Source organism: Rhipicephalus microplus, chromosome 6 (genome assembly GCF_043290135.1).
Source record: "Rhipicephalus microplus isolate Deutch F79 chromosome 6, USDA_Rmic, whole genome shotgun sequence".
Lineage (NCBI taxonomy): Eukaryota > Metazoa > Arthropoda > Arachnida > Ixodida > Ixodidae > Rhipicephalus > Rhipicephalus microplus.
Genome location: NC_134705.1, coordinates 67930034 through 68002122, shown reverse-complemented (window position 1 = coordinate 68002122; position 72089 = coordinate 67930034).

Below are 72089 nucleotides of genomic sequence, written 5' to 3'. Positions count from 1 at the left end.
AATCCCTTCCTGTATTTTGTACAGGTAAGCAAACGATACGGAAAGTGCTTTCGTTCTAGCGATCCATTCTTGGTGATGTTGCCGTGCCCATGGTTGTTCGGTTGCGGAATATTTTGCATATTGTTTGATGTGGCGTCATCTGTTAGGAGGATCCTTCTGCTAAGTGGCGATATTGAGACTAACCCTGGCCCTACTCTAGAACGAATAGCAAAGCAACTTAGTGAAATTGCAACTGACATCAAGGAAATTAAGGAAAAACGCTTGACCGATATAGACAAAAATTAGATTCATTAGCCAGCCTAGAAATAAAGGTCACGTCATGTCAGCAACAGATTGCGATGCTTGAAGCAAGGATTGATGATCTTGAAAACTAAAGCAGAAGGTCCAATATCATTGTTTACGGACTACCTGAATCAGAAGAAGAGAAAAACGAGTCGCTAGAGTCCACTGTGAACAATGATATAATAAAGGGCATTCTTGAGCTAGATCCGGTGACTATTGAACGTATCCATAGACTGGGGCGGCCATCACCCGGCAAGGTCAGGCCCATGATTCTCAAACTACTAGATTCAAGAGACAAGACAAAAATTTTGAAACAGTGTTTCAAACTAAAAGACAGATTTTTCTATTGGGGAGGATTTATCTGTAAGAGTACAGGAAATCAGAAGAAAACTATGGCGGAGCTGTAAAACGAATCGAGATAATGGTGATAAAGCCTCGCTAGTGTACAACAAGCTATATATCAACAAGAAGGAATACGTCTGGGACGAAGACAAAAATGATATAGTGCCCGTTCCAAAAAACGATGCCAGAAATACCGTAGAAACCGAAATCCGTCGGCCAAATATGCGAAGCCACAAGCCACGACAATCATAACTGAGGAATGTAATACAGACCAAATGCCTTCTGTCACCCCTCCCTATAAAAACAAAGCTAGGTTGTGTAAAAATAGCGGGAACACAAACAAACGAAAAGAACTTAGACTAGTTAACATAAACTTGCGCAGTGTCACTAATAAAATAGATTCCTTGCAAAGCACGCTTATGCAGTATGATCCCCATATTGCGGTGATAACGGAGACGTGGTTGCGAAAGGAGATTAGTGACGACGAGGTATTTCACCCCTGGTACAACGTGTATCGAAAAGACCGATCTGCCAGAGGAGGGGGAGTAGCCATCCTTGTCAAACCAGATATCGGAGCAACGATTGCTGCTGATGTTGGCATTCTTGAATGCTTGTGCGTACAATTGTCCTGCTGGGGACATAGCTTTATCTTGTACGCATGTTACAGGCCTCCAGATGCGATCCCGGAGTACCTAACTTTTCTGAAAGAACATATGTCAAGGTTTTTAATAAGCAAATCTTTTTGGTAGGAGACCTAAATTTGCCAAGTGTAGACTGGGAGGGGCTGACCTGTTCCCAGTTCAGTAAAAATGCTAACACTTTATTTGATATTATGCTCGCTCACGATCTAACTGAAATAGTCAGGCAACCAACACGCGTGCAAGGACATGCAAGCTCTATCCTAGATTTGGTATTCGTAAAACGTGCTTTTTCAGAATATACAGTAGTCGTGGAACAGGGGCTTTCAGATCATGAACTTGTAAGCGTGACAATTCCTCTGTTTCAATGCAGTAGCCACCAAAATTCACCCATGCAGTAATTTAAAGATTATTTGAGAGCTGATGATGACCGTGTAATAGAATACATGGAAGCTGTACTTGCAGAATTTAACGATGACGCTTTAGGCACGTGCGCTGTTTGGGAAAAATTTGTTGAGACGTGCCAATACTGAATTATTAACTTTATCCCTAGCAAACCCAAACGAACGCATAAACGTACGCAATGGATGACGCATGAAATTGTTAAACTAAAAAGAAAAGTTAAACGGCTAAGGAAGCAGCATGCGCAGCGCGCAGTTATCAAGGAGCACCAAAGAATCCTTGCTGAAAAAATGCATCGCTCAAGAGAATACTACTTTAAAACCTTAATGCCCGAATTTATAAAAAATGATCCTTCCAAGTTCTGGAATTATCTTAAAGATAGGAAGAAACCCATTTCAAAGTTTGTACTTGACAGCCGCATAGTTACAAATCCTGGCGACATTGCAAATCATTTCAACACATACTTTCATAGCGTGTTTAATGTTTCCGGAGCATCTACGTTTTCTGTAGCGTCATCTCAACCATTCGAGGTCAATTTCATTTCATAAGCTCGTTTGGTTTCCATGCTTGTAAACCTAAATACGAAAAAGAGTTGCGGTCCTGACGAACTGCCCAATGCCTTTCTCCGACGTTATGCCGAATGCGTTGGCAAATTCCTCTTTATAATCTTCCATGCTTCCCTGTCAACAGCAACTTTGCCACGTGACTGGAAAATGGCCCGAGTGGCGCCTATCTTCAAAAAAGGCGACAGATTATCAGTACCTAATTACAGGCCAATATCGCTAACTTCCTCACGCTGTAAACTAATAGAACACATTATAACGAACCAGATTACGGAATTTCTTGAAACATACTCTATACTAACACGTTTCCAGCACGGGTTTAGAAAAAAGTATTCGACCGTGACGCAGCTTCTTACCGTTACGCATGCATTTGCCAGCGCCCTCGATGACAACATTCAGATAGACACCATTTTTCTAGACTTTTGTAAGGCCTTCGATAAAGTTCCTCATGAGAAATTATTCTACAAATTAAATAAAATAGGTCTTCCGAAAGTATTGGTCGCATGGGTAGCTGAATACCTGAATAATCGGGTGCAGTACGTCGCCATCGAGGGTCGAAATTCGAGTCTTTTGCCAGTCACGTCGGGTGTGCCCCAAGGCAGTGTATTGGGGCCCTTGCTATTCTTGTGTTACATAAATGATATTGTAGATGTAATTGAGCCAACCGTCCAGATTCGTTTGTTCGCAGACGACTGCGTTTTATTTCGTGAAATTCATAACAAACATGATCAAATAGAGCTACACAAAAATCTAGACTACATATACAAATGGTGCAACAAATGGGGTATGATTGTAAATACAGAAAAAACAGTGTCCATGTGTATAACTCGAAAAAAATATCCCCTTCAGTATGCTTACTCCCTTGGTTCAACTACACTTAAACAGGTCAATAACTACAAATATCTAGGTGTTACGTTCACTACTGACCTGTCTTGGAATTCACACATTGAAAACATTTGTGCATCTGCATTTAGAAAATTATGCTTCCTGAGACACAAGCTCCGCAATTCACCACCAAGTGTAAAACTTCTGTGTTATCAATCCTACATTCGACCAAAATTGGAGTACGCATGCGTAGTGTGGGATTCCTACACCAAATATAACATAGACAAATTGGAAAGAATTCAGAGAAAAGCAGTTCGCTTTATATATTCTAAATTTCGTAACACGGATTCTCCATCTGAACTAATGTCAGCTAAAAACATTCCACTACTTCAGCCTAGAATAAGGCAACTGCGCTTAGACTTCCTGAGTTCCTTGCTTAACCATAGAGTTGCGATTGAGCCTTCATTGTATTTAAACCCTTTGTCAACCAGATATACTCGACATCACCAACCAAACTCTTTTACACCATATTTTGCTAGAACAGACACATATAAATTTTCCTTTTTTCCGCGAACAGTGTCTGAGTGGAACACCTTGTCTGAGTGTGACCGCCCTGCATAGTATGTATGTTTGTCTCATAGTGTATATTTGTTGATGTAGCACTGTATATATTTCCTCATTTACTCACTTTGTTATTTATTACGTTCGTGATCAATCTTAATCCTCTGTTTTTGTGATTCCTGTCTGCCCGTCCTGCTTGGACCACGTTTTGTGGTCTGCAGTATGAATAAATAAAAAAACTGCCTTTTGACGCCGCTGTTGCCCGTGATGCTCTAAGTCGCCTTTGTGCCTCTGAGTTCCTGCATCTTCCGCCACAAGCCGCGACTTACGAGCAGCTCGTGTGTGATCTGCCTGTGCGCGATGGTGAATATGTCGTTTCACCTATTGCCGACGTTGTGCTAAAGCACTCCTATGCTGTCCCACACACCGTGGTGAGAGTACGCCACAACCAGACCCATCTGTCTCTTTTGAACTTTGGTTTCTCCACGCACGTGCTGCCTGCTGGTATTAAACTAGGCGTCATGTCGTCGTTGCAAGAGTCTGATATTTCTGAACTGTCGGCTCAGCAACCTACTCCGCACGTCAACTTGCTCACTGCGCCCACCTTGTCAAGCATTGACATTGCCAAAATGATAGCACCAGATCTTTCATTCTCCGAAGCCCAAGACCTCCACCGTCTGTTGACATCCTATGCGGACATATTCGATCTTGACAACCGCCCTTTAGGCCAAACATAAGTTGTGACCCATCAGATCAACACCGGCGATGTCAACCCAATTCATCGCCGCCCTTACCGCGTCTCCGCTACCGAACGCTCTGTCAATCCGGAAAAAGGTCGAGAAAATGCTCGCCAAAGGTGTCGTCGAACACTCCTCTAGTCCATGGGCATTCCCGGTTATGCTAATCAAGATGGACAACACATGGCGGTTTTGCGTCGACTAAAGACATCTCAACAAGGTCACTAAGAAGGACGTTTACCCCTTACCAAGAACAGATGACGCCCTTGACTGCCTTCATGGCGCAAAATTTTTCTCGTCCATTGGCCTTCGATCTGGTTATTGGCAGATCGCTGTTGATCCACGGGACCGAGAAAAAACAGCATTTGTAACCCCCGATGGGTTATACCAATTTAAAGTAATGCCGTTTGGGCATTGAAATGTGCCGGTCACCTTTGAGCGCATGATGGATTCCCTTCTGCGCGGCTTGAAATGGTCCACTTGCTTATGCTATCTAGATGATATAATTGTTTTTTCACCGACGTTCGCTAGCCATCTTGAGCGACTGTCTAGTATTTTCCAAGTATTCCGCAACGCTGGTCTCCAGCTGAACTCCTCCAAATGCCGTTTCGGCCATCGCGAAATAACTGTACTTAGTCACCTCGTTAACGCATCTGGGGTACAGCCCGATGTGGACAAATTCGCGCAGTGACTCATTTTCCCGTGCCCTCTTCTCCTAAGGATGTCCGGAGCTTCCTTGGTTTGTGCTCCTATTTTTGCCGCTTCATCCGGAATTTCGCCGATATTGCGCGGCCTCTCACCGATCTTTTTAAAAAAGATGTCCCATTTACTTGGAATTCGCCTCAAAGTACTGCATTTTCGGCGCTCATTGCAGCCGTCACGACTACGCCAATATTAGCTCACTTCAATCAGACTGCCCCGACAGAAGTTCGTACGGACGCGAGTGGCCACGGAATTGGTGCTGTTTTAGCTCAGCGTCAGCATAGACGTGACGGTGTCATCGCCTACGCCAGCCGCCTTTTATCCCCTGCCGAGAGGAACTATTCCATCACTGAAAGAGAGTGTCTTGCTCTTGTTTGAGCTGTCGCTAAATTTCGCCCGTATCTCTTTGGCCGCAGTTTTACTGTTGTAACTGATCATCATGCACTCTGCTGGCTTTCCTCGCTCAAGGATCCCACGGGACGTCTCGGTCGTTAGTCTTTCCGCCTTCAAGAATACACTTTCTTGGTCGCGTATAAATCTGGTCACCTCCATCAAGACGCCGACTGCCTGTCACGGTATCCAGTGGGTCCACCAGACGCCACAGAGAGAGCTACGGAGGCTTGCGTCTTATCAATATCAGACTTTCTTGATATCGCTTCTGAGCAACACCGCGACCCGGATTTACTTCCCATCATAGAAAGCCTGAGTTCCGCTACTGCACCCACTTCTCTGAACTTGTATAAAGGTGTTCTCTACCGCCACAACATGCACCCTAACGGTCCTGACCGCCTTCTCGTCGTGCCTTCCCATTTGCGTGTAGACGTTCTTCGACAGCTTCACGATGAACTTGCTGCTGGTCACCTGGGAGTCACCCGCACTTATGGTCGCGTCCGGCGCCATTTTTTCTGGCCACGCCCATATCGCTCTGTGCAAAAGTATGTCGCCAGCTGCGACCTTTGTCAACGTCGAAAACGGCCAACATCGGTTCCAGCTGGCCTTCTTAACCCTATTGAGATCTCTGCTGAACCATTCTACCGCGTAGGGCTCGACTTTCTCGAGCCATTTCCCACTTTTTCATCCGGGAACAAATGGGTTGCCGTGGTGACCGACTACGTGACACGTTACGCGATCACCCGCGCCCTTCCAACCAGCTGCGGTACCGATGTCGCCGACTTTCTACTGCATGGCATCATATTGCATCACGGCACTCCTCGACAGCTCGTTACTGACCAAGGCCAATACTTTTTATCTCGTGTCGTCCAGGATATCGTACGTTCCTGTTCCACGGATCACAAGTTCACAACGGCATACCATCCACAAACTAATGGACTTACAGAGCGCCCGAATCGCACTATCATGGACATGTTGTCAACGTATGTTTCTCCAGACCACCGTGACTGGGACGCATCGTTACCCTACGTCACCTTCGCTTACAACTCCTCCAGACATGACACCGCAGGCTATTCCTCGGTCTACCTTCTTTATGGACGGGAACCCTCTCTGCCTTTTGATACACCCCTTCCCGCTGGTTCAAGCTTCCCTGTCACATACGTCCGCGATGCCATAGAGCGAGCCGACGCAGCATGACAGATTGCCCGAGAACGACTCATTCTTTCTCAAGCTTCTCAGAAAGATCGATACGATCGTCACCACCTCGAAGTTTCCTATCCACCAGGTTCTCTTGTACTCTTGTGGACCCCATGTTGACACATTGGCCTCTCAGAAAAACTTTTATTTCGCTATGGCGGACCATACAAAGTCCAGTGCAAGATCACCAACCTCACCTACGAGATACAGCGAGTCGTCGACGAAGCGCACTCAACGCCACCCCCCCCACTATTGTACACGTCTTAAGACTGAAGCCTTTTGTGTCACCCAACACTCCCCTTTCGTGACAAGCACCGGGTCGGCGTTTTAATGCCGCGGGGTAGTGCCACAAGGCAGGAGTGGGATTGGGGCATAAAGCGGTAGAGGGTCCCTGCCTGAAAGAAAAGACTACGGAGTGGATAGAGACTGGTTCCAGCCCTCCAGTGTGCCAGGCGTTGCCGTCCCCTGTAATTATCGTAAATATCTGCAAATATACGTTTCCGTGTAAGAATATATATATATATATATATATATATATATATATATATATATATATATATATATATATATATATATATATATATATATATATATTCTCGCTCGCACTTGATACGCACCTACTAAGCCATATTTGTCTATAATATACGCAGATGACATCTGCAATAACTCACCTGCAATTACGAGCGAGGATCTAGAGAGCTGCTACTGTAACTACTTTACACCTCTGCAATCGATGCCTGGAAATTTCCCCCAGACTGTGCGTTCTCCTTGCATTTATGCATAAACCCATGACGAATTGGGCGTGTCAACTGATGGTTAAAATATACCATATTGATGATCTCACAAATTTCTGAAAGTTATAATCGACAGAGACCTATCATGTAGCCCTCAGGTGCCGTATCTGAAAAAGTGATTGACAGGCATATGCCACCTCCTCAACTTTCTCACTAGAAAGATTTGAAGAAGGCAGCCCAATGCTGTGTTAGGGCGGTACAGGGTGCTTTTTCGTTGACTGTCTATGATACACTCTGTTCGCATTATCGAACGCAAGCAAAAAAAAGTAGACGCATGATACAAAGCGTTCGGACACAGGCGCTTCGAATCTGTCTAAGACTGCCTCAGGTTGCCTTAACAGTGGTGACTATAGCTTTCGCCAAAGACCACCTCGTGCAGACTCATATTTGATTTGAAGCTCAGACGACACGCACAACATATGTGCCCGGACTCCCCGCCACCACCTACCTTCTCTACCAGCGGATGGGCCTTATACTTGCTTTTGTGGAACAGCAACTGCACGCGGTGATGCTCTACCAACTGGTTGTAGGCCCGTGGTGAGAACGTCAGTTCCTCCATGGTGCCCTTAACAGCCATTTATCAACCTGACAATACGAGGCATCAAGAAAAAAACGAGATTTGTCAATGCCAGCCCTCAAGCAGTTTGCCTCACTTCTGCACGAGAAGAATCAAGACTGCACCCCCGTCTACACCGACGGTTCCGTCCTGCTCCAGAGTGGCAGCCGTTATTCAAATGCACGCAACAACCATCAAATTCGAGACAGCTTATGCAACCATATCAACGGCAGCAGAGCTTGCAGCGCTACGTGCTGCAGTGCGTTTTATAACGACGAAAGAACGCAATGACGAACAATCTTCTGCAACTGCAAGGTGGCTCTGCAGTCACTTCTCTTAAATCTACGCCATGGTTTGCACGATGAGTTGGTTTTTGAGATGGCAGAAATGCTATGCCATATAACTGAGAAATTACACTATGTTATAAAGTGCTTGCCAAGTCACTGTGAAATTATCGGTAATGAACGGGCTGACCAAACTGTCCATTCAGTCCTTACATAAGGCCACGACCAGTCAATACCTCTCTCTAGGATGGACGCTGCTAGGAAGCTCCGCATGCTTGCTCGCCAATGCTCTATGTCCATTTGGAATGAGCCTCTTTTTACGCATGCAAGATTACGATCTCTTGATCCTACGTAAAGCTTACGGGTTGCAACAAAACTTCAATGAGGTGACGTTACTGCTAGAAAGCTCTGCATGCTTGCTCGCCAATTCTCCATGTCACTTTGAAATGAGCCTCTTTTTACACATGCAAGATTACCATTGCTTGATCCTGCGTAAATAAGCTTACAGTTTCCAACAAAACTTCAACGAGGTGATGTTACTGTTATGTGCACACTGTGGTTGGCTGTCGCGTTCACCCGTGCGTGAGTGTTCCGTATAGGGATGGCCGACACCACTGCCTGTGTACACTGTCTAGGTATAGAGACAATTCGACACAACTGTGTGACTGCCCGAAATATAACCCACAAAGGCAATACCTTTCTAATACAATCAAGAAGCTAAATGACCAGCCGCTGTAAGAAGAAAATGTACTGCGACATCCTTGACCTGCAGGTCGCAGGATTGAATCCCGGCTGCGGCGGCTGCATTTTCGATGTAGGCGGAAATATTGTAGGTTCGTGTGCTCAGATTTGGGTGCACGTTAAAGAACCCCAGGTGGTCACAATTTTCGGAGCCTTTCGCTAAGGTGGCTCTCATATTCATGTGGTGGTTTGGGAACGTTAAATTCCACATATCGATCGATCGATCGCCATCTTCTTGACTCATCAAGTCATCATCATATAAGTGGGCTGTGCAAGCGCTACTGGGTTTCTTGCGAACTAGTGGCCTGTCGAAATGACTCTGAGTGGATTGATTTTATGTGTGCCTGTGTGTCCCTGTTTTGCTCCTATTCATTTTGGCCTCTCTCTCAAACCCCCATCTCCCACTCTAGTATAGGTTAGCATACCGGATACAAGCATCTGATTAACCTCCCTGACATCCTTTTTTGTCGTTTCTTTTCCTCTTTTGGCTATAAAAGCGACGTTGTCTCTTCTTTTGGGTCGCTACCGTGTTTTATCGAGCAATTTCACGACAGTGCGTGACTCAGGCTGTGAACTCTTCTGGGAGCGATGTGCAGCTCGGAGCAACAAAGAAAAATGCTGTGTCGCAGACCGACGAGGCACATCGGCCATACCCGATGAAGGAAGGGCTGTAGCCAGTTTGTCGTTGTATCACAGTATTGTAGGCGAAGATGACAAACGGTAAAATGTCATCACAGTTTTTGTGGTCAGGACGTAAGTACCCAAATATCATGGCATAGAGTGTTCGGTTGAAGCACACAGTAAGGTCATTCGTCTGCGGATGACATGTGAATGTGGTTTTATGCATCGTATTGCATGCCCACAGGACTTCCAGGAGGGCTTTGGAAATGGAGGTTTCGCCCAGGTCAATGAAGAGAAAGTGAGGGGTGCTGTGGTGCAAGATGATGCAGTGCAAGAAAGTGGGTCATTCCTGTGGTGGTAGGAGAGCGAGGAGGCGATTTTTTGCGTATCTTTTTAGATGGTCAACGGCAGTGATGATTCAACAGTGTCCGCAAGATGTCAGCGACAAACGACCATATAAGTCTATTCCGACGAACTAAAAAGGTGTGGTCGGAGAGGGTAGAGGCTGAGGAAAACCAGCGGGTAGGGGTGTAGATCGCTTCAGGTGCTGACACGTCGCGCACGAGGCTACCTATTTAGCTACCATTGTGGACAAGCAAGGCAAGAAGCAGCGAGACTTGAAGCAGTTGTAGGTTTTGTGGAAGCCTATATTACCGGCCTTAATGTCATCGGGAAATGCTTAACCATTCATTTATTTGTTCATTTCAATTTGCATACAGAGATACATAAGTACACAGATGAAAGAGGAAGAGAGCAAGCTGGCAACTGCCACCTGGAGGGGCAGAACGCCTGCTTACTGTTTCGAGGGGAGAAAAGAAACAGCGGAAATAAAGATAAGAAGGAAAAAAGAGCGATAAAATAGCAGGAAGTAAGAAAAATGACAAAGGCTTAGACAAGCGTAAGCAAAAAATAAATAAATAAGATAATAAATGACCATTTATAAACAGGTGGCCATGCCCGTTTCGTTCATAAATGTAAGGAAAGCTCGGTGGGCCTGGTCGCATTGGGAAGCACAACCACTCGGAAAGAGGTAGTCGTCTAGGGTCGTACACTTAAGCGATAGAAATATATATTCCTTAATTAGCAGAATCCGCTGCGTAGCAAATGTGGGGTAGTGCATTACGAGATGTTCAAGTATTTCGCAGGAGCCACAAGTTGTGCACAACGGACTGTTCACACGCCCTTGACTGAGTAATCGCTCACACACCAGCACAAAGTCCACAATTAGTTTATTCAACGGAGCTCTGCAATGACTAGGCAAGCCACGGCCACGAACACGGGGAGGGAACAATGTGTTTGCCCCACGCTGGTCTTGGCGCTGTTTTAGGCGGTGTCCGCGTGTAAGCAGATGAGCGTTGCCCATCGTACATTAAATTCCCGGACAGTCACAGTTATCATGATTGCTTGATGAAGCAAGGTAATGCACTTCTTCATTGCCTGCAATGCCCACGGGTTAAGGTACCCACTGTGCAGCTAGGCATCGACGCAGCGGAGAAGAACTGGCACCCACTTGTTACCAGTGGGACAGCAAATGTAGCGCTGAAGCACACCGTTCTCGAAGCGAAATCATCAAAGCTAGTGTCACAAGATGCTGTTAGGTGGTTTAGTGGTACGCGTAGGTAATCAATGAAAACCTGACAACAAGAACCTGCCAGCTGAAGTGAATCTGAATCGGAGCTAGAAGATAGTTGAATGATGTGCAGCAAGGCGAGCTAAACGTGTTGTGAGGCAGGCTGGTCGTCAGAGCCACTCAAAGGCAACGCGGAGGACGTATTGTCAAGAGAGAGCCAAAGTGGGCATCAGTGCAGTAAGTCAGCATAATGATGACAATTGGCAAACTTTTAAATGATGATACAGGCATACTATTTCAAGCGGAATATTCAGCGCTCTTGACGTCGTCACATATTATACCTTGATGACCACCTACAGAGTGCGGGATGGTCCGTGGCGATGGTGAAGAGCCAATCATAGGCGTACAAGTGGAATCTCTGAATCGACCAGACAATATCTAGGAACTCCTGCTTCATGAACTTGTAGTTCCGCTCAACTGTTGACAGGGTACGGCTAGCGTAGACCACAACCTGCTCTTTAGAGGCCGGATCACGCTGCAGAAGGAGTGCTCCAATGCGTTGCGTGCTTGTTCAGTGTGGGTATAAAGGGTGCTATCTCGTCAAAGTGGCGCACCACTGGTCCAGAAGTCAGGAGTTCTTTAAAAATTTGAGTTTCGGACTCACGATCATTAAACCATTAGAAAGGAGCACCAGCAGCCAATAACTTATTTAGCGAAGCTGCTATGGTAGCAAAGTTGCGTTTACGGTGACGAAATTAGGACGCGAGACCAAGAAAACTGCGCAACATATTTTGCTTTGGTGGTCAATGAAACTGTAGAACAGCTGCGATCTTTTCAGGGTCTGGTTAGATTTAGTCTCTGAAATAACGTGAGCGAAAACTTCGTTATATTTGCTTGCAAGTAAGTGTGCACTTTTCGTAATTATTTGAAGGCCAGCCTTGGAGTGGCATTAAACCACGTCGTTTTATTGTTAAAGATTTTCGGTAAAGGTAGGTGAAAAAAACACATCATTTAGGTCAAAGAGGCAGGTCTTTCATTTAGGCTGCGAAGAACAGTATCAACCATGCACTCAAACGTTGCTGGAGTGTTGCTCAAGCCGAATATTACGCTAAAATCATTAAGGCCGTTCGACATAGCAAAGGAAGTTTTTTTCTTTGCCAGCTTCGTTCATGGGGATTTGCCAGTAGCCTGATCGTAGGCCAAGACTCGAAAAATAATTCCGCCCTTAGAGCGCGTCTAAACAACACCACCTAGACTACTTACAAGGCCCGTTCATACCCCTCTTTCCCGACGGCATACGCCACGCTAGTTGTCCGACTGTCCAGTGGTCGATGACGCGTCGCTCAGGCGGTGGTGTTGGTGACCCCGCGCACTTTTTTACACCGAACGGTGGACAAGCCACGAAAGATTTGCCTTTCATCGCTACCTGCTTTGCTGGTTAGATTGCGTAAGACTTGGTGCTGCATCGCACTGCTCTGAGTCTTCGTCCGTTCCCACGTGTCCTATTTTATTGTTGTTGCATTTGTGAGTATGTGATTACACATCCATCAGTGCGACATGAGACGTCGTTGTGTTCGCGGGTGCCACGGCAATAATGGCAGTGGTCTCAAATTGCGCGTTTTTGCATTCCCCAAGGATAAATCTCGGAAGAAGTCTTGGATAAAAGCCATTCCGCGAAAGGATTTCACACCAAGCATAGACTCCATGGTGAGAAACTGCTGAAATTTGTCTTACCGGCTCTATCGCAATACTGGTGTTCTGGCTCTGTTATGGTTGAACGGAGCCAGTATCGTGAGTGGTGATGGTAGTTTTGTCACGTTTTAGGTAGGGCTGTGCGGTAAAATAGAACAGAAAAACTCAGAATCGTGTCAAAGTTCCCATTAGCGCGTTTCGTATGAAACTAATTAGGTCACTGTTATGCTTGGCGCAGGTCTGTGAGCTCCACTTCGCCGAGGCCGACTTCATCACAAAGCTGTGACATTTTGACGAAGCGTCGGGACGGGCATTGACAGTCGACAGCGAGAGGGTGCGCCTAGTGTCAGGTGCTATTCCATCGGTGTTTCCGAACCGTCCGTCCTACCTGAGCACAAATCGCAATCGTCGAGATTCTCTTGTCTCGAAACGAGCTCGAATGGAAGACGAGGCCTCGAGCAAAGCGATTAAGGACTATATATGCGCAAAAAGAAGAGAAGAGGAGAGAAATGCTGTGTCCTCTTTCGAACACTTAAGAGGCAAGCTTTCTGCTGTATGCAGCAAGGATTTCTGGACCATCAAGGCCAAAGATTGTTGTGTGATGTTTCTCCGCATCGACGATAATCCTTCACCGCACGTGAGGTTTTCCGTCACTGTGCTTGCTGAACTCTCACTTGCAGTCTCAGCAGGTATGATCAAGCTGGTTTCATTACCTTGTGGAGGCGCAGTTCCAGACGCAGTGCGCGACAACCGGACGTTGTGTTCACTGCTCCAGCAGCTGGAAAACCACATGACTGAGACACCTGTAGTTGAAAGTTCGTTGCTCATATCGCTGGATATTTTGCTCATTCAGCTCTGAAGAAGCTGTCATGCGCATTTTCCAGCAGCGTACTCGTCCAGGAGAGCAGGAACATAAACGTGGAAGGTAACACAATGATTGACAACTTGTAAAGAGGAAGCTTAAAGTTTCCGCAGCCATGTACTGTGCACATGGTGCTGGTGACAACGCTTGTTGTCGAAAAGCACACCAAGGGAGTACATGCAAAGGCGTCGCTCGCGTCGAACAACCAACGTGGCATTGTCAGCTCCATTACCATATCACTGCTAGGAGATGCTGAGCTAGAGACTTGTGAAAATGGCCATACCTCTGAGACTATCGTGCGGCATCTAATGCGTGTTGCAACAAATGTCACTCTGAACAACTTTTGTAGACTTCGAACTTGCACCATTCAAACCACCGAACAAAAAAGGCAGCTGACAGAAAAATTTAAACCTTGAAAAAGAACTGAGGTAGGATGGTTTTAGCCTTTCGTCCTAATAAAACCACTTCTACAAATGCATTTCTGACTATTACAGTTTGATGACTAAAATGTAAAGGCAGGCGTAAACAAACGCAGACCACGCCGGAACAAAAAAGAACAAAAAAATTGCCCGCAGCTTCCCTCGGGGGAACACTGAGGAGGATGCGGAAGCATGTAATTGGTTAACGGGTGTTAAATTGCGACTTACTTGGGTCGATGGCTAAATTGGTTAACGTGGTTGTGAAATGGGGTGTTAAATGAGTGAACACGTACGGCACGTATGCGAAAGGGCGGTGTTTTATTTATTGCGACGAACTTTGAGGACGATGGCTTTGTGGTCGGTAAAGTAAAGAGTGAGTGGATCGGGTTGCATCGGTCGTAGGTCGAAATTTGCAAAGACGTGGTCGATGCAGGTTCCGCGAATGGTGGTTGGCTGGTGGTGTTTGCAGTCGTCGTGCGTTGCGCGTTTCAGCGAGCGCGCGGCACAGATGGTGGGCGACGGCGCGACGGCGCATGCGCGCGCGTCAGCTGTCAAATGTTCCAGAAGCGGTGCGGACGGCGCACTACAAGGCGCGAGTATAAGATGCTTCGCATCTAAAAAAGAAACACCGGCTTTCAATGGGTGCCCACAGCAGATATAACGAGAACGAGTGGCGACGATGGCTGGGGTGCAGGTGCGCAACTAGCGTGACGTCACGCTCTTTCTGGAGGGGCCTTGTCAGTAGTCTAGGTGGTGTTTGTCTAAAGCGTCGTCAAATTAGAGGCACAGAATATACGTCTGTGCGTGTGATCATATTTAACGCTTGTTAGTCTGCGCAGAAACATACAGAGCCGTCGTTTTTATTAACTAAAAGGACCGAAGATACTCAAGACTTTTAACAAGGTTGTACTATATTTCCCGATTGCATGCCGTACCTTTCTTTTTCATTGACTTCTCTCTCTGACTGTGAGACCCGATACGGCCGATGACGTATCACATGAGAACCGTCAGTTTCAACGCGGTGTACAGCCATGGAAGTCTGGCTTAGTGTTGTGGGACACCGGTAAAAAGTATGCTTTGCGCTTTGCTAAAGGATCAATGGCGCTTTAGACTATTTATGTGTGAGGTATGAACCGTTGACAGCATGAAAGTGAAAGATTTTGAACGTGAAGCTTGTACTAATGACGAAGACGGGCCGATTGCCACGATGGAGGTCAAAAGAGAGGTGTGGATCGTTGCCACCATGATTTTCTTGGGCAGCAGCGTGGATTCTGCGGTTGTTTTGCACACAGAAAGAAGATCCCGGACGAACAACATTAGGGTAGATAAGAAGCGACTTTCATTTCACGTGAAGTGCAGCAAAAAGGAGGCGCAACTAGAGATTTTCCCGCTCAGTTTATTCCGAGCGCCAGATAAATTAATCTAGGTGCCAGTCAGTTGATTCAAGCTCCCACTCAAATTATTCCATGTGACAGCGGTTTCAATGCAGGTGCCACTGAAATTATATCAAACGCCAGCCGATCTATTACAGACGCCAGCTTATGTAATCCCGACTACCTCATGGCTTCAAAACGATCAAAAACTTCAAGAAAGTGTGAGTGAATAGCTTTGGAGTGAACTCAAAAAGAAATATTATAAGGATGTGCAGAAAATATAAACGAATCACTAGCGACACAGTGTGACTGTCGCTGCGAAAATCCACGTCGTGATCACTAACACAATGAGACCAACTCAGCGGTTTTGTGGGTACTGTTGCAAGCGCCAGTTGAGTTATTCGTGATCACTATAGTGATTAATGAGCAGATGATCGGTAGTGACCGGTCACTAAATGAGGTAAAATACATGCACACAGATGCATAGTGTTACGATCACAGTCGTTTGGAGAGACCGGATGAACGCAGGAAGCGCAGCAGCACCTTCACAGCCTTTTCCCGCGACACAAAGTCCTGTCGGTAGCGCAGAATTCTTTCTTTCGAAAGAGTCTGGTTGCCGGTTGGTCTAGTGCATTGCAATGTGACTGTCTCTGCGGATAGTACTGCGGGCATTCGCACCGAATATGCCAAGTTGTTTCATCACGGCCGCAATGGTCACACGCTGCAGTGTCGGTCATTCTAATAGGAACGCGTACACATTGGTAATAGTGACACCCAACTGTAACATGCACAACATAGTAGCGTCTTCTCAACGAAGGTCTGGAGGAACTTGAAGACTAAGAGTGGTTTTTAAAGTATATAATCGTGCGTGCGTAAAATGTGCCTCGTTTTATTGCGATCTGGTGCGCTTGTGAGCAAGCATGCGGATTTTCCGCGCAGTGTCAGTTCTGGAAAGCGGAGTTCATAATAAATTGCCTTCTTTATGGGCAGAGTAGGCAGCTCGATCGACCCGTTCATTGAAAATATAGCACATTGGCTTAGATGCCATTGAAATGTTATTTAATGCATTTTCTCAAATAAATGTTGAGTGTCATCTGCCATCTGGAACACCAGTTATTCGTGCGGGCAGTGGCATAAAGATGATAGAATGAATTGCAGTGCCGACTTGAAGGCAACCAAAATTGATCATTTTTGTGACTTGATAATTAATAAATTTCAACGCGACACGAAGAGCTCTCAGCTCCGCTCCTGTCGATTTCATTTGGTGGGAGGTCCTGAATTGGCTTCTTGTGGTTTGGTATAGCAACAGATGCTGCGAAACTGTTCTGCAAAATGGAGGTGGATGTGTATAGTTGTACACAGTTTTGGTACGTCTCGCGTAACAAGAGCAGAACAAGCTGCTCAAGAGCAGGTGACGACATATCTGCTTTTTTCTTCATACCAGGTATTGCTACGCTGCTATTAGCCTGAGTCAGGCACCAAGGAGGAGTCGAAGGCCTGGCAGCGAATGTGAAGCACATTGGCAAAAAGTCGCGATACGTGGTTACCGCTTGAAAAAAGAACGAACGTGGTCTGTCTGATGGTGAATAGGCTAGGTGATGACAGGGTGTCCAAGCAATATGCCTTATATGTGTTCCGAGTGTGTCAACGTCAATATGTGCCGCGACGATGTGGTCACTGGCGAATGCTTTCGCCACTGTCGACGCACTACGAGGCAACTCTAGGCAAATCTGGAGTGCCCGGGCTGAACACTCTGTGACGTTCATAGGCTTGTTTTGCTTGCATTGGTAAATGGCGGTACGCTTAATCGCAGGAAGCTGTGAAAAAGTACCCTGTACAGGTGTAGCGATGCACTGGGTGAAATTCCCCAAGTCCTTCCTGCAAAGATCTTTAGTGAACTACAGATGTCTAATAATGGTTTTTATCTGTACGAGACCTGATTGCTCCGTCGTAGATTCCTGGTAATTATGTGCAAAGACTTGTGCGATTGAACATGTGCTACAGTTTGACCATTAGTGCTTAAAGTGCACTCATTCATAGGCTCGGGTGCTAAAGCTACGAGGGCCAATTTCTTGGAAGAAATTTCAAGCCATAATTTTGAAGGTTATGCGCAGTTTTAGTGGTTGTTTTCGAATTATCGATCGCAACTGTAGGCGTGTCACAGCCGATGCCCAAACGCCGATATCATCTCCATGCATTGACAGCCTGACTGTTTCGCAGATGCTCAGTAAGAGCCATTAGCGTAAGATTGAACAGCACAGGGCTGAGTACACCACCCTGGGGCAGTCCCCGGTGACTGTAATATGAAGAGGTTTGACCGTCTTAAGTACTCACAAAGAAGGCTTGCATTGAGAGATGACGTGTCAACCGATACATCTGACCACATACTCATATATCTTGGAGAGCAGGATTGTGACGTGGGCGCCAATGCATGCAGACCGGGTTTATATCTTGCTCTACTTATTCATCCTCAAGAGCAAGACTTTTATGACCATCGGCCCAATATAGCACAACCATTGCAACAGGAAAGTCGCCACCTTCCACCTCGCCTCAATATATTAAGCTGAACTCCTTTTTCACCGAGATACTACTGTTGAAAAACCGTAAGCGCTGGTTATGGCCTTAGGCCTAGACGCGCCGTGGCAGTGGTTTGGCGAACGTGCCAGCCGCGTCAGTGCTCGACGCACTCTGCGCATCGCTCTGCAACGCACCTCGCAACGCAGTGAACTGGAGAGGGGCTTGATTCTCGGAGACGACCAACATCGATTCTGAATCATGAGACCAACTGGACTGCATAGATGCGGACGACTTCGAGCCCTAGGACAACGTCGGGCCCAGTGACTCCACCTCCAGTCCTACAGTGTTGCCGTAGCCTCCAATAATAATGTACAGTCGTCCATACCTCACACTCCATGGTTTCGGGTGATCTACGCTCACAGAAAGAAGGTTGTTGCCGAGGAGGCCTCCAACGTTCCACCAGCCACATTTCACTAACGCGAGCACAGACATGAAACCAGCCGACCCCACCTGCCACGCCTTCCCGTAGGGGACCACAAGGTGATGTTCCGTATAAGAGGAGGCACATTTGTGCAACAAGAAGCGGTCTTACCCTTGCGCGCTGCTCTACAAACCGCACTCCAAGCCCCATTGCCTTTGAGTGTGCTAATACGAGTGCGGAAGGAGCAAAAAATTGTCCTAATCAGCACCTAAGACCCAGACCTTGCAGTACAGCTGTGCCAAACGCAGACGCTCAAGCTCTGCAGCAGGTCATACTTGTCTTCGCTTACGTGGCTTCCCCAGATAATTCCTGCAAGGAAGCAATTACACGAGCCTTCCCTATACCTACAGAGAACGCCATCATGAACGACATCGTCACTTATTCCCAAGGTATCTATATTATCCAAGCCCGACTTTCAAACCGAATAGAGCATGCCTCCGCACCTTCGAGAGAAAACGTGTTCCCCGATATCTTTACTTCTAAGGCGTGGAATTTTGATGCAGACCTTTCCGACCAGTCACCCAAATGTGCTACTGCTGCCTCAGAACTGGCAACTGACACGACATCTGCCCATATCCACAGGAACGCCAGTGCGGAAATCGCCGAATTCTCAACACAGGCAAACACCATGAGGGTTGCGTCCCATGCTGTTTAACCTGTGCCTTTAACGAACATCCCACCATCGACCTGGGGTGCCTGGCCTGTCAGAGGAGACCTGGGCCCCGCTTTCTCACAGATGAACGCCAGCCCCTAGAAAAGCCCAATGACCCTCCACTGAGACAACTTTCTGAACAGCTGCCACTAAACAACCAACCTCGCAGCAGTCCTCTGCAAGCCGGCAGCGAAGGCCATGATAGACGTGCTCGATCCAAATGCTTAAAAACCCCAAAGCATAAAAAGCAGACCTCGCAACTTATCAACCCTGAGCCCCTCCACCCATCCAGGCATCTGTGCATCCATTTAGGAACCACGAACCACCTACTTCGCAGTGCAGTACGAAAACCTCTAATACGTGGCCAGCACTCCCGCAACAAGAGCCCGCCCATGCACCTGACTTGGAGACCAGTGCAGTGGTCCCGAGTGCATTCAGCTAAGATGAAGGAGGTCGCCTAGATCAAGCTCCAGAGTCGCAGCTACAGCAACAGCAGGACCCCCTGACCGACGCTGGTTAGTCGCCCGTTAAGCAGGCTTTCCAAAATCTTTCGTTATCAACACAACTCTAGTCACCAGTCCCCGTTCGACAGACGGGTGCGCAGTATTTCCAAACCCCAGAATTCACTCAAGGCCTCACACAACTAGTTCTAAAATTTGTAAGTGATGACCTCGAGGCTGTTAAAACACAACTGATCAACGAACAACAACAGGCCCTTCAGAAAATGCAGACCACGTTTAGTCACCGTACGGAGAAAATTGAGGCTGCAACTTGTCACCTGTACGATATAGAAGCTCAATTATTACCAACCCGTACGCATAAACAGCGCAAATCTGCCGCCGCTTCCTTTCAGCACCCGGAGCTGGCAAGCAGCCCACAATTTGGAGTTTTCATTTCTACAACTGAACAAGGTGAATTCCAGCAATCAACAAAATTTTGGAAGAGCAGGTTTGCCTTCTCCATCCAGAAATCAAACTTCATCTGATATCAACATATTGCAGTGGAATTTTAGAAGCATCAGAAAGAAACACTCTCCATTGGCTGCCTACATTCAACACTCCGTCGAATCACCCCATCTCGTGGCTATGCAGAAGATGAGGACGGTGCCTTTCTCTCTGCACAGATATCAGCTGGCACCCGTAACACTGCGCACCGCTATTTTTATTCATAAAAGCCTTCCTCTGCGTGATCGGACCTCTACGAGGAGCTCTTCAGGGAAAGGAAACAAGTACGCTGCTCCTGAGGTAATGCTGTCAAATCACACACCGGGTAAAGCATTCTTGGTAATTCACATATACAGCACCCCTAAACATAAGGGCACCAGCATACACAAAATTCTTGCTCAAACGCGGTCCACACATCGCAATACAGTAGGTGAATTTAAAAATTGGTATACCGTATGGGGTTACATAAGATACTCACCGAAAGGTAACCTTTACATAACGCCATGATGCATCACGCAATTACCCTAATTACTGATCCTACTTTGTCGAAGCGAGTGGGCACCAGAACCACAAGGAATACAATGCCAGACCTCACGATGGCAAGTGCACATTTATTAGTAAAAACACATGAGGCTGTGCCGGATACATTAGGTAGCAACCGCTATGTTATTCGGACCATCATAACGCAAAACTCTAAAATGTTTCGACCTAAACTGCAGGACCTTGTTTATTTGGATAAACTCCGCACTTATATAGCCGCTGAGGATACCACTCTGCAATCCATAGAGTCCTGGACTCAAAGCAAACAAGATGTCATGGATAAGGCTGGTAAAAAAATTAAGAACATGCAAAAGGCGCCTCAAGTTGACTCCTATCTCCTCCATCTGTGAGAGGCCAACGACGGAAGCGTCAGTGACTAAACCGCAAACTTTGCCTACGTATCGCTGCAGTCACAAAAGAGGCTGCACAGTATGCCACCACGCTAGTCAAAGCGAATTGGGAAAACTTTTGTAGGACACTGAAAGGAACACTCGACACAAAACGTACATGGAACATCGTAAGGACCTTTCTAGATTCCACGTCGACCGAAAACCACATTCACTCCGCCACCCGACGTTCATTTACTTAGAAGAGCAAAAAGACACAGACATTATGACACACATAAAAAACGTTCACACTTCTCAGCCCCTACCGGCGTATACGAAAGCACTCCCTTTAACACCCCCTGATACTGACGAAAACTTTAATGCAGATATCCTCCTTGCAGAGGTAAAAAAGGCCCTTGCTTTTATTACCCGAAACACTACACCAGTAACGGATCGTATAACATAAAAGATCCTCCGAAACTTAGATGACGTATCTCTACAGGAGGTCACGGATCTCTTTACCAAACACTGGAGCAAAGGCACGCTGCCTTGTGTTTCAGAATATGCACAGATAAATATGATTTCCAATCAGGCAAATCACTACTTCTCGAAAATTTACGACCTACCTGGCTCACGAGCTGTGTAGGTAAACTTTTGTAGCATGCAGTTCTCAGTCAACTACAGCCACATTTAGAAGTTAGGAAATTTTTCCCCAACACCAAGTTTGGCTTTCACCCCAATTTATCGACGCTGGATGTTTTTCTGTAGCCTAAAAAGACTCTATTTTTTTCTAAAATGCAGACAGCCCAAACCAAAGTCATTCTCGCATTAGACGTACAAAAGGGTTTCGTCAATTTAGGTCACGAACACCTTCTCATAACATTGGCCACAACAGGCTGCGGCCGTAGGACCTTGTATTATTTCAAAGCTTTTTGGGGGGAAAATTGCACTGCCGATGTTAGATTAGGTACACTCACATCCGCCACTTTTTCCCTCCCAAACAGGGGCATATCTCAGGGAGCTGTCCTATCGCCACTCTTATTCAATGTAACCTTGGTCCGATTGGTCAAGCAAATAAAGCAAATTCGAGTACTGATCCGCCAGATTGCGCCGCGCAATCATGGTCTATCTGAAACGAACACCATGCCAATTGTTGAAGCTTTGCGGGTAAGTCGATTCGCTTACCATCTTCCGTATCACCACCTCACTCAAAAGCAAGTAGAACGGGCTAACAGTCTAATCAGGCATACGGTTAAAACCGCGTTAAGGTTGCCAATGCGCACTAAAACTACTCTCCTCCTAGAAACCAGTCTGTATATTATTGTTACGGAAGAGAGACGCCATATCGACGAGGCTGTGGATGAAATATTTTCAAACCACCAGCAGCAGCGGCGTGACCGGTAGACCAGGCACCGAGCGGAGACCACTCTTTGTCCTTTTTATCAGGCACACAAGGACATCGTCAAACAAAATGTCAACATGCATGTAGCATAATCCCCGGCGGCAGAAGGGCCGTCTCGGCGCATCAATAAGTAGACGTCAGAGGAAGAGTAGTAAGGCTTCAAGCGTGCGACATGTATGATATCGGTGGCCTGTGGGGCAGTGGAAGGCAATGAGGCAGCAGGGTAAATTTGTATGTCTTAGGAGTAACTTCACGAAGGACTCGATATGGACCTGTGTAGCGGGAAGGAAGTTTTTCCTACATGCTGACTTGACGGGTCGGGTACCACAGCAGCACCAATAAACCGCGTAAGAAATGCATGCCATGGTGCCGTGGATCGTACAAACGCCGCTGGTTATTTGAGTGGCCATAAAGCGAGTGCGGGTGATTTAGCGTGCGTGAGCAGCCCGAGGGATAGCATCAAGAGCATATTCGCTGGTCGGTGTCGCGGTAGACGGAATAACTGTCTCTAGGGGTAAAGTAGGTTCTCGGCCGAACAACAGAAAAAATAGAGAATAAGCGGCAGTGTCATGGCGACAATTGTGGGCAAATGTGACGTACGCCAACGCGAGATCCCAGTCGGTGTGGTTGGTAGAAACATACTTAGTGAGCATGTCTGTAAGAATTCGATTTCGACGCTACGTGAGTCCATTGATTTGCGGATGGTATGAAGTAGACAGAATGTGCCTCGTTTGACAGGACTGCAAGATGTAGGCTATGACCTTCGACGAAAAAGGTGTGGCCACGGTCTGTAAGCAGCTGCCATTGGGCTCCGTGTTGAAAAATCACGTCTTTAAGGAGGAAGTCGGCAAGATCTGTGGCGCAGCTTGTTGGAAGAGCTCGTGTAATGGCATAGCGCGTGGCGTAGTTGATGGCCACGGCTATCCACTTGTTACCCGAGGAAGACAAGGGGAAAGGGCCAAGAAGGTTCAAGCCAACGCGGAAGAACGGTTCTGACGGAATGTCAAGTGGTCGAAGGCATCCGGCGGGAAGGGTCCATGACGTTTTGCGGCGCTGGCATTTCTCACACACCGCTACGTATCTTCTGACTGAGCGCGCAAGCCCTGGCCAAAAGAAGCATCGGCGTATTCGGTCGTAGGTTCGTGACACACCAAGGTGACCAGCAGTCGGAAGGTCATGAAGCTCCTGTAAAACTTCAGAGCAAAGGTGTTTCGGAATGACAAGCGGCAGGGCCGGTCCAGCTGGCTCAAAATTTTGGCGGTATAATACATTATCACGGAGCACGAATGAGCGATGGAAGATGGTGATTCGAAACGCTCAATGATAGCACGCAAGGACGCATCATGGCGCTGCTCGTCACCGATGCTTGCCATTTGCGAAATGGAAAAGACGCAAGGCTTGATGTAGGTGTCAGTCCTCGACTCAGCAACCGGGTAGCGGGACAGGCAGTCTGCGTCCTGATGTAGGCGTCCGGACTTGTACGTCTCCGTTTATATATACTCTTGTAGTCGCAGAGCCCAGCGCCCCAGCTGGCAAGCAGGATCCTTCAGTGACGTAAGCCAACATAGCGCATGGTGGTCCGGTAATACAGAGAAATTCGTGCCATATGAATATGAGCGGAACTTCGTGACTGCCCAAACAAGAGCGAGATATTCACGCTCTGCTATTGAGTAGTTGTGCTCGGCTGCTGTGAGTAGTCACCTAGCGTAGGCGATAACATGATGGTGTCCCCTCTGGCGTTGGGCTAGGACGGCTTCAATCCCGTGACCACTCGCATCGATTCAGACTTATGTCAGAGCGGATGGGTCAACGTGGGCCAATATAGGTGCAGTCGTGAAAAGGGTGATGAGGTGAGACAAAGTGGCAGCTTGGGTGGAACCCCACGTAAAAGTCATGTCTTTTTTCAGAAGGTTGGTGAGTGGTTGAGCGATCGTTGCGAAATCTTTCACGAACGTTCTAAAATAGGAACAAGGTCCCACAATGCTCCGGACGTCCTTGACGGACTGGGGCACAGGAAAGCTCGTGATGGCACGATGATTTTCCGGGTCAGGCTGCACACCTGATGCGTCGACAAGGTGGCCCAACACCGTAATCTGCTGGCGGCCGAAGTGATATTTTGACGAGCTTTGTTCAAGGCCAGCAGTGCAGAAGACGTCAAGAACCACTCACAAACGCTGGAGGGGTGTCTCAAATGTACGCGAATATACAAGGACATCATCCACGTAGCACAGGCATGTTGACCACTTGAACCCTTGTAATAGCGAGTTCATTAAACGCTCAAACGTGGCTGGGCCGTTGCATAGCCCCAAGGGCATCATCTTGAATTGGTATAGGCCGTAGGGAGTTACAAACGGAGTCTTTTCTTGGTCTTTCTCGTACACCGAAATCTGCTAATAGCCAGAACATAGGTTGATTGAAGATAAGATCGCGCGCCATGAAGACAATCAAGGGCGTCATCAATTCTGGGCAAAGGATAAACGTCCTTTTTCGTGATTCAACTAAGATGGCGGTAGTCGACGCAGAAGCGCCGCGTGCCATTCTTCTTTTTAACGAGCACAACAACAGATGCCCAAGGGCTCGAGGAGTTTTCAATAATTCCTTTGGCTAGCATCTTGTTCACATCTTCTTGAATTACCTTACGCTCTGTGGCAAACACCCGGTATAGGGTCTGCGGTGAATGGGAGGAGAATCGCCAGTAAAAATGCGGTGTTTCACGAGGAACGTCTGACCGAGTGGACTGCTGTCGATGTCAAATATGTCATGGTAGGAAGCTACAAGGCGGAATAGAGCGTCGGATTGCTCAGGTTTGAGTTTCAGATAGATCATAGGAACCAAGGCCAAATCGAGGGGTGTGGCATCCTGTGGGCATCATGGATGATCGGAGCATGCGTCTGCCGGAAAAGCGGTGACATGGCCGTCTATTAAGGGTCGAAGAGTGGCGACTGAAATTCCGTGCGGTAGTACTTGCTGCGTGCAACCGAAATTGATAATGGGCACACATTCTCTGCTAGACGCCATGGTTACGACGGAGTGTGGCAGAGTGATGTCGCGTGCCAGGAGAACAACTGGAATAAGTGTGACCACATAATAACCGTGAACAATGGGTGAACTTATTGCCAATTCAATGAATTTGAGGGCTTATGGCGGTAACCGACTGAAGTCTGTGGTACCTAGGCTTTTCGGCAGCTTGGGGCGTGATTCTAGAAGAAGAGGAAATTCTAAACAGAGAGTGCCAGTGGAACAGTCAATGACGGCAGAATGCGTCGATGAGAATTCCCTCCCGAAGATGAGGTCATGAGGGCAATTTTCGAGCACGGTAAATAAAACAGGAAAACGGTGACTGGCAAGGCTAATACGAGCGGTACACATTCCAATGACGGCCACAGCTTCACCATAGGTGACATGAACGGCTTGTGTTGCGGCAGGCGTGAGTACTTTTTTGAGGCGGCGACAGAGATGAGCGTTCATTATAGACACCTTAGCTCCAGTGTCAACTAAAGCCGTCAAAGAAAGATTGTACACATGCATTTTCAGCAAGTTCTTATTAGTAGATAGCGTCAACGGAGAATTTGACACAGTTGCACTTGATGCAGCACTACCTCCAGGAGCTGCATAATCTAGCTCTCCATCCGGGAAGGTCCATTGTTAGTCAGCGATGAATAACGGCAGGGTTTGGGTGAGAGAGAACGGCGGCGTTGTGGCGACGGTGAACGAGCGGTAGAGCACATGTTAGGTTCGTCGGAAGCAGGGTACTCACGGCTGGGCGAATACCGATGGGGGTCCGTGTATGACCGAGGAGAAGAAGAAAATTGCCTCCAATGCATGGGCGTCCAAGTGCTGCGGCTGTAGCGGGGACATGACCAACTTGGTGACAGCGGAAGCATACTGGCTTGTCGTCTGCTGTTCTCTATTTTCTCGGATTGCGGGATCTGGGCAGAGAGTATGGGTAGTGGCGTGGTGCATTTATTGAATCGGTCTGTAGTCCGGCCGGGAGACGGAGCAGGTGGCAGGAAAACCAAGGTTAGCAATTTCTTGCCGCACGACTGCCTGAATAACTTACACCGCCGGAGGTGTTTGCACGGTGACCTGGTCGAGTGGAAGTGCATAAAACAGCGCCGAACGGGCCGCCTCAAGCTCTTGCCGAACGATGCATGTGACATTCTCGTGCAAGGCGGTGCGGCACCGAAATCAGTACAGGTTGACGTGACAGACGTGTTAGGGAGCCGTGACAATTAAGGCCGAACTCTGTGGTTTTTTGCCACTTCGAAGCGGCGGCATTCCTTTATTATGATATCGACGGTCGTGACGTTGTTGTACACGAGCAAGTTGAAAGCGTCGTCTGCGAAGCCCTTGAGAATGCGGCCGACCTTGTCGCTCTCAGTCATTTGGTCGTCCACTTTGCGGCAGAACGCGAGCATTACCTGTATGTACGAGACATAAGACTCGGTTGATGACTGTACTCGGGTGGCGAAATCTTGTCGTGCAGCAATTTGTCGACCGAATGAGTCCCCGAAGATGTCGCGTAGTCACTCCTTGAAGATGTTCCAGCTGGTGAGCTTGGCCTCGTGAGCGTCGAACCATACACGTGGCGTGGCCATCCAAGTAAAAGATTACATTGGCGAACATAATGGTAGGGTCACATCGGTGAGACAGGCTAAAGCGCTCGTACATTCGGAGCCAGTAGTCGACGTCAAGGCCAGGCTTGGAAGAGAACGTACCGGGATAACGGGGGTGGGACATCGCAAGGTACGCGGTAGCTGGCGCTTCAGCTGATGGCGGTGACGGGTTGGTATCATTAGAAGCCATGGCCGCAGGCTGGACGGTGCGGCCACTGCGAAGTTTTATGGTGAGGACGGGGAACGTTCCACCTCCACCAAATATGTTACGGAAGAGAGACGCCGTATTGACGAGGCTGTGGATGAAATATATTTCAAACCAGCAGCAGCAGCTGCAAGACCGGTAGACCAGACACCGAGCGGAGACCACTCTTCATCCCCTTTATCATGCACACACGCATATCGTCCCACAAAATGTCGAGATGCATGTAGCAATATAGTGCGAGAAATATAAGAGGCACAGAGAAGCAATCAACTCCTGCGCCTTTCTCGGACACCTACAGGGTGGAACCTGCTCCAACCCTGGGGCTCAAATCAAGCCACACAATACGTAACGAAGAAGCATGGTTACCTATTCAATTTAAGGTTGCTGCACACCTGCAACTCAAAACATAGCCACACACCATAAATGCACAATGCCACTCACCGACGCAAGGCACGCGCTGATTATTACATACGGTGGTACAAAAATCGTGAAGAGGTCATTTAGGTCGACGCTGCGGTAGGCCCACTTGTAGAAAGGGTCACGGCTGCTACCATGACAGAAGACAGGTGCATTAGCGCTTCCGCGTCCATTAAAACGACACGCCCCGATGTGGCTGCGGGGGTTGCAGAAGCCATAGCAGTGGTGCATGCAGCCGCAGATTCTACCTATAGAGAAATTCGCACTGATTTCCAGAGCGCGTATTGATACTTCCGTGAAGGCATAGCACCAAAGACAGTCTCACGCATACTGAGCATCATTTCTTCACTTCACTACCCGGTGACTATCAATTGTGTGCCTGACCATGAGTGTATCCGCGGGAATGAGTCCGTTCATGCGCATGTCCGATGTCTTTCCATGCGGACCCCGATGGCTCGCTCACCCGAACCCGTGACAAAGCTACAAGGTGGAATCCGCACCTACCATGAAATTACGAGGTATTGGCGAAACGGCAGACGACATTTCTCTGCCCTGCGCTTCTCCCTCACCCCTGTAGGAGTTAAGTTTGGGTCCAGCTGCAAACAAAAGCATTGATTTCTCCCTATCTAGCACACCTCTTATGCCCAACTCTTCACCAACCACATTGCACCACCTGCGAGGAACCCCAGGCTGATCTTTTCCCCTGCACATGAAGCTGCCCAAAACCCGTGGCGGTAGACCCTATCCTTAAAACTTCCCTTTCCTCGAGGGAGGCCACTCTTTGCGCTCAGATGACCAGTTGTGGTTGGTGCACCGGGCGTGCCTTAAGATGTCGCTCAGGGAGGCCCCGTACGTCTAGGGGCCCAACCACATTTACTTAGACTTTTTACAAATAAAGTTGTATCCCCCACCTCATGCTCTTGGAGAGCAGATGATGATGTTTGATGTTTTGTGGCGCAAGGCCATTTTATGGCCGAAGAGCGCCAGTTCAAGTACACCACCTTGCGGCACGCCTATTTAAGTTTTGGGAAAGAATGCTACCTACTCGAACTCGGAATGTCCGATTTGTAACTTTCGATTATGTTAAACATTTTTTCGCACGCACCAAGGTGGTACAGGTCTCTTAACACTCCAAAGTGCCATGTTGTATTGTAAGCCTTTCTGATACCGAGGAACACTCAGAGAAAATATTGTTTATGGATAGAAGCTTCTCTGATCTGTGCCTCGATACGAACAAGGTGGTCTGTGGTGAATCTACTCTCTCGAAACCCCAACTGAAATGGGTCAAGTAAATTGTTTGTTTCAAGGAAATTTACAAGACGGCAATTTATCTTTTTTCGAAGACTTTGCACAAGTAGCTTGTAAGTGCAATAGGCCTGTAGCTCGAAGCTGAAGAAGGGTCCTTGCCTTCTTTTAAAATGGAAATAATAATAGCCTCTTTCCAGGAAGAAGGGATAGCGCCAGAAAACCAGATAGCATTGTACAAACAAAGTAAGTTATTTTTGGGTTTCGATTGGTAGGTTTTTTAACATTTCATACACCACACGGTGAGAACCTGAAACAGAAGTACTGCAGGAGTTTAGAGATGCTTGGAGCTCAGGCAAACTGAAAGTTTGGTTATATGCCTCGTATCTGGTGCATTTGTGTTCGAGTTTCTGTTTTTCTAATCTTGTTCTGTATTTTTGGGAAGTGTCAGTATAGTGTGGCGAGCTGGACACCCGTTCGAAGTGTGCACCGAGGAAGCTCGCCTGGTCTTCCAAGGTGTCACTTTGTGTGTTTACGAGTGGAAGTGTGTGCACTTGTTTTCCTGCTACCCTACCAACCATGTTCCAGACTGTAGCCTCCTGTGTGTATGAATTGATCCCTGACAAAAACTTCTGCCTGCTTTCTCTTCTGGCCTGCCGACGCGTTCTCCTGCCTTGAGACTTTATTTTCTTGAACGTGTCAAGGTTTTCGGCTGTCGGCGAGTTCTGAAGCAACCTCCATGCTCTGTTTTGCTGTTTGCACGCGTTTCGGCATTCAGAGTTACACCATGGCACACGGCGTTTTCGAGGGTGTCCATTTGTTTGTGGGATGCATTCTATTGCAGCATCAATCAAAAACGCTGTGAAGTAGTTAACCGGAACATCAATGCTCAAAGCACATATGTAACTCCAACCTACATGAGCGTTGGTATAAAACTGTTCCCAGTCGGCTCTGCTTATGAGCCATTTGGGAACACGTGGTAGACACTCAGTTGCTGTGGTTGTGCTGAAAACTACGGGGAAGTGGTCAATTCCGTACGGATTACTTGTGACTTTCCACTGGAGTAGAGGCACAAGAGATGGAGATACTATGCTTAGGTCTATGGAGTAGGAGGTATTAATAGCGAGATTATAATAGGTTGATTCTTTTTGATTTAGGAGACCTGCGCTCGACAAGAGAAGGAACTGTTCAATCAGTCGACCTCGCGCGTCGCAATGAGAGTCACCCATAGTCTGCTATGTGCATTAAATTCTCCAAGGAGAACATGAGGCTCCGGAAGTTCGTCGATTAAAGAGTGTAATTCACGTTTTTGCAGCTGATAGCTAAAAGCAATGCAAATAGTGCAAATTCTGATCACTTTATCAAAAAGATTGCCCGCAGCTTCCCTCGGGGGAACACTGAGGAGGATGCGGAGCATATAATTGGTTAATGGGGTGTTAAAGTGCGACTTACTTGGGTCGATGGCTAAATTGGTTAACGTGGTTGTGAAATGGGGTGTTAAATTGCGACTTACTTGGGTCGATGGCTAAATTGGTTAACGTGGTTGTAGGAGGGGGTGTTAAATGAGTAAACACGTACACACGTATGCGAAAGGGCGGCGCTGGTCGAAGGGACGTCGATCATTGTGTTTGTGGATTCGTTGGAATTCATTTCACCGCGACCTTGGACGTCGACGCGCCGTACAAACCAACCGACGAGCGGCAACTGAGCGAGCAAGCGCCGACCTTGAGTATATATACAGCGCGACGGCGCATGCGCTGTCAGCTGTTGAATGTTCTCGAAGCGCGACGGCGCGTCCACTGCGCGTCCACTGGAGAATCATGCGCGTCCACTGGAGAATCAGGAGAATTGTAGAATGTTCTCGAAGGGGAGAAGCGCGCGCGGCACAGATGGTGGGTGACGGTGCATGCGCGCGTCAGCTGTCGAATGTTCGAGAAGGGGAAGAAGCGCAATGGCGCATGCGCGCGCGTCAGCTGCCGATGTTCTCGAAGCGCGACGGCGCATGCGCGCGCGTCAGCTGCCGATGTTCTCGAAGCGTGACGGCGCGTGCGCGCTACATTATACAGCTAGCGAATGTTCGTGAAGAGGAGAAGCGCACGCGGTGTGTAGAGGAGGAAGGGTGCACAGATGGTGGAGGAGTGAAGCGCGCGCGGTGTGTAGAGGAGGAAGGGATGCACAGATGGTGGAAGAAGGAGGAGGAAGCTTGCGGACGGCGCCGCACTACAAGCCTCGAGTATTAGATGCTCCGCATCTAAAAGAACCGCTCGAACAGCCACTGCCTAAAGGGATGTTTGGAGTTGTGTGTGCTTGCAATCCTTTGATTCACTATTATGGCAACACCTCCGGATGATGTCATGGCATCATCACGATCCTTCCGGAAAATAACGAATTTACGAAGAAAGTTTGTGTGTTTTGAATGAAGGTGTGTTTCTTGTACACACAGCACTTTTATTGAGTGTTCATGTAAAAGTTCTTGGAAGTCGTCAAGGTTCCTGATAAGGCCCTCTGACATTCCATTGTATAATTTGAGTGTTCATGGTGAATGTAAAGTAGTGATGTGTGTATGAAAAGCGAGTGGCTGTTTAGGCGGCAAGTTTGAGTTCATGTGACCAGGCCGTCACCAGGCCCCGTTATCTGCTTTTTTGTTTTATTGGCGCGCTCGAAGAAGCCACGCCGCTCTTTCGGCACCAAGGGTACCGATGTATCCATTGCCTCTTCAGAGGCACTGGATTCCCGCACGTCCAAGCTGGCAGTTCGAATTTTGGGCCTCGTCTGGTGAGGTGATGCCTTTAGACCTGAGGACGCTGGAGTCTACGGTCTCTGTTCGGGAGTAGGCGGTGTAGTTTAGACTACAGCCGCCTTGGAGGCAGGTGCCACAACCGCCGGCTCGCTATGCGCGGGCCGAAGGAGTGGCAGGGGCTGGTGCGGCGGTGCCCCCTGACGTTCCGCATCAGCATATGTAGGTTCATAGAATGGTGAGACTCTTCGCCATCCTTCCTAAATGAAATTTTCTTCTTCAACTGCAACGTAACTATCTCTTTCTCTCTTCCAGTATGCCCAGGAGCATGAATATGCGGCATGGGTTTCTTCACAGTTCACACAGTGTGGCGGTTGTTTGCAGTTCTCAGATAAGTGGCCTATGACTCCACATTGTGCACAAGTCTGGCGACCACGACAGCTTTTAGAGCCACGGCCATACCTCTGGCATTGGGAGCAACGACAAGGGTTCGGGTTGTGCGCTCTCAGAGAGGTCTTCGTGTAGCCTGTTTGAATACTTTCTGGCAGATTACTGGAAGCGAACGTGAGTATTAGGTGTTTTGTTGGTGTTACTTTGTTGTCTCTTCTGATGATGATTCTTTGTACATTGGTCAGAATCTGACTCTTCCCCCCCTCCAGAAGTTCCTCTTCGGTCATGCCAAGCATATCAGCTTCAGATACCACTTAACGGGTTGTGTTCATTGATCTGTATGGTGTTACAGTGATTGGAGTGTCACCAAAAGATGAAAGATTTTGTAGCTTTTCAAACTGTTTTTTTTCTCGAATTTCGAGGAGGAGGTCTCCGCAGGCCAGTTTGGTAACTTTCTACCCGGCCCTAAGAGTTTCTGTAAGACACCTGGCTACTACAAAAATGGATACAGGTCTGGCTTGCTTGCCACTTTTCTCAGTATGTATGACGTGAAAGTGGGGAAAGTTTTCTTCTGTACGGTTGAAAAAACCCAGTATTCGGTGCGTATGCACTTTAAGGCAGTACGATCATTTAACAGAAGAAAAGCTCTATGCATGAGTGTGATTTTCTTCAGAAGCGTTGGCGGCCACCCACCACGAAGCCCAACGGGGGCACGCTACAAGTTTGTGGATGCTAAAACCTGCAGAAACCAGCCGTACAACGCAACTATAACCCGATGGGCCTTGACCAAGGTAGGCGACTCGCACAGGGTTCACCCTACCCGCCAGGAACTTTGGATGTAAAGGGAAGAAAGTAGATGACAGGACCGATGAAACGTGAGAAACAAGGACGAAGATGTAGGGAGAGAGAGATAGGGAAAGGCGACTGCCAATTTCCCCTGGGTGGGTCAGCCCAGGGGTGCCGTGTACATGAAGCCGGGGTCAAAGGGGTGTGTTGCCTCTGCAGGGTGGCCTTAAAGGTCCGATCATCCAGCGTCAGCTCCACCCCAAGGATCCTCTTTTCCCCGGACACGGCAAAACCACGCACGGCTAGGCGTGGGAACGAGTCGAAACCCACCCGTTAGCTCGGGTCTGTGTTGTCGCTACACACCAAACGCCTGTTTTCAGAGGCGCCCCTGCGGGGGCCTTGGAGAGGGGTAAAGACTGCTTGATGCGTAACATTGTCATACGCCCTTTTGGCGTCTAAGAACAAAAATGCGCAGAGACACTTACGGTCTTTCTCGCGTTGGACGTGAGTGACCAGGTCAACTACGTTGTCAATCAATGATCGACCACGCCGAAATATCGCCGTGACAACTGGGTTGGTGTTGTTGCAGTACAAGTACCACTGCAGGCGTCCCAAAATCATCTTCTCTATTGCTTTGCCTACACAACTGGTCAATGTGATAGGAGGGTAGGATGAGAGCTTGAATGATGACTTGCCTGGCTTCAGAAGTGGAACTAGCTGACTTGCCTTCCAGCTGTCGGCAGCGTCCCATCTTGCCGATCTTTGTTATACAACTCCAGCAGCGGGACTCTACAACTCCAGCTGCGAGCCCAATGACACAGGATTTTATGGGAAACTCTATGGCCCTGGTACCAACGTGCATCCATACAAAGCTAGCGCTTCCCTGCGTTCAAAAACAGAAAAAGGGAAATTCATGCGGGAATGCAGCGTTCGTGGACCGCTGATGGAGGGCAATAGGGCATTGGGCATTGCGAGTGGCCCAGATAATCCTGCACAAAATTCGTCTGCCACGTCAATGACGCGTCTGTGTTCAAAAAGGGCGAGAGTCCTGAATAGGGTCCACTGAGTGGGATTTGTGCGGAGACCTCGTACCGCCTTCTACCACTGTGATAAAGGTTTGCGAGGCTTAAGCTACTCACAAAAGCCGTCTGACGCTGTGACTCGACTTTATCTTTGTGACGCTATATGGTCAGTACACGTCAAGCGATCCGTATTTCTTCCACGGCTTCCGTGCGTCGGTATCTTTGCTCAGCATGCCGTCGAAATGCGTCGAACTCAAATTCTGTTACTTAAGAACAGCACGTGAGAGTACATGTAATATCATGTATTGTGCTTTGGATTATATCCTCTATGTGAAAGGAACCGTTTGCTTGACATTGCCCTCTCATGCAAGACTGAAATTTTGACCTGTTCACTCTATGAACGCTATCTCGTATGGTAGCATGGGACAACCCTTCATTTTGACGAAGTGGGAATGTGGTCACTTCCATGCGTTTCTGTGTCTCGGAACCACTCAGCACACCTGAGGAGGCCTCGTGAGACAAAACCAAGATCAAGACAGCTGCTATACCTTGAACAATAAAAATGTTGGACTACCGTGACGTAGCAAATATATTTCGTTGTCGAAGACGAAGGACACTACCTTTCTCTCTTTAGCAGAGGTCCTCAAACTTCTCCAGATTGTACTATGAGCGCTGAAGTCACCGATTTTATTGTATGGGTGAGGAGTCGTTAACAGGACACCTTGTAGTCTTGTATGGTCGAAACCGCTTGACAGACATAGGTAATATATTGATTGATTTATGGGGTTTACCGCCCCAAAACCACTATATGATCATGAAAGATGGCGTTGTGGCGGGCTCCAGAAATTTCGACAACCCGGGTTTCTTCAACGTACAACCAAACCTGAGTACTAAAGCCTACAACATTTGCACCTCCACCGGAAATGGAGCTGCCACAGCCGGGTTTGATCCCGTGACCTCCGGGTTAGCAGCCGAGTACGGTAGCCACTAGAATACCATGGTGGGGCTGACGGACATAGGAAGGCACCGACAACTGTGACGGAAAGACTCTTCACGTTATATACGTATTGCTTCGACATGGTTACTACTTGCGTGATGCTTATACCTTCATCCACAATTTTCTTCGCTCTTGTGCAGAACTTCAGCGCCGAAAATCTCCATCGCACTCTTCTGCCGGTGAAGAGCAGTCTTTACCATGTCATTTCCGACCTTTCGAACGAGTTGGTACGGTTCTTCATCGACAGCTTCCGTTGACTCCGACCGGCAACAGGTGGATAATAGTTGCTATTGACCACCTAACGTGCTATGCTGAGACCGCTGCTCTTCAAACGGCTACAGCACAGGAGGTTGCCACTTTCCTACTGCGTCGTTTTGTGCTGCGTCATGGAGGACCTCAAGAACTGCGCAGCGACTGTCGCCACGCCTTCTTGTTCGAGTTCATTGAACAATTGCTTGGTGAGTGTGCTTTTGTACATCGCGCATGTACCGCTCACCACCCTCAAACCATTGGGGCTACCAAGCGCTTTAATCGTACTCTCGAAGATATGCTCGCATTGTACGTGATGCCTCATCACTCTAACTGGGACTTAGTTGTCCCATTCATTTCATACGCCTATAAAACGGCAACGCAAGCAACAACAGGATTCTTCCTTTTTACATCCTCTATGGCCATCACCCCTTCGCCACTACTGACACCATTCTGCTCTATCAACCGGACGCGTCCGATTTCCGGCAGATCTTGGACACCACCAGCCACGGAGAAGATTGTTGGCAGTTAGCTCGTCCCTTTAACTCCGAGGACCAAAACCACCAAAAAGCAATCCACGACGCCCGGACCCCAACTCCCGTTTTTTTTTCGGGTGTCCTTGTGTGATTGTCAGTGCCGCATCGAACACCGGGGCTCTCTGCCAAACTCCTGCCAAAGTACGATGGGCCATATCGTAATCTAGAACAGATTTCCCAGTAATTTGCCTCGTAGAGTGTCTGAATCTACCGTCAGACTCGCTACGTCGGAACCGTGAGGTTGTACACGTTCAGAGACCCAAGCCGTACCATGGTTCCACGCCACCTGCAGAGGACTAAGTCGTCAGGACGGCTTTTTTTAAATGCGCAGCATTTCTTAGCCAACTTCGGCTACTTTGACCGTGTCTATCTATATATCTATCTATCTATCTATCTATCAAATCTATCTATCTATCTATCTATCTATCTATCTATCTATCTATCTATCTATCTATTTATCTATCGATCTATCTATCTATCTATCTATCCAGCCGCCTACAACTTTTAGCTCTCCTGGCCGTTTGGATAATGGTATCGGTATCGATACCAAACATTATATGACATAACAAGACTCTATCAAGAACATAAGCTCTTGCGTTAGTTTCGTTCACATGGCATGTTGCAAAACTGTATGGTATGGCATGATTTCATGGCGAACAGAAGCGACACTAACATGAAAATCATAACATTCATGTCGTGTAACAGCATGACTACTTACCACGATCATGATGCACTCGCGGGCATTCGGCTAGCGTCACATGTACCAAATTTAGTATTACAGTACGTGAATGGATGACGAATGTATGTTACTGGTGCAAACATGATAATCATTAGATGTGTGTCTTGTAACATGACTACATGCCACACTAATAATGATGCGTGGGTGGCCATTTTGCTAGGTTCACGTAGTCAAGGCGCCAATACATTTCGACGTGACACGGTGGGTGCGCTCGCCGGCGTTGCCACGTCAGGAGCCAGTCCTGCCACATGGAGCAAATTTTCCTTCCTCCATGTGCCATCTACTCGCAGGCACGCGACGCGCCGCGTTGCTTTCACGCATTTGCGTTTCAGTGCGTCCGGCGGCCCCCCGTCACGAAAAGAGCGAGATGCAATGTTATCTGGGTAACGCATCGGCGCGAAATGCAGCATGTCGCTTTTTGCAGCGGTTGCCGTCGGATCGCGCCGACGGACGCTGGTCGCGCATGACGTCTGATTATAGAGCTCTCGCGTTTTGATAACGTTGCGTCGTGGTGCCCAGCGTGCGCGCGCGTCATCGCTACATTGAAGTATATTGAGCTCTTCATGATGCCCTCGCGGCTATTTTACTAGGTCCATATGCGCTGAATCCGGGGTTACGTGATGTCGTTGAATGACGAAATATATGACTGGGGAAAATATGATATACCTTACGCGTGTGTCGTGTAAGAGCATGACAGCATGCCACGCTCGTAGCGTGCTCTCGGCCGTTTCGCTAGCTCCACATGTACTATATTGGTTATCACGTGACAAGAATAATTGACGAAGGTAAACCACACATACAAACATAATAATCATGACACAAAAGTCATGTACGGCCTCATTTGCCTCTATCACGTAACGTTGTGCTGCTTTTAAAGTGACATATCAATATTCCTCATTCGTGCTTCACATATCATCGGTTCTGCAGGTACGTGCGGCGTGCCGATTTTTTAGCGCGGCACTTGTAAAGAAGAGGATGTAGGAAGTACTTCGAAGCACAGACAGCAGCATTGAGCGTGCAGCAGAGGCTCGAGATTGTGAACTGCGACTGGTGCATCGCCCGACTAGCAACAACATTTCCGCTCAATAAATCTCCTTTATAATATCGATTGTCGTCGTGGGGTGACGCTGGCTGATGAATCTAGGTGAAGTTGTGGTGAATAACTATCAGAAGTTAGCTGTCGCCCGCATTTGTACACGATATGACTGACTCATAACTAGAAAGTTCAATTTCGTTCGGCAAATTGGGCTCGCAGATGACAATTATGGGGAACGTACTTGTGTACACGAACCGACGGAAATCGACAATGCGTGATATTAGTCCCCGGGCATTCTATGGAAGAATCGCTGCCTTTCGAATCCCTTCCCTGAAACACAACTGTCTTGTCCAACAGTTTTTATTAGGAGCATCAGATATGCAGTTATTGAATGTATCTACGAATCACAAGCTGGCCTCTAAATTGCTACCAAAGTAAAAGTAAGGTCACGTTTAATAAATTGTACGCTTAGTCTAACAGTTTGCATTAAGGGCACCAGATATGCAGTTATTGAATGTATCTATGAATGACAAGCAGGAACCTAAACTGCTACTGAGATAAAAGTAAGTTCACGTATAATTCACGCTTTGTTTAAGAGATTTAATTCAGAGCACCAGATATTCAGTTATTGAATGCACCTATGATCGACAAGCAGGATCCTAAATTGCTACTGAGGTAAAGTATGTTCAGGTATGTATAAAAGTACGCTTTGCTAAAGATTTTTCATGGAGAGCACCAAATATGCAGTTACTCAATGTATCTACGAATTGAAAGCAGGGCTTTAAACTTCTACCGAGGTAAAAGTAAGTTCACCTACAATAATTTGCATGTTTTGTCCAAGAGCTTCCATTTAGAGTACCAGATGTTCAGTTATTGAATGTACCTACGCTCTAAAATCAGGGCGATAAATTGCTACCGAAATAGAAGTAACTTCACGTATAATAAAATGCACGCTGTGACCAAGAGTTTTCATTGAGAGCACCAGATTTGCAGTTATTGAATGTATCTACGAATGATAAGGAGAGTCCTAAATTTCAACAGAGTTAGAAGTACGTTCATGTATATTAAAATTTACTCATTGTCCAAGTGTTTTCATTGAGAACATCAGATAATTAATTATTGGATGTATTAAGCAAAAAAATCACAGCATTTGTCCTCCATCTTCTTCATCTGTATATAACGATCATCACGAGAAACGTCGTCTTCGTTCGAAGCGTTGATCAGGTGATTCAGCCTAATAAACGCCGTCGCGACCCAAATGCTGCTACCGTCCTGCAGAGTGGTGGAGGCTGTTTCAATTCCTAAGTCCTCTCCGGCGTCGCGTTCCCCTTGAGCTTCGCTCGGGTCACCGCTTGCTTCCCCCGTCCGTTGTCATGGCTAAAGAAACGCTGCCCGGAATATCCAGCATCACTGTCCGACAAACCATTCCTGCTTGAATCGTCAACGCCAGGCAGTCAGACCCACCTATCTTTTCCAGTCTTCCCCGCGACGACACTGATGTACGGCTGAAAGAATACAACATGACCAGTGCTTATAACCAATGGGATGAGCTTTAAAAATTTCATGTAGCCTTCTATCTGTCCGATGTCGCAAAAACGTGGTTTCTTAACCGCAAGAGAAGCTTCTAGGATTGTCTTACTTTCGCTTAGCAAGTTCGAATGATTTTTGGGTAACCGAACATTCATTCTGAGGTGTCAAAACGAAAGCTCGACGGGCGTGCCCAACATCCCGGGTAGACGTACACTTTGTACATTAAAGACATCCTTGTCCTATGCCACCACGTGAACTGGGCGATGAGAGAAGCTGATCGTGTTTGTCATATCCTCAAAGGGACAGGCCATGTCGCGTTTAACGCTGTGGCTGTCGAAAACTCCACCATCGTTGATGACGCAATCACTACATGTCAACATCTTAATGAACTCCTAGTCATTCGATTGCACCCACACTACCCAAACGCCAGTGACAACTGGCCTTCCTCGGACGTGGACTTGTGTTCTCGTTTACGTAAGATTACCGCACCCTATATTGACACTCACTTACGTAGCGCAAATGACTCGCAGATACGGCCATCGGCACAGTAAACTGTTAGAGCTATCAATGATGGGATCTGGCACCCTATTCAGTTCGCCGTACTGACCTCTTGTGTTTGTATGCCTATTTTAGGATGGGACTTTTGTTTTTGTTCTTCTGCTTCTTTCGCTTGTCGACAAAAATCTCATACATATGCCAGAGACAAATGATATCTCCCCGAAATCATCACGTATTCAGCTACGAACAGCCAACAACTTCCTTGTGCCACATAACGACGAGCACGTTATCACTCTTATGTCTGACTTTATTGAACACGGTGACGTCCTGGTCACTCTATCAGCCCTTCATATATCCCAAGGGCGAGTTTTATCGCGACTTTCATCGAGCCTTGCCCACTTCTTCAACGGCACCGCCTTTCTCGCTGCACTGATTATCACCAACAAGCCAATTCTGCTTGCCAAGGGCACTGTTGTAGTTTCCAGCGTGGACACACAACCTATCTATGTAGTGGCTTCGGATACAAGTCTGGTAAAATCCCGTTAAATACCAATAGATGCTCCACCTACTACAGCTCTCGTCAAAGCCATCAACACGAATCTCACTCCACCGCAAGCGCACGGACTACTGGCGCTGTTGTCTAGGTATAAACCTCCTTTCGACGTACATTCCAGAGCTATAAGCCAGACTTCTGTGGTGGCTCATCGCATACACACCGATGGATTTTCTATTGTCCGTCGTCGACCATACCGTGTCTCTTCCAGCGAACGCAAGATCATCGACAAGCAAGCTGCTGATATGCTCAGGCAAAATATCACCCACCTCTCCGCAAGCTCTTGGTCGCCACCTGTCGTTATGAAGCGAAGAAAAGACGGCTTGGTGCGATTCTTTGTTGACCACCACGCATTGAACAAAGTAACCAGAAAAATCATATATCCCTTGCCTCGCACTGATCATGCATTAGATTCCTTACAAGGAGCGGAATATTTTTCAGTCTTGACCTGCACTCCAGCTATTGGCGATTTCTAATACACGAGGATGACAAGGAAAGAACTGTCTTTGCCACAGCCGACGGGCTTTACAATTTTACGTCCTGGCTTTTGGCCTCTACAATGCGCCAGCAACGTTTGAACGAATGATAGACACAGTATTGCTGGGCCTTAATTGAAAAACACAATTATGCTACCTTGACGACATCGTCATATTTTCTTCAGCATTCGAACATCACTTGCAGCACCTAGATGAAGCTCTGACGTGTCTCGCAGCTGATGGTCTTCGGCAAAACACTAAAACGTGCCACTTTGCAAGGAAAAGTATTAAAGTACTTGAACATCTCCTCAGCAAAGATGGCATCCAGACTGATCTCGACAAGACTACTGCCGTTATTCGCTTCCCAATGCCTCAACACGCCAATAATCTTCGAAGATTTTTTGAACTTGCGTCCTAGTTTCGGCGCTTTATACGAGACTTCGCCATCATTGCTGCACCACTTCACCAACTCATTTTTTCGGAACGCCCTACGTATAATCGGACAAATGTTAAATGGCTTTTGACACCTTCAAACGTGCCCTCAAACCTGAGCCAGTGCTTTGTCATTCTGATAACGCTGCACCCACTCTCCTCCATACTGATGCCACTCGACACGTGCTCGACGCTGTACTTTTGCAATGAACAGAACGTTATGGGAAACGTGTGATCACATGCGCTAGTCACACTCTCACAGCGGCAGGGAAAAACTGCACCATCACTGAGCAGGAGTGTCTCGCTGTTGTCTGGGCCATCCAGAAGTTTCGACCATATCTTTCCGACCACCACTTTAGCATCGTCACTGACCACCATGCTTTGTTCTGGTTGTCAACGTTGAAGACTTAGTCTAGACGTCTCGGTCGCTGGATAGTTCGTCTCCAAGAATACGAGTTCCACGTTACCAACAAATCCGACAAGAAACACAACGATGCCGATGCCCTTAGCCGCTGTTTTTGCCATCCTCATTTGATACTCCTGGCCTGCCACCAAATGTGAGGGAACCCATCAAAGCTTGTGTCAGTTCATAAACTCGCCGCTGTCGGCTTTCTTCCTGCCTTCGTCAACGAGACGTTTGCATCTTATCAATGAAGCGACACTTACTGTCGCTCTATAATGCAGCGCCTTCAAGGCTCCTCTCGTTCTCCCAACACCCGAGCTCGTCGACAGCTGCGGCACTTCAAGACTGAAAACTCAATCCTCTACCGCTTTGTCTTCCACCCCGAAGGACAGCGCTAGGTTTCTGTCGCTTCTCGTTCTCTAAGAGTGCAGATTTTGGAGGCGTTTCACGATGACCCCTAAGCTGGTTATCTCGTTTTTTTAAACCAGAACGGCGACACCAGCGACTTCGCAAATGGGACCCGGAAATGAAGTTCCGCATGCCCCCTAATTGAAACGGCAACTCACAAGTATGATCCACCGCATTCGTCTTGGTGTGGAGTACACAAGACGTTACGCACATATCATCGGTCGCAGTGACACCGGTCCTAATTGTGAACACTTTGATGTGCCAGAAACGCTTGAGCACATATTTTTTGTTTTGTGTCTGCCCAGCATGCGCACGTGAACGACAAATACTGATTTATTCTACTAAACTATATCACAGTAGGTCATTAATTGATGAGATCATGTTGCGCCCTTGCCCAGACACCAACAGTGCAACTGCGGTCACAAGAACAGTTATAACCTTTTTGGAAACAACTGGAGTATATGCGCGGTTATAAAATGTGTCTCAGCTAGAAAGAACACTACAGACCTCTCTATCTCACCATCGTCATCGATTAATTTTTCTTTTCCCCTTTTACTTCCCCCAGTGTAGAGAAGCAGGCTAGAGCAAGCTATCGCTCAGGCCGACCTCTCTGCCTTTTTGTAAATAAACTGTTCTCTCGCTCTATATCTCGGTTTTCAAAAAAAACGTATGAACGTATCCGCAGTCGTTTAGCATGGCCTGGGCTTTTCATCTGTGTAGCGCGGCATGTTGCGTCATGCTCACTCAGGCAACGCCGCAAGCGACACACTTTTTTCCCGGCCGGTCTCCAACAACCTCTCGCGTATTCTGATGCTCCCTTCGATGTCATCGGATTTGACCTATACGGACCACTACCAACATCAGCTAGCGGCAAGCGCTGGATTGTAACATCAGTTGACCACTTGACAAGGTATTGCCGAAACAGCTGCACTTCCTTCAGGATCGACAGAGGACATTGTCACATTTTTTCTGGAGGTAATATTTCTCAGACATGGTGCAACACGCATCCTAATGAGCAACCACGGCAAGGCGTTTCTCTCGAAACTATCTCGAACACGTTATCCACGCATGTAATACAATTCATAAGACGGCTTCCAGCTACCGTCCCTAGACTCAGGACCCCACAGAGCGCTTGCATCGAACTTTCACCAATAAAATATCTATGTACATCAACGCCGACCACACAAACTCAAATACCATCCGGCTATTTATGACGTTTGCGTACAGTACCACTATGCAGCGCACCACGGGCTATTCCCCATTCTTTCTCATCTATGGCCGTCAACCGACATCTCCGTTTGACGTCTCCTTTTTTACGTCCCTGTGAACTAGTCGTCGTCATCGAGTGAACGCTTAATCTCTCGCCTGGCCTGTTGTTGTCGACGCGCCCACCTCAATATAGAGGCAAGCCAACAAGAGCGCAAAACTCGCTACATTAACGTCCAGCGTGTAGTTAACTGCAATAATGTGGACGATGTACTGTGGTGGAACCAAACGCGGGTTCTTGGCCTGTGTGATAAGTTTCACTCACGTTTTCTCAACCCCCACGCTATAGTCGAGCAGGCTCTCCTGTTAACTACCAAGTAACACCTGTTGTCATGCCTTCTGACGGCCGTTTTTAGATGCGGAGCATCTTATACTCGCGCCTTGTAGTGCGCCGTCCGCGCCGTCCGCGCCGTCCGCACCGCTTCTCGAACATTCGACAGCTGACGCGCGCGCATGCGCCGTCGCGCCGTCGCCCACTCTTCCACCATCTGTGCATCCCTTCCTCCTCTACACATCGCGCGCGCTTCACTCCTCCACCATCTGTGCACCCTTCCTCCTCTACACACCGCGTTCGACATCTACAATTCTCCTGATTCTCCAGTGGACGCGCATGTGGTGTCGCGCTTCGAGAACATTCAACAGCTGACAGTGCATGCGCCGTCGTGCTGTATATATACTCAAGGTCGGCGCTCGCTCGCTCATTTGCCGCTCGTCGGTTGGTTTGTACGGCGCGTCGACGTCCAAGGTCGCGGTGAAATGAATTCCAACGAATCCACAAACACAATGATCGACGTCCCTTCGACCAGCGCCGCCCTTTCGCATACGTGTGTACGTGTTCACTCATTTAACACCCCCTCCTACAACCACGTTAACCAATTTAGCCATCGACCCAAGTAAGTCGCAATTTAACACCCCATTTCACAACCACGTTAACCAATTTAGCCATCGACCCAAGTAAGTCGCACTTTAACACCCCGTTAACCAATTATATGGTCCGCATCCTCCTCAGTGTTCCCCCGAGGGAAGCTGCGGGCAATTTTTTGTGGCTTGGAGGCTGTTCACATGTCCTGCTAAGAACCATTCGTGCGACGTACACCACCGTCATAAACAGCGGCTACGTTGGCCGCTTAAATGCGAGGGGAAAATTAGTGTCATTCACAGCGTTTAAACTTCACCTTCTTCATCTGTATATAATCATCTTCACGAGAAAAGTCGTGTTTGTTCGAAGCATTGATCAGGTGATTCAGCCTAATAAACGCCGTCACGACCACAACGCCGCTACTGTCTTGCAGTACCTACGATTGACAAGCCGGGCCCTAAATTGCTACCAACGTAAAATTACGTTCACGTATATTGAAATATACGCTTATTCCAAGGTTTTTCATTGCGAGTACCAGATGTTGAGTCATTTAATGTAGCTACGATCAACAAGCAGGGCCCTACATGGCTAATGAGGTAAAAGTTAATGTATAATAAAATTTGCGTTTTGTCCAAGAGCTTTCATTTAGAGTACCAGTTGTTCAAGTATTAAATGTACCTACAATATACAAGCCGAGCCCTAAATTGGTGCATAGCCCAAAGTTGCTACAAAGGCCGCGTTTTGTTCGCGTGTGACCGCTTGTATGCACTTCCCCGTGTCAATCCTTCTCGCTTAGCTTCCAGGGCTTAAGTATGTACGAGAGAAGAGAGAATGCAATTGCAGTCTTCGATAAATATTTGTAACTCCGCTCCTACTGCACGGACTCTACAAATGCTGCGGTGAATCCTTGACGTTAGAAGCTCCTTCAGTATATCAATTCCATGGCTATTTTAAAAGCATCGCAGGGTATTTTTTAAAACCACGTAGGGGGTGCATAGCAAGTTCGGAAAAATTTCACGCACACCACGAAGGAAGGAATGAGAGGAGAGGGCATTGTATTCCTGGAAACGTTAACAAAGCGTGTTGTTAGCCCCAGGGCTTTCACTTACAATGCTCATCTGCAGGAGTGTACTCTCGTCGTTACAGTAACCGAGCTCACGCGTCATTTGCACCGTGCACAAGGTAACGGTGGTAGCACAATGGTCACGCCGCTGACTTTTTACGTAAAAGAAGGGCACGGTGACTGGGCGCTGCAGTGGCCACAGGAGAGACGGAACGCCAGCAAAAAAGGCGGCGCATGGCGAATCGTGACATAAACCGGTTATCCACGTCGATGTCAACGGTGTAGCCACACCGCAAGTTGATCACAATCGTGTTTTAGGCCTATAAGTTCAATTCTTTCAAAGGAACACCATCGCAGTGGAGCGTCTCACCATCGTCATCACTCAAACAACTCAGCTCCTTGCTCGCGTTTCTATTCGATAGCAAGGCATGAAACAAAAAGACTTACTCGAGCTTATCCACACCTTCGTCATATCTCATCTCAAGTGCGTGCTGCCATAGCTGCGCCTACTTGGATGCAAGCGGTAGAAAGTGAACTGACTCATTCCCAGAGTGCACAAGATGGCTCCTTGGCGTCATTCGTATCACCTCTACGTCGAATCTGCTCAGCGTCGGCATCCACGACACCATCCACGACACCATCGACGAACTGATCGAAGCACACTGCACAGCTCAAATTCCGAGAATTTACGCAAGAAAATTGGCCGCTGGATACTCGTTGGTATAGGACTCACCGTCTCACCATCGGGCGCACACAAGGCCTCTATACCTCCGACCTTACGACGACGTAATTTCATCAAGTCAATGCCAAAAAAACATGCTTGCTGGCCACCACGACGGTAGACAGCTAGCACAAGACCAAGCCTTACACCACGCCGATGCCTCGCGGTCCGATGCGGCCTACGTGGACGCGGCTTCCTACTCCTCTCACCGAAGCGCGAACGCCCTTGATTACTCGCGCCTCTCTCAACACAACGCAATCTTGCGTGTAGCTGGATTTGCCTGTGCCCTCTACCCCGCTGAAGCCGAAAAAGCGGCCATAGCTCTCGCGGTGTCCTCCGGGTTCACTATAATCCTCATCAACTCGAGAAACTCCAACTTCCATTTCGCTTGCAATACAGTTGTTCCCAGTACCTATGGCTTCTTCGGTCCCTCAAATACCTCGAAGACGAAGATCCACCTCCCATATCTTTTGCCTGGGTTTCAGCGCACGCTTGAAACCCGAGCAGCGAGACCACCCACAGACAAGCTCGAGTATTCGTCAGAATACTCGAGCTTGTCTTCCAAGAATACTGAAAAAAACGGCGAGCCCCTGATATTCCATCACAAAATTGATCAGCACTATACCTTCGAGGGCAAAAAAAAAACACTGCCACATCATTAACTCATGAAACCTCAAGAAATCACAGTACCCTGCCTCCAAACGAACGAGTTCCTATGACCACTGGTATTGCACACATTTAGCCCAATATCTTAAGTTCACAATCCCATAGTGTGGTGCCGTTACCGCCTTCTCTCATGGACCATGAGACTGCAGCGAAGTCTCCCACCCCCCCTGATCTGCTGAGTACTCTCCCGTCCGGGACGTGGGAAAAAGTACTCGGTGCTACGAGACTTGAAGTGCAGCCCCGGGCCACACAGCGAGCTGAAAAGATGGTGGTCAAGCCGTGCCTGGCCGCCACCTCCTTCGTTGACTTTTTTACTTGAATAAAGTTGTTCTATCTCCCACTTTCTTTCCTTCACAGTGAGTGAATAAATGTCACGAGAACATTTACACCATTCTAGTTGTAGTCGGTACATCTAGCACGCGTGTTCTTGTACTTGTTTCGTTGTCGGCAAGCTAATACTCACTGTTGATAAAATGATGAAATGATTTCGCCACCGTGATCGTGCAGGCCCAGCCTGTCGAGCCCCATTTCGTTGGTTTGAAATCGCCACAACACGTATGCTGTGCAACTCACGTGATTTTCAAGACAGAAAAGGAGATAGGGAGATGCGCCTTGTTTTTTGCCAATAACATGTCAACAGGAGAGGAAAATGAACCCAGTCATCATGGCCGACTACCACTTGCAGCAAAGCTTCACAGAGAGTGAAGTCAGGGCCTCTTCCAATTGATATTTTTGTAGCGTTAGCTACACTGGCCTCGCTGAGCCAATTTCGCATGGCACTGGTCTGCGCATGCGCAATCATACTCCGCCGCCGCCGCGCGCGGCTCGCCGCCGGTGTGCGCGAAATTCTATGCGCTGCGCAGACGATCAGTAGTGTCACGCACCGGAGCCGGCACCTCCCTCGCACTCGGCCGCGCGCGACTCGCCGCTGCCAGTGTGCGCTTTTTAGAGGAGTGCCGTCATAGCCTTGGTAGACATATGGACACCAACGCGCGCGCCTTCCCTGTGCAGTCGCCATCTGACACAGCGCTGGAGCCGCTTGATAGCGCCTTTGACTGGCGTTTGCTACTGTGGTATAGCCATGGAGGAGGAGAGTGCAAATGCTGCTCAACGGTGCAGCAGAGCAGAGAAGCTTAACTCATCGGATCCCGAAGTAGTTGCCCAGCAAAATAAATATACATGTGCCACATAATACGTATACCGTGTGTGGGTGTCATTGGAACAGCTGTAAGCGTGATATCTGGAAAGCTAAGAATAATCAGCTGAACCTTTGCTAACGCTACGTATATCCTGACATAGCTGAGCTAAGCCACTGCCATTTTTTCTCCACGACGAGCATATTTGTCCGATGGTATAAAGCATGCTTCGTGATGCAGAACCGCTGCCGTATTTGTTTGTTTGTTTGTTTATTTGTTTCCTTAAAATACCCTCCGGGCCAATGGCATTACAGAGGAGTTGGGGCAAAAATACAGGAAGTTGGAGGTAAAGTTCAAAAAAAGACACAAGACAAAAGAAAAAAAATGTAGAAATGCGAGATAGTTGGCAATATTAGAAAATTATACACGCTCGAGAAGTTTACATGGAATGCTGGTCAGTGAAATGGGTCGGTAAACAAACGGAGAATACTTGTTACCCGATTCATCAAGTGGAATCACCTTCCCTATCTTCCATCCAGCCGGGATGGAACCCGTGTCAAGCGATTGTTGAAAGACTTTGGCTAGTATGATGGAACTGCAAATACTCGTGCTCGTCAGAAACTTAGGGCTAATTGTGTCGCAACCAGGGGGAGAAGAAAGCTTTAATTTATTGATGAGGCAATCCACGCCACTCGGTACAATTATTATCGAATGGATGCATTGGGGACAGATTACGATACTGCGTGATCAATGGTAAAACACTGGTCAATGACAAAAAACTGGAAACAAAAACATCGTGAAGTACAGATGCACACTTTTCAGGGGCTATAACGTTTCCTGCGTCATCTATGAGGCGTATAGTGTTATTGTCTCTTGGATTTATGACGCGCCAGAATTTTTAGTGTCCATTAGAAGCATAGAAAGGAGGGTGTTTTTTTAAATAGTTTTCTTTTGGTGTGCAAAGTACAGCTATATGTTCATCTGAAACTAGTTTATGCGCGTTCAAACGACTAGCACAATGACGACGTTTCGCTGATTTGTAGACGTTTCTTTTTATTGGATAGACTTTTTATGTGATTATTATACCAGGGAGCCGATTTGTTTGAAGTTGATTGATTGATGATTTGATTGATTTGTGGGGTTTAACGTCCCAAAACCACCATTTGATTATGAGAGACGCCGTAGTGGAGGGCTCCGGAAATTTTGACCTTGTTTGAAGTTATGAAACGAATTGGCACAAATTTGTCAAGTAAGGCTTCAGCCTTGTCTACAAACAAACCCCAGTTGCTTTGAACGTCCCGACTGTCAAAATTTAACAGACACGTGTTGACAAAATCGGACAGTTCACTGTTTATTGCATCGATATTGGTGCACTTGAAGTCACGGATGTTTTTACGCTTATTTTTGTGTTTATGTCACAACGGTTTAGGTTCCAAAGTTACAATGAAATGATCGCTGAAGCCCTGTAACACACTTAAATCATAAACAAGATCTAGATAGGTGGTGAGTATTAAATCAAGGGTATTGATGGCAGAAGAAGTCGTTCTGGTGGGTTTTTTGACGAGTTGAGAAAAAAAGAAAACGCCACAGTAATCTAGGAACTCTAGTGTGAGCATAGATGAAAGGTTCATGCTGGGTGGATTGCACTCCCACATTACAATAGGGTAATAAAATCATCGAGCAGGAACAAAGGTAGTGAGAGGCAACGTGAAGTAATGCTGTTGGTTACATCATGCAGTGCGGTCACAAAGCTGTCTAAAACTGTAGGTGGCCGATAGCAAACTCTGATAACAATATGCTGCTCTTTTATTGTACCAATGACACAGAAAATCTCGAGTTCACTAGAAACTTGAATTCGCTGAGACAAATGTGCGTTGGAAATTCTCAGTAAAACAACACCACCCTTCCGCAATGAACGATTACAACGAAAACCAGAGAACTTTCCCAAGCACAGTTCACAATAATCTATTTCTGGGTGCAGCCAAGTTTCATTCAGTACTTTTATATCAGCTTTACAGTTATCAATAGCAGAGTCTAGAAGGTCTCATTTGTTAATAATGCTCCGGATGTTACAAAATAAAACATGAAGCGGACAAGCATCAGGCCCACAGCCCCTCCCTAATTCTTAGGTATTTGAGTCAAGACACTAGCATGACAACTGTTTGATTCATAGTTCTGCGCATGCTCAATTACAGAGTCAGAAGAGGGTCGTACACATATTCTTTGCTATTAAGGTGCATTTTGTTGTAACTAAGCTGAAAGAGCGGCTTACTGGATTGTTGTCTTGCGAATTCAGTTAACTTGTTTCTGATGTTTTGTGTGGCAGGCGAAAAATCTTCGTTGACGATAACAGCTTTTTCTTTAATCCTATTGCGTCTGCCAAGGACGGCTTCTTTTACTTTGTAGCATGAAAACTTAACCAAGACAGGACGAACTTTTTCAGGAGCATACCGCCCTAACCTATGAGCTTGTTTGATAATGTTTTCGAGCGGGTTTTCCACAATGCCAGCAACGGCGTCCATTATACGTGTCTCAGTATCTGCCCATAATTCCCGAAAATTGAGCAAACCTCGGAAAAATAGGTTTTGACGCCGTGATCTGTCTTCCAGGTCATCGACTCGAGCATTTAAGAAAGTTTTCCGAGCAGCCAAAGCGCTCATCGGGCCTGTCATCTTGCATTGAACTTCATTCAGTAAAGTGCTTCTATCTTCTATGCCGTCAATCCTTTTTTCATTGGAGACTATCATTGTTTCAATGTTTTTATGACTTGCCTTGATAGCCTGGACGTTGGCAACTAATTCAGTATGACCCTTGCTGACTGCACTGCACGCGCTGGTAAGTCTTTACACAAGTGAAAAATAACAGTCATCTGCTCGGCGACATCACTATAGGCAGCTAATCTGGCTCTAACAGAGCAGCCTTCATAGTGCCGGGTTCCGGGTTAGTTTCAATGTCACCACAGGTTAACAACATGAACAACATTGTGAAGCACTCGCAAGCAATATCACTAAGCACATTTGCAAGATGTTTCAGCGCACGAACAAGAAAAAAAGGGCAGGGTAGACAGAAAGAGCGCTCTTTCTGTCTCTTTCTGCAGCACTCTTTTTGTCTACTCTGTCCTTTTTCCTTTGTTCGCGCGCTGAGACATCTTGCGAATATGATTACGCACCAACTAGCCCAAGCTTCCACTCTTGTGAATCACTAAACGCTTGTGGTCACGGAAGCAAAATAAGGAAAGGGTCATTGCTTTTTCTACCATATAAAGAATAACGCGAACACACCTGTGGAAAGTGAACGTGAGGCAGTTGAGCCATGTTGTCGCTGCTGCTCTCGTGCCCACTAGAAGGTGCCGGTTGACGCAGGCAGTATAAGCCGTTTTGAAGTCTGATGTCGTTGGCGATCCGGCTGGACAGTTGAAAGAGCCGCGAACCAGGGGAGGCCAACTTATGAACAGGCTGTTTTCTTTCTTCAGGGGTGGATACTGGGGCTCGGGCATCAGTTGCGCAGCTGGCGACACGTCCAGCGGGAGTAGAACGCCGAGCAGGACAGGCATCAAGACGGAGATCACCTAAACCTGTGGAAAGTAAACGTGAGGCAGATGAGCCATGTTGCCGCTGCCACTCTCGTGCCTACTAGAAGGTGCCGGTTGACGCAGGCAGTATATGCCATTTTGAAAGCCTGATGACGTTGGCGATCCGGCTGGACAGTTGAAAGAGCGGCGCACCAGGGGAGTCAAACCCAAGAACAGGCTGTTTTGTTTATTCAGGGGCAGATACTGTGGCTCGGGCGTAAGTCGCGCAGTTGGCGGCACGTCCAGCGAGAGTAGAACGCCGAGCAGGACAGGCATCAAGACGGGGATCACGTAAACCTGTGGAAAGTAAACGTGAGGCAGATGAGCCATGTTGTCGCTGCCGCTCTCGTGCCCACTAGCAAGTGCCGAAGTGAAGGAAGGTTTACAGTTGTAAGTCATTTCAAATTTGTCAGTCCTACTGTAGTAATCAACTACAATGCCAATATTATAAAAGATTATGTATTGTAATATAACGTAGTGTGCAATGTGTTTTAATGAACAACCATGGCTTCTCAAGTAACGCCATACAAGAAAAAGTAGTAAGTACTGGAGACGAGATAATGTGCTCATCTCTTTGAGGCGCAGCTTCCGTTTCTTATCAACCCACCATACCACGTGACTTCATCAGAAACCTTCATAAAGTGTCTTGATGAAGTTTGGGCCTGCAGTATTTTGTAAATACTAAACAATAAATAATCTCCCCCTTTCTGGTGTGTCTGTTTTTGAGACATCCCTGCTCCTGATTGTTTCAGGAGTGATATCCTTCAATTCTCAGACAATGGGAGCATATATGTGAAATGATGCACCAACTCTGAAGAACATGATCTCGTGTAATCAAGGAAAAAATGGCACCACGATCTGTTGTTTCGTTTTTTATTTCGTGTTGATACTTCACTTGCGCTGTAACTCTTATTGTTGCGGACACTTATTTATAAACACCTTGGTATTAGCAATGCTTCGGTGATATTCCGAACGTTTTCTTTCAGCTTTGTCTCGTCACTCAGGCCTGCAGAATAAAAATATTGAATCAGTAAGATATCTTTCTAAAGGATCTTGCATAGAAAATAACCACAATTATGTGCATACCAAGAACTGTTAGCGTTGTCTTAATACCTAATCGTTTTGGCAGCTGGTAATGCCTGTGTGTCATAAATAACAGGAAGTACAGCATATCTCCGGGGTGAATGATAATGAGCGGGTGAAGCTGCGGTTTCATCGCTATCCGTGAATCTTCAAAAAAGTTTGCCCAGTCGATAATATTTCAAAGGCCATGAGCATGCGCAGTAGCCGTTTCCCGAGTCCTGCGCTCCACCGCCTTGCCTTCGTCAATAATACACGACGCACACCAACTGTAAGCGAAAAAGGAAGTGGGGCAAGAGCAAATGCACTCTAACGTAGGAGCGATCATGGTCCCCTATCACACGGAAGCACGCGGCAAGTGCGGCACCACCATCTCGTATTCAATTCATCACACCTGTGTGACGCGAGCGCCGTGGAGTTATCTCTCATCACACTGTTCACTCCCACGCATGGTCTCCGAGATAGCTGCAAGCGGAAAGTTTCTCTCCAGTCATCCCAATCGCCCGGAGGGAGCGTGTTTCCAGAGTTAGACGTGGCCTGCTCTTTTTTCTGCACCACGGCGCTGCTTCGTATGGCGGAAAATGCTGCCGTGGTCTTGGCGAAGCTTGCATGTGGCAAGAAAAAAATAGTTTTGCGATTTCATATGTTTTCGCACTCAATTGGGTATGTTGGGCCAAGATGTACGAGAGGCAAAGTCAATGCTTGGCCGTATATATTCTCAAATTGACATTTTTCGCTGTAGCTTTGCGCCGCCCGTATTAAAGCGCTTATAACTGTGATGCCTTTGCAAAAGATCCGCTTGTGCTGGAGACGTACTGCACTCCAAAGTTTTCAGGCTGTATAGTATGAAGGGCACTGGCGAAGAAAAGAAAATGATGGCCCGATCAACAAGCGACGTCAGAAGAGTTCCACGTTCTAAGCTGATGGGTTAGTCTCAATTGAAAGAGTTGGTTTTTGTTTCCTTTCACGGAACTATTCCTGCTTCCTATCGTAACGCGGTTTCAAGAATCCTCCCGTCGAGCCGCCGAAGCGGGATATAGAGAGGAGGATGGAGGCGGTCTTCATGCGTGTAGACTGTCTAGAATGAACGTCACTGCTTTGCGACGATTACGGGATGGTCACAGGCACGTTTTGGTCACTTATGGTCGCCCATTCGTATTACCAATATTACGGTGTTCAGTGAATATATAGGACGATGCAAGCGCGAACTTCGAAATCACTTTGCTTGTTCTACATGTACGCAACACGCGTTCAAACGTTGACGTACCTGGTATAAAACCTTGCGGTATTACACAGCAGAGACATTTTCCTCTTTTTTTTTACCGCGCAACGTTTGACCACCTCATAAATATTCGCACGCGATATAGTAGCGAAATTATGAGTCAGGATAGGTCAGCAATATGATTTAACGACAATAATCAGTCCAGTTTTCCCCCATACGTCTCCAGAGGAAATGATGAACACTAGAATGCCTCTATATTTTTGGAATTCAGGCATTTAGCACCGAGACAAAACAGAACGTAACGAAACAAACGTAGTACTGCCGTGGACGAATTCATACCTCCTTACAATTACCTGCACTCAAAGCCATTAAGAACAAAAAGGGGTCTGTGTTTCGTCCTTTCGGGTGGTAACTGCATTGCCACAACCATTACTCCCCAAAGGATGAACGATTCGCCCTTTCGGGAATAGCTGTCCGGGGACGAACTGTTCTGTCCTCAGCAGTTTTGAAGGACGAAGTATGAAGGAGTAAATGTTATCATTTATGGGAGGAAGTGACTGGGTATGGACTTAGTCCCATCACTTGGTTCTTCACGAAAAAAAAACTGATTGATTACAATTTATGGTGTAATTGAGGTTGTCGAATGCATTTGACGACATATACAATCAATACATAACAAGTAAATTCAGTAATAAACTACAGTGTATTTACGACAAATACACTGGATTCGAACTCGTGACCATCAGATCAGCAGTGACGAATGATAGCTATTACACCACACCGCAGTTCATACCTGAGCGAAAGTACCGGGGCATATTTAGGCACCGTTCAGACGCTGCGCGTTTTGCCTTGTTGCTCAAACTAGGAATAATCATTATAATAAACTTTGCCATCAGTTTTTCGCAAGCAACCATTCGGTGATCACGTTCGTGAAAATGTAAGATGCATTGGACAGGTATTTCTGCGCGTGTGGTTTGAGCGCATTTGAGTGCTTGCGGAGTGTATATATAGCTAAATGTTCCTCTACATGTTGCCGTCACCGTGCCAAGCTCACTCGCTTCTTGGAGTACAGAGCGTGGTTGCTATTGTCATTAGGCAAAAATGTTTTTAACGACAAAGAAGAAACAAAAACGTTTAAAGAAACAGCCAAGTTTATTCAGTGACACGCGTCAATTCTGCACCATAGTGCGCACACATCAATGCAGCAACATTCAAGAGTACAAAAGATATGATATCTTCCCTGCTCTCTAGGGCAAACAGTGAAAGATACAATGCTTTATTCGAGTGAATGCTGTCCAGCCGACTTCAGGAAGTGCAGCTGCACCATCGAGAGCTGCTGAGAGCATGTTCTTATATGTGCGAGATGTTCACTTTCCTCGGAAGGCGCAACGCTTTCAGTCATCAATTTCCTGAGCAAGTAATTGCAGAAGGATTCATTACTTCCGACAGAACTGTCCAAGCACTTGTAATTACGTTCAATCACGTAAAAATAAGAAAAAAACTGTAGTTCCACAGAACCCGTCTTAATGCAATAGGACAGTTCAAAACGTGTCATGAAGTTTCAAAAGCCTGTTCTCGAGTTGAATGCTTCAAGCTTTCACTTCGATACGCTTGTGGGCCCACATATTCATCAATAAAGCTGGCGCTTCATTTTAGAGATATAAAATGAAACATAGCGTCGATACCTAATCGCCGACGTGGTCACCTACTGCCTGTATTTGTGGTGCCAAGCCAAGCTAGACATGCAATATTAACAACTGACCTTCCTGAATTAGTTGTTTTCCTTGTAAAAAATGGCATTGTGCGGATTTTAGGCAAATTTTTTCAAAAGTACGGAAGTTTCTGGTGAACAATGCCTATTTGTGCTGCACAAAAGGCAAGATAATTTTTTAACAGCTGTATTTGCTACAGCTAATGGCTACCCCATTTCGGTAGCCGAGCCATCACATTTGTAATTCTATAACAGACAGGGAAGCACTCGCAATGCTGTGTAGCATGATCTCATTAACCATGCGGGTTTGTTCGCGAAGAACATGTGAAAATAAGCGGTACTCGTTACATATCATCAGCACAGAGGTAAAGCTCGCGGAGTGACGGCAGCTTTGTTTACACTCACCTCTGAGGCGATATGCCAGTTGGCGCGTATAGCATTTCGGTAGCGTAGCACTTTATTCTAGTAGCGGATGAGGTTTCGTACAGCGCAGAGATGATTAAGTGCACCGCAAGAGACAGCAATCACAACCACGTAACGATAAATTATCCATGTGCACAACACAACGCTACACCAACAAGGGCTATCTTGCCGAGAACACCACGCCGCGTAGTTATACAGCTATAGCGTGAGCACTTTTTTTTTGTGAAAGGGGGCTTACGCAGTGGCTTATATTTGTGCTATATAAATGATGTTACTTTGCTCTTGATGCAGTTACAGTAGTGCTTATGACCATTTACACTAACTCAAACTTACTTTGCTTACGCGCATGCTGGCTATTCCTTCAAAGACGTCTCTGCGCCGGCAAGTTCCCCGGAAGTAAATGTCGCTCCGCATGGCTTAACAGTTCGTCCCTCTGTTTGCGCGAAGCGCTCTCGTGTTGTCGTTAATTTCTCGAGGGACTAACGTTTGTTGCAGGGACTAATTGCAGCATTTATCCCCATTTCGCTTCCTCTTCGCACCTATGCGGCTTAGAGTGTATCAAGAAAATGCAGAAGTTGCTGTGCTTTTCTTGTCGACTATGACGACTGTAAATGCAGTAATGGTAGAAAAAAAATGCTTTCATTCAGTTCAGCCAGAAGATCGCGGCGTTGAATCTTGCTCGTAGGCAAAAAAAAATTGCCCGAATATACATGTTACACTGTAGATGTCGTCGAAAGACGATAGTCTTGCATCTGGAGAGAGTGAACAAAACGTTTATTAGATCTTCTGCGCAAGAAAATTGGTGAATGGTATTCTGCAGGCGCTGCGCTAGAGTACAGTGTCTAGAAATAAACTGCCTAGTGTGCTGAGCGCGCGCATTCCGTACGAGAGTGGGTGGCCGCGCATGTGAAAACTGCACTCAGATGACACGAGCGACGCTGCGTGTCGAGAAGGTGCACGAACGCGCGGAATTCCTCACGTCCTGTGGCTGCCGGAGCATCGCCACGTTTAAAATCAGTGTGTGACAGCTGCCATCTGATTTACTGTGAAGTTTGATGGCGCCATATGTACACTGCAACACCCTGAGATGTTAAAATCTAAGCGGCAATGCAAAGAAAAGCCGTGTATTGTGCCGCTGTGTCAAAGAAGTTATCGCTCGCACAAGGAAAAGATGTCTTCTTCCCCGCTCCGACATATCCAGCGCGCTTTCCTGAATGAAAAAGTAGGATCAAGAGGGCTGACAGAAGGCTGAATCCGAGGGCTGTCGTGTGAGGAAAACATTCTGAGAGTGACTTCATCCAACTATCTTTTCGGATTAGGGTGAACGGTGTCAGGAATGAAATCACCGTTTAGGCAAAATTTCAAATAATAGTATTTATCTAAAAAATCGAAAATACCCTTTCGAATTTCATTCAAACAGTTTTTCTCCCATTTCAAAGCCGGACTCGCTTTCCAACAACGTTTTGGGTATCATACGCGGCGAGTGTCAGAATGTTCATTGGCATGTTATCATTCATTGTTTTCACTCAAATCCTAATGGAATGCAGGCTAAGAGGTAAAGGTTTTAGGGTCTTCTGTGATAATTCTTGCTCTCAAGAACAAAGCTCATTTAAAAAAATAACTCTGGTGGTTATACTGTAATGGTTTTTAAAATTAATTTCTTTGCGTACTGCAACCACTTTGAGCATCTATCTATCTATCTATCTATCTATCTATCTATCTATCTATCTATCTATCTATCTATCTATCTATCCATCTATCCATCTATCCATCTATCTATCCATCTATCCATCCATCTATCTATCCATCCATCTATCTATCTACCTATATATCGATCTATCTATCTATCTATCTATCTATCTATCGAACCACCTATGTCTTGGTGCCCTCACAATCACACCCTGAACTTAGGGTCTTCGAAGTACTTTGCAAGAAGAGCCAAATGTTCGTGAAACGCCAATGCTGGTTCCAGTGTTGTCTATCAGATTTCTTGCATATATTTAGCGCCATTTTATCATGTTTCACTTAATAAAGAATTACAACACAGTCACCTTGCATAACATTGATTTCCAAGTTACGTAGGATCTGCGTTTTTTGGGGGGGGCAGTAGCGGATGGCCAAATGTATGTCATGAAATGATCTTCATTTGACATTTCAAAGCGACATTACTGTGAAAGCAATTGAATGGTTCTTATACAATAAAGCATTATGTAAAAAAACACTCCGAAAATGCAGAAAAATAATAGTTGGCCTCGCTCGGCTCGGCCTCCTGCAGGCTTCGCAGCGCTTGCAGAGCGCAAGGAATGAACGCAAATGCACCCACTCGCACAGCAGCGCACCATGCGGGTGCTGCCGGCAGTTATCAGCTGCGGGGCCATCTCTTAGCCCGCGCTCAGCATTCTAGGCAGTATATTTCTAGACCCTGTCATTAGAGTGCCTCGAGCGTGTGGCGGAGGTGAACGAGCGCATCTAGGCACATTAGACGCAAGTGCCATCTGGCAGTTATCTCTGAAAACGAAGGCGTGCAGCCCGCGGACAAAGATGCGCGCCAGTCTTGGAGGTGATAAGGTGTAGAGCGCAAAGCGACGGGCAGGTTCCACCACCGTGACGTCGTAGCAAAGCTTTGGGAACACCTTTTTGAGCATCGCGTTGCACTGTCAGTGCAGCGCAATTAAACGCTACATTTCTTAGAGTTACTTGTGTGTGCCTCTTCTGTGATAAAGGCAGACATAGAAAACATCGAAGCGTTGCTGTGGCGCCTCAGATATGCGCAATATTTGCTTTTTAATTGGCAATCGCACAACTACGAACAATAAACCTAGAGCAATATTGGTGGTCGCTGCGGATGGCGTTGGCCATTTGGTGCCGTTTGAGGTATCGTTACGGCGGACAAACAGACAAAGATACAGACAGGCAGACACACGGACCAAAATTTTTATGTCGAATGTCCCCAAGAAAGACTACCGTCGCTGAAAAACTATGCGTAAGCTGGAAACACGTCACGCGCTCGCCATCTTTGAGGCTATACCGCATGAATGGCGTTCGAGATGGCGGGCGCACGGCGCGTGTCTCTGCAGCCGTCCCAAATAGCCCAGCTCCCCAGAAAAATCAACCAGTATGGCCTCGCGCATCCGGCTACAGCGAGAGCGCGCTTTGAGTGAGGGTTCCGGCGGTGGCATAGGCAATCAGATACAGCAGAAATCACGGGATTTAAGCGTCCGCATAGGTTTTTCTTTTTTTCGCCTTCGAGCAAGAATCTCATCCAGGGTCATCTGGCAGGACTGAATAAAAGTATTTTTTCCTAACATTCTGGCGTTTACTGTGGACCAAGTTGAAAAGAAAAGCAGAAAAACTTAAGTAATTTCCTGATAGGTAATTGTAAGGATGTGTACATTCGCCTGTTGCAGTATTACTTTTTTTTCGTTACGGCCTGTCTGTCTCGGGGCTAAATACCTCGATACAAAAAATATAGAGACATTTTAGTATTCCTCATTTCTTCTGCAGACTTGTAAAGGAGAAAACTGGACTAATTATCATCTTTGAATATTATTTCATACCTATCCTGATCCATAGTTTTACTGTTATATCGCGTACAGATACTTATGAGGTGATCAACCGAAGCGGAATTACGCACTGGGTAACGAGGTGTCTGGTCATGTCAAAAAAATAAAGTACGTGTGAAGTAATTTGCCAAATCGTTGAAGAGGGCTTCGATTAGCCGACCTACATTCAATCCTCGCGTCTTTCACAGTGAAAGTGTCTGAGTTATCATCATGTCATTTTTCGTCCTCACAATTTCGATTACGTTTTGGTCGCACACCCTTTTGAAAAAACCAGCGCCACAGTGTAGCAGCGTCCAGCGCCATGCCTATATTATGAGCACAGTATGGCGCTCGTACCAGCGCCTCCCAGCACAGGTACTGAGACGCTGGAGCAGCAGCGTCCCAGCACTCTGCGCAAAATGGCTTCACAAGGTTAAAACGGGGGTGCCCAATGGCCATAAATAAATAAATAAATATATAAGCAAAGTAGCGCGCTTTCACAATGAAAAATAAAGAAAAAGTCCACCTACTGATTACAAACTGAGTACACTACCCAGTGCGCCACGCCAGAACGTGCATGCTAGGTTGTAAAATGACTAGTTATCCGAAAAACGCGCCGTTCGACTTCAAGTTTACAAGTCGCACAGTCAAGATTGACGCGATATTCCTATTGCAATAACAAGTGCGTCTTGATTTGACAGCGACGATTGGCTTCCGGGCACCGAATCACGTGCGGATATTTGCAAGAGCACAAAGTTTTTTGAGGCATCTACATCTTAACTCTGAAAAATCTCAAATTGACTGGAGGAGCAGCCACAGACTGCAGCTGTTGCTGCCGATAGCTTTTCCTTTGATAGTCGATTCTCGCACTTGCTATTGGTGAACATGTTCAGATGATTTAAAATGTCTTGTTCTGTAGATATTCGCGCACACGAGTGAATATTGAGTTTTTTTTTCGCGCAAGCGAAGATGTAGCAGTACACATTCGGCGTGCCAGATTACATATTTGCAGTTGTATCGATACCTGCAACTAAGACACCACCAAAGAAGTTACTAATGCGATTCGCTGAAAAAGTATGCCACAGTGCTAGTTCATTAAGGCGTACCAAATTACCAACTCAAAATTGCGTGTTCTTAGGTACGAGTCAGAGAAGTACCGGCTTCTGCGCTCAGAAGAAAGCTTTCGATGACAGCCTATACGTTGCTGAAAGCACGATACATCGATCGTCGCCGCTCCTTGTGCGGGCACCGCACACGTTGATAAATGGTCGATTTAGGCTCAGGGGTGTCTAAACTGTACTCTACAGTCATTCTTACACTTTAGAATTGTGCCTACTTAAAGTAAAAAGCGCCAGCAGCATGTACACTAAAACGGCCGGCATGATAGGCCTAACTGGGACGGGACACTGGGTAAGGCCGCTCTCGAAACAGCTGAACATGCGATGCTTGAAGTTTCTGCATTTGATCTTCGCTACGTCTTTAACTGTTACCTAAATTGTACTTGAAGTAAGTAGAAGGTCAATCACTGCCAGTAATGCCTTTATGAAGGGACGATACCGAGCGACAGCCGTTTTTCTGGCCTTCACTGGCAGTATTCAGCGGGCGTGCAAGCGTACAGATATATGCAGTTATATCAATACCAACAATAAAAAAACACCCATAAAAATACTAATAGAATCCGCTGAAAACGTATGCCAGGAAGTCAGTTCACGAAGGCTTAAATATTACCAACTGGCAATTGCGTGTTCTTGCATACCAGTCAGAGAAGTACCGGCTAAGTGCGGCCGGCAGCTTCCGGTGACAGTCTGCGTAGCTGAAGGCGCGACGCATCGATCGTCAGCTCTTCTTGTGCGAACATCGAAACAAAGCAAAATAGTTGATTTAGGTTCATGGATGTCTAAACTATACTTTACAGTTATTCAAACACTTTAAAATAAACGAAGCAAGAAGCACCGGCAACATATACATCGACGTGGCCGGCACGACAGGCTTAATGCTCGCTGGGCCGGGCACTGGGTAAGACTGCTCTCGACGCGGCGAGTTGGGATGGTTAAAGATTCTGCATTTTGAGCTTCGGAACATTTCTACCTGTTACCTGAAGTATACAAGTAGAAGGATAAGCATGGCCAGACATCCATTTATGCGGTGTGGCGGAATGAAACGACACCTTTTTTCTCGCCTCCACAGGAAAACCTTGCGAAGCGATCGAGATAGCTAATTTACGTTTCGTCAACTTGGTGGCAAAAACACTTTTCTGTTTCTGTTAGGAGTGGCGTGCAGCTCCAGGCTTGCTAAGACTGCAATCTGGATTCGTTACAGCAATACATGGCTGTTGCGAATATGGCCGGTATACGCGGGGGCAAATGCGAAAAAGGTGCATTAAAACTGCTGCAATAGGTACGTGCGCCGCAAAAGTTACGTATGGCTAGTATCTGCTCAGGTAGCATCTCTCTGTGCTGTCGAATCAAGTGTTTTATATTCAACGACACCGAAAGATGCCATGGCACACGCTACCATAATGTGCACGCTGCGCTGATAGAAATATTGCGTGCTCCAGTATTCCTCAGCGCTTGCCAGTGAAAATTCTAGCGCATCGCAGTGTGCACCAGCATCACAGCAATTAAGCCAGCACCCCTATCAGTGCGACATAGCATTTTTCCAGTGCGTTCAACGAAGTGTTGTTAAATACAAGCGTGTACCAGTGCCAAAAAAAACGTACTGGCAGCACCCTGGGGACGCTGTTTTTTTTCAATAAGGGAATAGCAATATCAGCGTCGCGTCCACTTTCTGTACTCTCGACTGCATCCAAATCAAAGGGTCGCACATGTAACATAACGACGTTTTTCGAATGAACGAAGTATTCGCCGAGGTAGGCTCTTAAAGCAAGAAAAAGTGCAAATTGTAACTGTTATGTAATACCTCAGTGTTTCGTATCAGGTACATAAAATCTCTGAACGCGTGTTGCGTACTTGTTAAGCAAGCAAAACACATCTATGTTCCTTCTTACATTGCCCAACGTATTGGACACCGTGAAATTCGCAGTGCGAAGTGGCGAACATAAGGGACAAAACGTGCCCCTAACCAGCCCATGTTCGTCGCAGAACCAGCAACGTTCAATCTAGACATAGTCTAGATGCATGTCCACCGCCAGTATTATCCTCCGTGTATCCTGCTTGTGTATACAGCTCGAACAAAGGATTATTGGACCAGCGTTAGAAAGAAAAGCAGTTCAATGCAAGGAAAGAAAAAGAAACCCCTTTATTCGAGTGTACCCGTGAGCGTAAACTGCAGCACTATTCTGACTTTGCTTGTTAACGGGGTTGTCATTTGGGTTGTCATTTTGTTTTCTGCACCAGTGCCCTCCATACTATATAGTCTGCAAACTTCCAAGTACAGTAAGTTTACATCCCACACGGATCTGTTGCAGAGCCATCGCAATCATAAGTGCTTCAATATCGGCGGCGCAAATCTTTAGAAAATAGAGCCTATTTGAGAGTACGTACGCCCAAGCCTTGGCCCGACATTTGCAAGTAAGTGCGAAGTTATGTAAAATGCAACGAGCGACGTGAACTCGCTCGTTGCATTTTACATTACTTCGCCAAAAATCCGCTACAAAAAGCGCAAAACCACTTTTTTCCCACACGCAAGCTTCGCCAACAGCACAGGAGCCTTTTAGATGAATGAAAGGATGTATCCAGGTGTGCCCTTTAGACTGGATGGTGCCTCACGCCACCTAGCTATAAAGTTAAGTACTATCACTATTTGTGTAAGAGAGTTCACCGGTGCCATCACCCATAGAAAATACATGTGTATTTTTAGAGTTCCAGCTCGTCCAAGTTTGGTCTGATTTACGCGGGGTTTTCAGCACTGTATTCCTTTTTAGTGCATAGAGGAAGTGTGGCGGACAGACTTTCTACTCAGGGTTTTATTATTTTACAAACCAGAGGCAAATATCCTGAAAAACTGTACTTTTGCATCCTCGTTTTTATTTTGTTGTCTCCTAAAAACGATAACTCAATTATTGAAATTATTTTCTTTAGAATTTATTCCTTCTCTTTTGTGATTGTTATGGTATAATTTTTAAGTAGATCAGTCCAGTAGTTCACAATTTACAAGCTCAAAAAGTTTTGTGAGTGCTTTCTTTGTCCACTTAAAAATTAGGCTAAATTTAACAGGCGCGTCGTGGCCCCATCTGGTGCCACCTATCCTCAGTGGTACTGCACCCTACCACCAATCACTCATGTGGACTATAATCGTGTGCTGCGGAGAAAAGAAATGGACGCGCTGACTGCGCTTGAAAGAGCTTTTTTGTGTGTGCGACGGAAGAGGCGGGGGAGAGTTGCACTGGTTTACTTCTTGTTTTCGTACTTTCAGGCATCGGTCGAGCGTCGTCCACGTGACAATAAAGAGGAATGCTGTGTGTGTGCCCCAAACACAGAGCATCGTATAGATGGACACTTTCTCAAAGCAGGGTCACCCTAGTAAGTTGACCGAAAATACTGGTTGTTCAAAGATGATTATTATAAAAGAAGTTATTCCCTGACCGTGCCTAATCATCGTATTCAGCGGCTCAGCGGCTTGCTGTAGGAAACAAAGATAAAAGCCCTGGGTTCTGCAGCAGAGAGACTTGTCTGCGTTCGCTCCCATCGGGTGATTTAGATGACGCAGTATCAATGACAAGCATAACATCATGACTGTTTAGAAACCTCATAAGGAAAGGCAAAGTAGATGATGCAATAGCGCAACACACAGACACACACAGACGCACACACACACACACACACACACACACATATATATATATATATATGTGTATATATATATATATATAATATATATATATATATATATATATATATATATATATATATATATATATATATATATATATATTAGGACGATTCGGTTGTAACGAGGCTTATTGGCCGTGAATGAACTCGGGAATGATTAAGTGCAACGGACTGAAGATGAAGCGCACCTTCAAAAAAGATAATGATTGTCAGCCAGGACAGGTCATAAAAGGCGTTAAGTACGGGAGGTTGAAGAGCGCTTGGCAGAACGGGTACCCAGTGTTGAACGTCAAGATGACAAATGTGACGATACAGGACACCGTCCTGAAGCTTGAAATGCTCGAGATGTCGACGAAGTAGTGGATTGGTTGGACGCGTAGCTCCTGAGAGGAGGTCTATAATGAGCCGACAGTACGGGTCAGCTTGCTGGCGAGAACTGAAGGGTTGGTCATCGTCGATTGGCGGCTGGTACAGCGAGGCAGGCAAGGGAAAAGAACTGGGAGTCATGTCGGCACTGGTGTCGTTGGAGATGGTAGCTGGAGTATCGAACGAAGCCGTACGTAGTGGGCAATGAGAAAGAGCGTCGACGTCTTGCTGTTTTTTCCAGATTTATATATAATCTCAAACTGATACTCCTGTAAGCGTAAAATCCAACGTCCCAAGCGTCCGGACAAGAGCTCTTTATTGTATAAAGCGAGCATAAGGCGTGGTAGCCCCTCACAATGGTGAATGGACGGCCGTACAGATAAGGACGGAACTTTTGCATGGACCAAACCACAGCGAGGCACTCCTGCTCAGTGATGGTATAGATCTTTTCGGTAGAAGTAAGCACTCGGCTAGCGTATGCGACGACCCTTTTCCATCCAGAGTTATTGCGTTGCAGGAGAACAGCACCTATACCGCAACTGCTGGCGTCGGTATGCAGGAGTGTCGGGGCGGTGTCATCAAAATGGCAGAGTACAAGCTCTGAAGTGACAGCTTCCTTCAATAAGTCAAACGCCGACTGACATTCCTCGGACCACACAAAGGGTGCATTAGAAGCAAGTATATTGTGAAGTGGCGCAGCTATTGAAGCGAAATTTCGTATGGAGCGACGAAAATAGGATGCTAGGCCAAGAAAACTTCGCAAATCCTTAGGTCTTGTGGGGCGTCGAAATCGAAGGACGGCAGCGATCTTTTCGGCGTCAGGGCGAATAACGTCTTTGCTCACGACATGACCGAGAACCTTGATGGATTTGGTGGCGAAACGGCCGTTTTATGTGTTGAGCTGCAGACCCACGCCGGCGAGGCATGCTAGGACGTCATTCAAGCGCCTCAGGCGCTGAGAAAACGTTGATGAAAAGATGATAATGTCATCAAGGTAGCTGAGACACGTCTTCCATTCCAGACCACGTAGGACGGTGTCGATCATGCGTTCGAACGTCGTGGGTTCATTGCAAAGCCCGAAAGGCATCACGTTAAATTCGTATAGGCCATCGGGGGTTGCAAATGCCGTGTTTTCTTTGTCGTCACCGTGCATGGGAATTCGCCAATATCCCGAATGCGAATCAAGGCTTGAAATGTATTCGGCACCTTTCTGTGAATCAAGGGCGTCGTCAATGCGTGGCATGGGGTATACGTCCTTGCGTGTGATGTTTTTAAGTGCCCGGTAATCGACGCAGAAGCGCATAAAGCTATGTTTTTTTTTTCGTATCGAAACAACAGGAGATGACCAAGGGCTAGTCTATGAACGAATTTTTTCTCGTTGGAGCATGTCAGCGACGTTTTCCTTGATGATTTTTCGCTCTGCGAGAGACACGCGGTATGGTTATAGACCATAGTTATTCCCTGGGTGTGAATGCGATGCGCTTCAGTGGTAGTTCGGCCCAACTTCGAGGAGCGGGTGTTAAAAGAATCGGCGTGTTTCTTTAACAAAGCAACTGCTGCACCTGAATAGCTGTTAAGTCATCACTGATAAGTGCTATGAAGGGAGAGGAAGAACCAGGCTTACATATAGAACGTTCGTTGGTAGAGACAGGTTTAAGTGGCGTGACGCTGACGGGCTCAGCATTCACAACACAAGCTACTGCAGTGCCCTCGGGCAGGAGAACTTTTTTCGGTGTTACATTCGTAGCAATGAAAAGCGCGGAGCGATGGTGAAAGCGCACGGCACCTGCTACAAGGTCTATGCCTTTAGTGGTGCAAGTCGGCGAAGTGGACACCAAGACGTCACCGTGGTCAATGACCTTAGATGTCAGGGTCACATTTCGCTCTTGATGTGGCGGTAGTTCCAGATCTTTGCCAGCGAAGAGGCGTAGTGGCTTGTAGACGCCTTCGTCGAACATGGAGTCCGTATTAGTTACGTGCTGAATTCGTCCACCACAACATATAGCGGCTGAAGAAGAAGATAGGAAGTCGCAGCCTAGAATTAGCTGGTGAGAGCACCGCGTAAGCACAGTAAACTGGATTTAATGCAGGATGTCATAGATAAAAACACGAGCAGTACAAAGAGCAAAAGGGCGAATGGTGTTTCCCTGGGCTTGGACTAGAGTGGGTCCATTATAAGGTGTTAAGGTTTCAGGCGTTTGCACAAATCATACCTAATCACAGAAACTGTTGCACCGCTGTCCACCAAAGCGTTCATAAGAACTACTTCCACCGTAACAGAAAGCATGTTGAATGGGCGTGCTGGAGGAATATCAGTCCTACTGTTACATGCAGTTTCTCACCCGGAAACTGCATCATTTATTTTTCCGACCTGTTATCAATGGTAAACGAGGCTGGCCGAGGAGGAGAGGAGGAGCAACGAACGGGCGAAAGTGATCGGCGTCGGTTTGGACGGTAAGTCTCACTCACTCTGAGATATGTTCGTGGACTGAGGGTCCAAGCGACGGCCTGAACGGAGCTCCAGCGAGTAGGCGTTGTGAAGAGAGGTCCGGGATGGTCAATACACCTCCACCACGTATGACGACTCGGTTGTAGTGAGGTTTATTGGCCGTGAACTCGGGAACGAACAAGCGCAACGGACCCGAAGATGAAGCGCGCGTTTAAGGACGATGACGATTGTCAGCCAGAACAGGTGATGATGATTGTCTGCTGTTCAGATAAGGATGAAGCGCATAATTGTTGGCTACAATATAAATAAATAAATAAATAAATAAATAAATATATATATATATATATATATATATTGTTAAGGCGTTTATTAGCCGGCCCACAGCGAGCAAGCACAATGGCGACAGTAACGGCCAAGCACTGGCTCTCAGCGCGAGCGGCGTCCTTGTTGGGTGGCCCCACTAGAAGGTACTCAAGTGTTCGACCCATTTGATAGTTCGGAGGCTTCGCTACAATTACCCCGGGGTCGAAGAGGGAGCCGCCTGGCGACCTAACAGCTTGTAATTATGAGGGGGTCATAATAAGCCTTCAGGCGCTCCACGTTGACGATGTCTCGCCCACGGCGGCGCATGTCCGAAGATTGTTCAACGGGTTCGATCAGATAGTTGACGGGTGAGGTGCGCTCGATGACACGGTAGGGGCCTTCGTATTTGGGACGTAGTTTGGAAGAGAGGCCAGCGGCAGAGGTCGGGATCGAGAGCCATACAAGCGCACCAGGAAGGAACGTGAGCTCAGAAGTGTTGGAGCCATCACGAATACTCTTCTGCCGCTCTTGCTCTTGCGTCGTAAAAGTCTTGGCAAGCTCGCGACACTCTTCAGCAAGCCTGGCTGTCTCGGAAATAGGTGTACACTCAGATGGATCCGGCGTGTACGGGAGTATCGTGTCCATGGTGTGCGACGGGTGCCTTCTGTACAGCAAGTAGAAAGGTGAAAAACCAGTCGTGCTCTGAGGGGCGGTGTTGTAGGCGTAGGTGACGAAGGGCAGTATATTATCCCAATTAGTGTGGTTGGCAGCGACGTACATAGAAAGCATGTCGCCGAGGGTGCGGTTAAAGCGTTCGGTGAGGCCATTCGTCTGTGGGTGGTAAGCAGTAGTTTGGCGGTGGCCAGAATGGCACTCCGTCAGAATGGCTTTGACGACTTCCGACAAGAAGACACGGCCTCGATCGCTGAGAAGCTCTTGGGGTGGTCCGTGGCGCAGTATAACTCGATGCAGCAGGAAGGACGCAACATCGCGCGCAGCAGCCGCAGGGAGAGCGGCGGTTTCGGCGTATCGCGTTAAATGGTCAACGACAACGATGGCCCAGCGGTTACCAGCCGACGTCAGAGGAAGTGGTTCATACAGATCGATACCTACGCGCCCAAAGGGACGGTCAGGGCAAGGTAACGGTTGTAGACTGGCGTGCGACATGTGAGCTGACGGTTTACGGCGTTGGCAAGTGAGGCAAGAGCGAACGAACTGCTGCACATAGCGGTACATCCCGCGCCAGAAGTAGCGTTGTCGAATGCGATGGTAGGTTTTGAATACCCCAGAGTGCGCGCATTGCGGATCAGAATGGAAGGATTCACATATCTCTGACCGCAGACTGCGGGGTATCACAAGTAACCACTGCCGGCCGTCGGCGTCGTAATTGCGTCGGTGTAGAAGGCCGTCACGAATGGCGAAATGGCGAGCTTGACGACGCAATGCACGCGTGGATGGCGTTGCGGATGGATCAGAGAGCAAGTCGATCAGTGGGCCGATCCAATTATCCTTTCGCTGTTCGGTAGCGATTATGTCAACGTCAATGGCAGAAACAGCAGCCGAGGATACTGAGCAGAGCACATCACCTTCAGGCAGAGGGGAGCGCGAGAGGGCGTCGGCGTCAGCATGCTGGCGTCCGTTGCGGTACAGCACGCGGATGTCGTAGTCTTGTAAACGAAGAGCCCAACGGGCGAGACGGCCTGAGGGATCCTTCAATGATGAAAGCCAGCATAGTGCATGATGGTTGGTGACGACATCGAATGGGCGACCATACAAATACGGTCGAAACTTTGTAAGAGCCCAGACGATCGCCAGGCACTCTTTCTCCGTGACGGTGTAGTTTGTCTCAGCTCTCGTGAGCGTACGGCTTGCATATGCTACGACATATTCAGGGAATCCGGGTTTGCGCTGCGCCAGGACAGCGCCGAGGCCTACACCGCTGGCGTCTGTGTGCACCTCCGTCGGGGCCGTAGGGTCGTAGTGGCGTAGAATGGGAGGAGACGTCAACACATGGCGGAGCTTCGCGAACGCGTCGTCGCACTCAGACGACCACGAATTGAGGGACCCGTTACTTCCAAGGAGCTTCGTCAGCGGTGATATGATCGTGGCAAAGTTTCTTATGAAGCGTCGGAAGTATGAGCACAGGCCCACGAAACTACGCAGTTCTTTGACGGATGCAGGTTTGGGGAATTCGGCCACGGCCCGAAGCTTGGCTGGGTCAGGAAGAATGCCATCCTTGGACACGACGTACCCAAGGATGGTGAGTTGCCGTGCTGCAAAGCGGCACTTCTTCAGATTTAGTTGCAAGGCGGCATTGCTGACACGTGCAAAAACTTCTTTCAGACGTTGGAGGTGCGTAGAGAAATCTGGAGCGAACACAACAACGTCATCGAGGTAACACAAGCACGTGTGCCATTTCAAGTTGCGCAGCACGGTGTCCATCATGCGCTCAAAGGTCGCAGGTGCATTACATAGACCAAACGGCATGACGTTGAATTCGTACAAGCCGTCGGGTGTGATGAACGCAGTCTTCGGTCGAGCTTCATCAGCCATGGGTACTTGCCAGTACCCCGAGCGCAGATCGAGAGAAGAAAAAAAATTCGGCTCCGTGAAGGCTGTCAATTGCGTCATCGATGCGCGGCAGTGGGTAAACATCCTTGCGAGTGATCTTATTGAGCCGTCTGTAGTCCACACAGAACCGCGCAGAACCATCTTTCTTCGCAACAAGAACAACAGGAGACGCCCATGGACTGTCCGAGGGCCGAATAACGTCGCGTCTGAGCATATCGTCAACCTGCTCGTTAATTTCCCGACGTTCAGCAGGCGACACGCGGTAGGGACGTTGCCGTAATGGTGGATGGGCACCAGTGTCGATACGATGCGTAACAGCGGACGCACGACCGAGAGAACGTCGCCCGACATCGAAAGAAGAACGATATTCTCGCAACAGGTTCAGAAGCTGGGAACGCTGTACCGACGTGAGGTTGTCATCAATGTAAGGGCCAAATACATCAGGAGATGATGAATCAGAAGTGGAAACAGCACTGATGGTACGCAAATTGGGACAACGCGAGTCATCAGGTACGTCCAGGACTTGTGCGTTATCCACTGGTTCCGCTCTGCCGAGACATTCCCCTCGAACCAAGGTAACAGTGTACGGAGATGGGTTGGTCACGAAAATAGAGGCGTTGCCCTGGGTGATTTGCACGGTCGCGAAAGGTACTAGCAACCCTTTCCTTCGGCAAGCACGGTCGAATGGCGAAACGAGTGCAATTGTGTCGGAGAGTCCAGCGCAGTAGACAGATACACCCATCGTGGAGCTTGGAGTCACTATGGTATCGTCTTTCACGAGAATCTTGCTCACTTTCGAAGAACTGTCTTCCGGCGTCAAATGCGAGAAGGGGGAGAGTTCAATTTCGGCGGCGGCACAATGGATGACGGCGTCGTTGCGGGAGAGAAAATCCCACCCCAGGATGACGTCATGAGAGCATGCGGGAATGATGATGAATTGGGCGACATACAGAACGTCCTGAACGACAACGCGAGCTGTGCACCCTGCTGTAGGATGGATACGATGCAAACCGGCGGTACGAAGGGACAATCCAGAAATTGGCGTCGTCACTTTACGAAGCAAGCGGCAAAATTTTTCGTCCATAACGGATACTGCAGCTCCTGTGTCAATAAGAGCAGATGCGTGAACACCGTCCACAAGCACGTCAATGACATTAGATGGGCGGATCTGAGGGCTTTCACAATGCCATAGCATCGCAGTCCTTGCCTCGGGGACTGCGACGACTAGTTTTCCCGCTCGTGAGCAGCTGAACTTGGCCGCATGGGGGACGGGGAACGACGTCGTGGAGACGGTGACCTACGAGAAGATGAAGCTAGGCGAGTTGGCGGTGGCATAGACGGCGTTTCCTCGTGATAGGTACGCCTGATCTGGCCAGCAACAGGCGACGAGATATGGGGCGTCTGTACGCGAGTGCAATAACGTGCTACGTGGCCGGCGTAACCGCAGGCAAAGCAAATGGGCCGGTTGTCGGATGTGCGCCATCGGTTCGCCGGGGTAGGTCTTGTCCATGACGCAAGAGCCGATGGACGGAAAGGTGGCTTGAAAGGCTGCAGGGGGTGCTGGAGCTGAGTCTGAGAGGTCACGTCAACATACGTAGCCGGCATACCCGCTGCAAAGGATGTAGGTCGTGCGGCAGCTTCGGCGTAAGTCAGTGGGGCGGGCGCTTGAACGACTGGAGGCGGCCTGGCGACCACTTGGGCGTAACTCTGGGGTACAGGAGCCGGAAGCTGTTGTGGGTGGTACGCAGGCATGACCTCCGCTATTTCCTGCTCAATCGCTCGGCGGATGGGGGGCGAAATGGTAGTGGCCGATTGTTGAGCAGCCGGTGGGTGGGCAAAGGGCAGGAGAGAGAACTGCCGTGCGATTTCCTCACGTATGAAGGACTTGAGGTCTGCCAGCAGTGCCACCTGGTCACAGCTCGCCTCCAAGTCTGCAAGCCCTGCATCTCGTGGTGTGGAGCGACGGGTCATCGAACGCTGCCGGCGGAGCTCCTCGTAGCTCTTGCACAGCGTGATGACCTCAGCTACTGTGCCTGGGTTTTTGGCAAGCAGCATCGTGAAGGCATCATCGGCAATGCCCTTCATGACGTTCCGGATTTTGTCTGATTCGGACATGCTGTCGTTGGATTTCTTGCATAGGTATAGGTCGTCTTCAATGTAACTGGTGAATGATTCACCGGCCTGCTGAGCGCGTTCGCGTAAGCGCTGCTCGGCTTGCAGCTTACGAACGGCAGGGCGGCCAAAAACGTTGGTGATAGCGGTCTTAAAATCAGACCAGGTTGCGAAATCAGACGCGTGGTTGTTATACCACATGCCGGCCACACCCGCGAGGTAGAAAACCAGGTTGCCGAGTTTACCTGCCTCGTCCCAATGGTTGGGGACGCTGACGCGTTCGTACATGGCGAGCCAGTCCTCGACGTCGGTGCCATCCACGCCGGTGAAGACAGGTGGGTCGCGGATGCTGGGGACACCGGAACATGGCGTCGGCGCAGGAGGAAGCGTTTGCTGGGCGGCGTCTTGTTGCATGGTTGAAGGCACGGTACGGGATCTAAGCTCCAAGGGCATCGAATGTAAACCGAAGATGTTTGAAGGGCACAGCACTCTCCACCAAAATGTTAAGGCGTTTATTAGCCGGCCCACAGCGAGCAAGCACAATGGCGAC